The sequence below is a fragment of the Chenopodium quinoa genome, unplaced genomic scaffold (genome assembly GCF_001683475.1).
Source record: "Chenopodium quinoa cultivar QQ74 unplaced genomic scaffold, ASM168347v1, whole genome shotgun sequence".
Classification (NCBI taxonomy): domain Eukaryota; kingdom Viridiplantae; phylum Streptophyta; class Magnoliopsida; order Caryophyllales; family Amaranthaceae; genus Chenopodium; species Chenopodium quinoa.
The window spans coordinates 2,704,845-2,776,933 of NW_018743033.1; the positions used below are offsets into that span (position 1 = coordinate 2,704,845).

Genomic DNA, 72,089 nt, shown 5'->3' on the forward strand with positions numbered 1-72,089 from the left:
TATTAGTTACAATAATTAAAGTAAGCGCGGCTCCGATACTGTTGTTGGGTTTCGTAGCGTCCAACACTACGAGGAATGAAACCCGCCCAAGACCCGCACACTAATTAAGGTAACTAAACATGTAATCACATAATTAAACAACAAAGAGAGAGAAAGAGAAAAGACATTCTTACCCTCGACGCGTGCTTCACTCGCTTACGAGCTCTTACTTGAACGCTCTAGCCTCGCAAGTGCGTTGGCCTCCAACGGCTCGCACGCTCGACCCGACCCGAGCGGTCTCTACCCCGAAGGTTAGTCGGGGCTAGACCAAAGAAAAAACTAGAGTATTACGAACTTAAACGTTTTCTCACTTTCAAGGAGATGCCTTATTGAGTTCAACTCAAGTGCATTTTCCCAAACCCAAAACTTGGGTTTATAGGGAAGGGAGCCTTGAATTCCCATTTCCCATTAATGTGGGAGAATTGCATTTTTCCCAATTTATTTTAATCTAAAACAAATTAAAATGCAAAATGAATCAAAAAGCGCCAAGTGGCAAATGGTGAGCAAGGTTAGGTGAGGACCATTTAGAGGAAGAAGGAAGGGGATGACTATACACACGCACAGCCACAGCATACACACGCATGGCATGCACCTTGCGATGCTCGTGCTATGCGATGTGCGAGTGCTGGGCGATGCTTGGCACGCAAGCATGCATGCGGTTTGTGGTCTCGCCTAGCCTAGCACTCGCATGGCTAGACCAATGCGAGGCTACGGCCTGGCTCGTACTTGTCGCTTGCTTGATTCTACGTCTCGTCGAATTCTAAATTTAACTTGACTTGTGACGCTCGGTTTCGACGCTCTAAGCTCGATATCCGACATCTTTGTTCGTAATACTCTAATGAATCATCTAATCCTTCGGATTGATTCGTCGTCTCAGATTGGTTATTTGATTGGGGTGCGACCCGAAGGGTTCATTCAAGATTAAGCTGTAATATTAATTATATATTAATATTACTGATCGGAAGCGGCCTCCACCTAAGCATTCCGATCACTTGACCTCACTGAAGAATTAGCTTTCTAATAATTCTGAACCCTCTATCAAAATAATACACTTGTTGAAAGGACACCATTCCTTTCAATACACCCTAATATAGCTAGGGTGGGGCCTATGAATTCTGTCCTCGGCTACGGGCATTTGGCACCAATACCCATCTTCCTCCACTATTCCGTAAAACACTTCAATTTGCTCGGCGAAGTGATGGAGGGCATTCCCATTGACCCACTAGTCATAGGGAGCAGCGTTCATTAGCCCAAAGTTCTCGGCCGGGTAGTACCATTCAGTGGCCCTAGATGGCAGTCGCCGAGGCCCATGCGCTGAACCACTGCTGGAAGTGCTTGCCTCTTCCCAATCTCGGTAAGGCACCGAAGCCAGTGGTATCGCACCAATGGGGGGATCCTCAAAAGAAACCCTATCTTCTTTCCTAGGGAGGGAGGTTCGGTTGCTCAAGAGAGGCATCTGCCCAAGTGGCTGGCTGCGCCGAGCCCCTAACTGAGATCCTCCTCCTCAGCCACCATTGGCCTTTTTCCTCGGTCACAAGCCATTTTTGCGTAAAAATCGAGAAAACAAAAAAAGGGGAAAAGCTTCGAAAAACAAGGAAATCCGAACAAGTTTCGGAGAAGATTACCTTTACCAGTCGCGGAATTTGCCGATCTATTTGCTCGGAGCAACGAATTTCGGTCTAAAGCTCGGAATTGCAGTGAATAAGGGAGAAATGGAAATGCGGTTTGCAAGGGTGTTGGCGAATTCAGGGAAGCAGTGTTGCGAAAAAGTGATTAAAGAAAGTGGAGAGGGAAGTTTAAATAAGCTTGCTGGAATCAAGAATTCCAGGAGTCTAACCGCCAAAACCCCCCACTAAATTCCACTTAAACATAACCGTTAAACACTTTCCCACGTTAACCACCCATTAAGCCTTTTAACTTCCCTAATTATTATCCTTAATGACAGTTACAACTTCATTAACCGTCCAAGTTCCAAAATTCAAATTACAATCATTTGTCTCCCTCCATTTTGCAAGTCAAAACCCGATCCGTCATCCTTCCGAATCGGGTCTGGGGGGCAAGTTGTTTGGGTCCAATTCAGTCAACCTAATTGGGCCAGTCCAAATTATTTAATTACAAAAGCCCAAAGCAAGGACTAGATTTTTGTAGTTTCATTTCTTTAGGATTCTTAGAATTATTTCCGCATTCTAATTATTTCAGTTACAATAAAGTAATAAGTGGCATGTCCACAGTGAGCCAGTAAACTTATATAGTTGCATAAGTTACTTAAACTCATTCTATTTCAGTATTCCATTCATTTTCTTACTTATCAATAAAATTTCACTTATTTCTATGTCAATTAATTCATTTTATTGACAAATCATTCATTTCGTACTCAAACCATTTATTTAGTGCCCAAATCATTTATTTCGTATCACTACTCCAACAAGACATTTCTTACTCAAAAATATTCCAATGATTTATTTCAATACTCTGGGAATCCATGGGGATTATTTTTTATTTATTAATGTGATGCTTTATTAAATGTGTGGTTGGTTAGCAATCAATATTTGGTTGAAAAGCTACAAATTTTGGGAGTTTTAAATTCCAATTTGTTAGCTTAAAATTTAAAGTGTATGTTTCAAGGGTGTTGACTAGTTAGGTGAGTGTTTAACTTGAGAGCTAGCCAAGACCGTATTTAATAAAGACCCCTTTGTGTTAATTCAGGCGAGGAAGAATGGCAGGAGTGAGTGGTAACAACAATGATGGTGGAGAGTTGAGTGAAGTTGTAAGGCAATTGGCAGCTGTTGCTCAATAGTTGGCAAGGCACTCAACCAATAATGGAGATGCTCAAGGAGAACTGTTTAAGAAGGTGGCGCAGAGTAAACCACCAACCTATCAAGGAAAGCCTGATCCAACTATACTGGAAAACTGGTTGAGGGAGTTTGAGAAACTGTTCGGGGCAGTAGGGTTCCCAGAGAACTCAAAAGTAGGTTGTGCTACCTATTACCTTAGGGGTGAAGCTGACGTTTGGTGGCAGCAAAATGAAGCTACCATTAAGGCATTACCTGGATTTAATTGGACTATGTTTCAAGAGAAGATTAGGGACAAGTTTTACCCTAGCTTCTTACAGAAACAAAAAGCTGAGGAATTTTCAAATCTTGCTATGGAAAATATGTCAGTTACTGAATACTACACCAAGTTTATTGAGCTGTCACGTTTTGCTAAGGAGTTTGTTTCTACAGAAAAGTCTAAGGCTAGAAAGTTTGAGAGTGGTCTGACTACTGATTTACAGTTAAAGCTATGTGGTCAAGTATTTGAAACCTTGGATGAAGTGTATGGAGAGCTGCACACCTATATGCCTTAGAATTAAAGAAAAAGAAAGAGATAGCTGAGATAGAAGGGAGAGAAAAGAGATGGGACAGAATTCTGGAAACCCGCAAGGTAACCAGAACAACTTTATGAAGCAAAAGTACCACCATAATAACAACAACTTCCACAACAACAATAATTTCCAAGGCAACAATTGCCAAGGTGGACGGAACTTTAATGGTGGAGCTAGGAACTCTAGCGAGGGAAATAACAAGGGATCAAGGCATTTCTATTGTAAGAGGTGTAAGAATGACCACCCTGGAAGGGACTGTGATGGGAATTTGGTTACTTGTCGTGCTTGCAACAAGTTAGGACACAGGGAGTATGAATGTTTCTCCAAGGACCCCAATAGAAACAGGCAGGGAAGTAATCAAGGCGGGGCTCAAAGGAATTTTCAGGGAAGTAACAATTATTCTGGGAACAAGGGGACACAACAGAATGCGGCGAAAACTAACAATAGTAATGGGAACAGCAACAAAAAGGTGGAGCTGTAGGAAAGTTGAATGTTATGAGTAGGCATGAGGCTGATTCCACGAAGATGTCATCACTAGTACTTTTTCTATTAACTCTATTCCTGTTAAAGTCTTGTTTGATTCTGGTGCAACTTTTTCTTTCATTTCAAAGGTCATTGTTTCAAAATTACCAAACCGTTTGAAAATTGTAGATGAGGTAGATTTGCCTATAGTTATTCCTACGAGTGGGGTAATAAAGTGTAACAAGACCTTTAGAGATTTACCTTTAGAAATCGAAGGAAAAGGGTTTTTATCGGATCTCATTGAGTTTGGATTGAGTGACTTTGATGTCATTTTGGGAATGGATTTGTTGAGCAAGTACAGTGCAGAGATTAGTTGTAGATCACAAAAAGTGAAAATGACTAAAACTGATAATGAGTCGGTGACATATTGGATGCATAGTGAAACTAAGTGCCCAAGGATCATATCTGTGTTAAAGTTGGCAAATTATATTAAGAAGGGACATCCAGTGTATTTTTGTAGTGTGAGGAATATGGAGCATGAGGAGACAACTAAGCCTGAGGATATAAGTAGTGAACGAGTTTCTAGATGTGTTTCCATAAGAAATTCCTAGAATGCCACCTAAAAGGGCAATTGATTTCACAATAGAGTTACTTCCAGGAAAAGCACCAATTTCCAAGGCACCACATCGAATGGCACCTGCAGAGATGAGTAAGTTAAAGGAGCAATTGCAGGATTTATTAGAAAAGGGTTATATAAGACCAAGTGCATCACCTTGGGGAGCACTGGTGTTATTTATGAAGAAGAAGGATGGAAGTATGAGGTTGTGTATTGATTATAGGGAGTTAAATAAGGTCACCATAAAGAACAAGTACCCATTACCAAGGATTGATGACCAATTTGACCAGTTGAGAAGCGCAATTGTATTTTTTAAGATTGATTTAAGGTCTGGATACCATCAACTTAGGATCACAGTATATGCCATTTGGATTGACAAGATTGATTTAATGTCCATATCTTGTATAAATATTCCCGAGACTGCATTTAGAACAAGATATGGACATTATGAGTTCACAGTAATGCCATTTGGATTGACGAATGCTCTAGCAATCTTTATGGACTTGATGAATAGGGTGTTTCATCCATTTATGGACAAGTTTGTGGTAGTGTTCATAGATGATATACTGGTGTATTTGAAGAGTAAAAAAGAACGCGTAGAACATCTAAGGGCAGTTCTGCAAACACTAAGGGAAAACAAGCTTTACGCAAAGTTCTCTAAGTGTGAGTTTTGGTTGGAGAAAGTAGCATTTCTAGGCCATTTTGTGTCCAAAGATGGAGTAGAAGTAGATCCCGCAAAGATCAAGGCAGTGAAAGGTTGGCCTACGCCGAAAACAGTGTTTGAAGTTAGGAGTTTCTTAGGTTTAGCAGGGTATTATAGGCGTTTTGTGAAAGATTTCTCGAAGATTGCTAAACCTATGACCTCTCTAATGAAAAAGGACAAGAATTTTGAATGGGATGACAAGTGTGAGGAAGCATTCCAACTCTTGAAACAAAAGTTGATTACAGCGCCAGTGCTTACACTGCCTGACGACAGTGGAGTTTATGATGTATATAGTGACGCATCCAAGAATGGTCTAGGATGTGTACTTATGCAAAATGGGAAGGTGATCGCGTATGCATCAAAACAGTTAAAGACTCATGAAGTAAATTACCCTACTCATGACCTAGAATTAGCTACAATCATTTTTGCGCTAAAGATTTGGAGACACTACTTGTATGGAGTGAAATATAGGATTTATAGAGACCTAAGAGTTTGAAATACATTTTCACTCAAAGGGATTTAAACTCACGCCAAAGGAGATGGTTAGAGTATACGACGGATTATGACTTAAGACATACAATATCATGAGGGGAAGGCAAATGTAGTCGCGGATGCTCTAAGTCGTAAGACTAGTCATAGATTAAACACTTTGATAGTGGCTGATGAGTTATGTAGAGAGATGAGTAAAATGAATCTAGAAGTGGTAAAATGGGGAGTGCCAACAGGCATACTTGCGAATCTAAGTATTCAACCAACAAAATTTGATGAGATAAGAGAAAATCAAGCAGAAGATGTAAAGTTGGACAGGATTCGTGAGAAAATAAAGCAAGGAAAAGCTACGGATTTCAAGATCCATGAAGATGGGAGTTTAAGCTACAAAGGCCGTTGGTGTGTACCACAAAAATGTGAGGAGTTAAAAAGGAAGTTGATGGAAGAGGGTCACAATACACCATACTTATTACACCCAAGAGGAGACAAACTATATAAGGACTTGAAAAAGGTGTATTGGTGGCCCAGAATGAAGAATGAAGTTGCGGAATTTGTGGAAAAGTGTCTAACTTGTTAGAAAGTGAAGATAGAGCACAAAAGACCGTAAGGAACTGTGCAATCATTGGAAATTCCTGGATGGAAATGGGATTGTATTTCAATGGACTTTGTGACTTGCCTCCCAAATTCAAAGAGTGGAAACGACACCATTTGGGTAGTGGTGGATAGACTTACAAAATCTGCAGTGTTTATACCTATGAAGGAGACCTGGAAAATGGAACAACTTGCAAAAGCTTACATAAAAAATGTGGTGAGATTACATAGAGTTCCAAAAGATATTGTGTCTGATAGATCGTCGTCGAGCCTACCAAAATTATAAATCCTATCTTGGTCTCACTAACTAATAGCAAGGGTAAGAAAGGGTCGAACCCAAGAGAGGCATTGAATCAACCACCAAGATACTATAGTTTAAACAAGATAAATGAAGTCTAAATTGGTTGAGTTTCAAGTAACTTCTACTAGTTCGATACAACTAAAATCTAAGGGGAGATTAACAATATTAAGAGGAATCTAGGGCTCGGGTTATACCACTCAACTTCATCACAAATCACAATTAGCATGCAACAATCAAGGTAAATTAATGGGATAAATTAGGGGAAGTTATCTAAGGCACCCAACTACTCTCTCAAGCTAGAGGGATTACTTGAATCATGAATACAACCTACTCTCGTGGTTACATAGCATAAAACAAGTGTTAAAGCATAATCACGATGACATAAACATTCCCTTGACCGGAAATTCCTATTCTCACGGCATTTCAAGTCAATCAAGCATAAGGGAGATAACTCAAGTTCATCGCTCGATCCTTCGTTGAGAAAGCTTGGATAAATAGTTCTAGCAATGGCCATATACAAGAACTAAACAATTAAACCACTTAAGCTCAACTAATTAACATCCCACAATAACCAAATTAGCACATGCAACAAATTCTTTGTGACTACATTGAGGGTTCTACCCAAACCCTAGAAATTAGACTACTCACAATCCGTGGAGGTTAAAGAAAATAGAGATTTCAAACAATTCATGAACAAGTTCAAACTAAGGATTAAGCTAATTAAAAATCTAAGCATGCAAGAATTAAGCAAGTAATTAACAACAAAGTAGAGAGAAATGGAAAATAAGAGTAAGAAATAGTTACTATGAAGCTTCAAAGTGAGCAACAATGGTAAAACTTGTCTTCTACAATGATTAAGTTGAATATTTCCAAGCTAATAATTAAGAACTAAGTAATAATTTGAGAATTTAATGTTCTAGGATTGCAAAACTAAGAGGAACCTCTAAAAACATTCATATCTCGTACAAATGAGCTAAAGGGGGGTATTTATCAGACCCCCAAATAAAAAGGACAAAAAAAACGAGGAAAGAGTTCGACTGTAGGTCTGCACGGACGTGCCAGATTTGGCACGGACGTGTAAGGCTCTACACGGGCGTGCAAAGTTTGGCACAGACGTGCAGAAGGGCCAAAAAGAGGTTAGTAGCTACTGCCAAGGTCTGCACAGGGGTGCAGATTTTGGCACGGACGTGCAGCCTTACACGGGCGTGCCATCATCTTGCACGTCCATGCATAATGCCCTGCCTAGACAGCTTAACTTTGGGAGGTTGTAACTTCTTTTTTTCTTGTTGAAAATGAACTTGTGACCAGTCTTTGGAAAGCTCTTGAGACGAACTTTAATCTCCAATTTGAATCGCTTCAAAAGGTTGAGTAGATCAAAATTTATGGTCGGTTGAAGTTAGCGCTTACGCAAACGACCTTTCAAGGTTCTCCAAAAGCTTTTTATTTCCCTTTAAGGAATTCCTCCTTCTTCCTCCATGGCTCTATCAACCAATATTGCCCTTATTCTTGCTCACTCATGCTTGATCACATCCATAGTGCTGAAAATAGCTATATTACATCAAAAACACTAACAACCCGTGAAGCATGGATGGTACAAAATTTGCATAAAAATAGGATAAAAAATGAACTTTGATGTTGATTAATAACGAAAACAAGGTTCAAAAGTACCCTAAAATCATGCCAAATAACAAGTTATTAGTGTCTGACAGGGATTCTAGGTTTCTTTCAAGTTTTTGGAAGAGTGTACAGGAAAACTTTGGTACAACACTTAAGATGAGTACAACATTTCACCCTGTCACAGATGGGCAAACTGAGAGAACCATCAAACCTTGGAAGACATGTTGAGGACTTGTGTTATAGATTTTCAAGGAGGATGGGAGGATAGCTTGGACTTAATTGAATTTTCCTATAATAATAGCTACCATGCAAGCATAGGCATGGCTCCATTTGAGGCATTCTATGGAAGGAAGTGTCGCAGTCCGATTTGTTGGAACGACATAAGTGAAACAATGATTTTAGGGCCTCAAATGATCGAGGATACAGTTAAGAAGGTGAGGGAAATTCAAGCTAAGATTCAAGCGGCGCAAGATCGCCAAAAGAGTTACGCGGATTTGAAGCGTAGAGAGGAGGAATTTGAGGTCGGTGTCAAAGTATTGTTAAAGGTGTCACCAATGAAAAGTGTAATGAGATTTGGAAAGAAAGGAAAGCTTAACCTAAAGTATATTGGCCCATATAAGATAGTGCAAAGGATAGGCAAAGTGGCTTATAGGTTAGCCTTACCTATGGAGCTAAGTAAAGTGCATGATGTATTTCATGTATCTCAATTAAGAAGGTATGTCCCTGATAAGTCACATGTGCTACAACCTGAAACTATTGAGTTAGATCCAAGCTTAACTTATGAGAAAAGACCTGTCAAGATCCTTGACAGTAAAGTGCGTAGTACACGCAATAAGAAAGTTAAGATTGTTAAAGTGTTGTGGTCTAACCAAGAGTATGAAGAAGCAACTTGGGAAGCTGAGGATGAGATGAAAAAGAAATATCCTGAGTTGTTTAAGGTATGGTGAGTTACGGGGACGTAACTCGTGTTCTTTAAGGGGGGTAGAATGCGGTAGAATTTCGCGCTTTTTCCCGAATTTTCAGTTGTTTTTGTGCTTTTTGCACATTTTTAATGGTTATTTCGAGTAATTTTGATCTCAAAGAGATGTTAAAGGCAAAAGTATGGTAAAAGAGTACAGCAATATTATACAAAGTGAGGAAAAAGTTTGAATTTCGTTACCCAAGTTTCGGGACGAAACTTCTTTTAAGGGGGGTAGGCTGTAATACCCCGTATTTTTATACGTATTTTAATTTAAATAAGTATTTCTTAAAATATTTAAATAATTCGAAATGAATTATTTATGGTTTTTATTAATTTAAAAAGAATTATTTTAATTAAAAAGTTTATTTTTAATTATGTAATAATCTTGAAAATATTTTATTTTATGATTTAAAAATATTAGGGCATATTATTTTATAAAAAGGTAATTTTAAAGTCAATGGTATTTAAGGAAAGTCAAAATATTAGTTTGACTTAGAAAGGGATCATTAAGGGTAGTAAAGGAATTTTAAGTAGGAGGGATTGAGAGGGGGTATAAATACCCATCATATGCTTAAGGTGGAGTGCACCCAAAGGCAAACTCTCTCTCTCTCCTCTTATTTTCTTTTCCCCTTAATTTTTCCCCTTTCCCTTTAATTTAATTTATTTTATTTTAATAACCACCACACACACCAGCCGGACACCACCGGCCGATGGCCACCACCACCAGCCTTCGCCGGCAGCAGCAGCCACCAGGCGGCACAACAGTAGCCAGCCTAGGTGGTTGTGTGCGCCGATGGTCTTAAAAAAATTATTTTATTTTTATTTTTAATTTAAATCTACCTTAATCTAATTATTGTTTTTGGGTTTTGTGATGATTTTATGATGTTTAATAATAAGTATTTTGTATATTAATTTTCATATTTAATTTTGAATTAAAAAGCCCCAAATTGAAAACCCTAGGTTTCTAAATTAATGTATATTGATGGAATTTGATTGCGGATGATTTAAATTATTAAAATAGGTGTTTTAAAACATAATTACAGAAATTTTATAAGTTTTAATAATTCTAGAATTTTTATATATAAGCTATAATTAAGTTTCTTGAAAGGATTTTTAACTACCCATTAATTGGGAATAAAAGTAAGGGTTTTAAATAAAATTTCAGATTATTTTAGAGGGTTTATGAGTGATTTAAAGTGAGTATATATTGCTGGAAATTTGTGTGGAAGAGGTATTAATACTTCTTTATAATTTTGGTTTGTAGGAGACTTTCAAGTGAGTGACTTTATTTAGTCGTGGTGATTTTGAGATCATATTTAAGGTACGTTTGCGTACTTAGTGATTATTTGAATATGTAGAAGCATGCTAGGCTTTGTTTAATTAATTCCAAGTAGTATCATGATAGGTATTGGTTGGAATTTGTTGATTGGATTGATTTGGTGATTTATTTGTGAAGTATGAATTAATTGTGATGAATTGGTGATTGGAATTAATAATGTTGGCATGTTGGTTATAAACCACACTTTTATTATTGGCATGATAGAGAGTATGTTTAATTAAACTAAGTGTTTAATTTGGTTTAGAATATGAAAAGGAAATTTTATTATGGTTCATATAATATTTATTGATGCTTTAAGCATGGGAATTAAGCTATTAGGTGTCTTAGTACACAGGAATAAACTTCATTGCGGTGCTTATATGCACTTAAGGTGTTTCTAACACCGAGGGATAGGATTTGCGACGTATTATGCGTTTAAGGTGTCTTTGACACTGAGGTAGATTAAAAAGGGTTCAACTATTAAATTTATATGGTCACTAATTATTCAAGAATTAAATTGGTATGTTTGATTGCTTGAATGAAGTGTAATGTTTGATTGTGTAATGGTTTGAGAGTCATCACCAAGTATAATAATATGTAAAATAACGTAACGTGAAAGAGATTACACACCAAAACTCTTGGAACGTATATACCTTGAGTATGAACATATGGGGGGAGTTATGCGACTTTATATTTGACCATAACTTCTACTGGGAGTACAGGACACTGTATTTTCCTTTTTATTATTATTATGCATAAGACGTCTAGTCACTTTATGAGACATTTGCCTACCCAGTTAGCTTCTGGTGTAGTTTACCTCAGTTTATTAAAGGCAGGGATTTGGTAGGAAACTCGTTCGATGTGTAATCAAAATTAAATGAACATTGGCATTGGTCTAGTTAGGTGTTGAATGTTTTGTATGCTTGTAAACAAGTGCAGCACGGTAAGTTGTGTGATGTTAGGATGAAAGCATGTTAGTGTGTTTTATTACGCTTATGTACTCAGCATTGCTGATTGTGTGTTTGTATGTTTGTTTGGCCTTGTCTTTACCTTGACCCTACGACGACCCATTTCTAATGGCGAGTAGTGGGGACCAGTAGAGAGAAGTTTTTCAGGTGATGAAGCATATTCATGAAGGGCATAAGTGAAGAGCGAATCATGCTTAGTTCTCATAGGAATATGATGTGTTTTACTTGTTTTGAATATTATTTATTTTATTATGATCATGAGACTAACGCAAAGGTTTTAAATATTGTTTGGTTTTTAAGGGCCTACAATGGTTCCAAGTTGTAGGTTGACTTTGTTTGACTTAGTTTGACTTTTACTTTTGTTTGGTTTGACTTTTCAAGTTGACTTGTTTTTTTAACTGGTTTTAAAAGTAGTCTTCCGCTGTGTGTGAATCTTTGATATTTGTCTTAGCCATTTTCACGGTGGCGATAATGTCTTAGATTTTCCTTTTTCGTATTTTAAAAGGGCAAAATGGGTATTTTAAAGGAAAGGAATTTCTAGGGTGTTATAGCACCGTGCCGTGCCGGGCCACCGCTGACCGTGCCTAGTGGTGGCTCGTGCCGGGCCGGGCCGTGCCGTGCCGTGTCTACCACTTCGCGGGCCGTGCCATGCCTGCCACTTCGCGGGCCGTGCCGTGCCGGGCAGCAGGCCGCCCCGAATTTTATTTTACTTTATCTTTATTATTTTTTTTTTAAATTGATATATATTTTTTTACAACTTTTAAAATAAGTATATTTCAATAATTTTATTAATTTATGTTTATATTTTTGTATTATTATATTATTATTGTTCTCTTATTATTATAGTTCTTTTACTCTTTATTATTTATGTTATTTTTATTATTAATTTATTATAATTAATTTTTTTATTATTATATATATTTATTATTATTTAGCAAAAAGAAACAATGCATATAATTAAAAAAAATTACGAGCACGATAACACAAAAATTGATAAATAACTTATTTAATTTTATTATACGACGGTATGATAAATCGAAAATACAATAATTTATAATGATAAAAATCGTTCAATAATTGATGAATAACTTAACTTCATAGTTTATTTTATTATACGGGATTCAATAATACAAAAATTAGCTATAATTAATAGTATGTAATAATCTAATTATTCTTCTTGTTCTTCTTCGTCTTCTTCTTCTTCTTCTTCTTCTTCTTATCCAAGTTCATCGACCAATTGAATTGATTGAGAACTAGTAGAACCCGACGTTCCTTCATCGTCGTCGTTTTCTGCATAAGTACAATCTTGGCAGCGAGTTTCGGCATCCAACCAATCGTTGAAACAAACACACATTTCAAGTGTTTCGGGTTTTAGTCTTGTTCTTCTATCGTCTAAAACCCTCCCTGATGCACTAAAAGCTCGTTCGGAGGCGACGGAGGAGACTTGGATAGCATAAATATCTCGTGCCATTGCTGCCGAAATTGGATGCTTCGTGCTTTGTGATCTCCACCATTCAAGGATGTCGAGGTCGTACTTCTCTTCGTCATCCATGCCTTTCATGAAGTCGTAACTTAAGTACATTTGCAGCTCCAAAACATCGCTTTGTGTTCTCCTAGATGATGATTCACTACCTGAAAACTTACCATCATACTTTTGCCTTGGATCTAATATAGAAGCAATAATATAAATCATAGGAAGAGTAGTGTAATATTTACGCCATTTTTCCTCCATAGATGGAAGATATCCATCATAATCGTGTTGTGATCGGTGTTCAGCGAAAAGTTGTGCAGGTAAACATGCATTGCTAAGAAAAGAATGAGCACAAGGATTATAAACAAAAGAAAAACAATGTGTCATACTATATAATAATTGTAAAAACTGCATATATTTTCACAATTAGACCAATCATCATCTAGTAAAGCAAATTGTGGAAATTTTTTATTATAAAAAATTGTTAATGGACCCTTGTACTCGATTGCCTTACTCAATATTTCATAGGTGGAGTTCCACCTGGTTGCACAATCCGTTGATATTTTTAATGGCCTTTATCCTTTATTGCCTACAAAAAGCTTTCCATTCCTGAAATCTCATGTTAGAGCTGTTAATAGACATAATAGCATTTCTAATTTTGTGATAAAATGGACCAATTGCTTGTGTTCCATCCTTCACACACAAGTTAAAAACATGACAAATGCATCTAATATCACTAGTAGAATTTTTGAAATAGGCACCTGCCCTTTGAAAACCGGTGCCAACATATATGGGCGGGAATTGAAATTTCCTAGTTGGCACCGGTTCACAGCTAAACCGGTGCCAACTTCTTTAATTGGCACCGGTTCAAACCAGTGTCAACTCCAAAAAAAAATAAAAAAAAAATTAAAAATCATAGGAGTTGGCACCGGTTCCACATAAACCGGTGGCAACCTTAGAATTTAGCACCGGTTTGAACCAGTGCCAAATTAAAAAAAAAATCCGGTTTGCAACGTTATTATTTTCTTCTTCATTTTCATTCAATTCAATTCTTTCAATTGTTTCTGCTTTCATCTCCAAACGCGCGCATTCCATCTTCCCAAACCCTCCCTCCATTGAAGCTTCCATTGAAGGTTCCATTGAAGGGCTGCGAGCTTTCTCATCCTCCATTGAAATAGTACTCCATATGCATCCCTCCATTGAAACAGCTTCAAGCTAATTAAGGTAAGTTTTTTTTTTAGGTTTTACTTACTCCATTGTTAAATTCCTTCGTACTCTTGAGTTTTTGGTGGATTTGCTTTACAATTTAGTAATTACAAGTTTCTTGTAATCTAGGGTTTGTCAATAGACGCGCATTGCCCCCTCCCCTCCACAACTACAATCTTGCTCTCACAGTTGGTTAAGGCGCGAGTTTCAGGTACTGTGCATGCATCTTTCTGGATTTGCCCTTGGTTGTTTGTGTATTGGTTTGTTGTGCCTGGGTTGTATAGGTGTTGGGCTTCTGTTTATTTTTGGCTGTTTGTGTTTTGGTTTGCATTGTTCTAGTAAGATGTTGGGCGTTAGTGTAAGTTCTTATTTCAATTCGATTTTTGAGCCATGTTACTTGGCTTGTATATATACTTGGCTTTTATATACTTGGCCTGTATTTATTTTATATATATGCATGCTGGTTGGGGGGTTTTAGGGCTGCTGCTTGTTGGTTGTTGGGGGCTTCCAGGGCTGCTGCTGGTGTTGTTGTATGTGTGGCTGCTGCTGTGAGTTGTTGTAGTGGCTGTTGTGAGTTGCTGCAAAGGGTGGAGATGGTCTGGTTTTGAAGGGATGTTGATGTGAGTTGCTGTAGTGGTTGTAGTGGCTGTTGTGAGTTGCTGCAAAGGGTGGAGATGGTCTGGTTTTGAGGGGATATTGCTGTGAGTTGCTGCTGTAGCAGACCTATCACAGAGTAGAACATATGATTCCAAGTTTGATTCATAAATTATATTGTATTTGCATTGGAATATTGATAAGATTATAAAACCAAATATTAATATGGAGTATGATGTTAATAGTTTTTTTTTTTTTTACTGAGTTCAGTCTATAAGGTAGAAACTCTTTGAGGCCAAGCTGTCAACATTAGCAAGCTATCGCAATTCGTAAACATAACTCATTAATCAGGATCAGAAACCAATCTCCTGTAAAAATTTGACATTTCAATATATATGTGAAGAAGATATGTTTGGTTTAATGCCCCATTTTCTCTCTCATTCCTTAATCATATACCCCAATCTTTTCTTATTACCCATTTCTCATACTTACTAACTTTTGTTTATTCTTTTGTTTTTTCTTTTTGCGTTTTTATAGATTCATATGTGATTTGAAGTTCAAGTTTAGCTTGAAAACTACATATTTAGCTCAAGTGCGTGGGAAGTTAGAAAGATTACATCCATTGTATTGGTATGAATTATAAACTTCTCTAATAAGCTATGTATATATCCTTCTCTTTATTATTTGAATAAAACTTTTTTCATGACAAAATAAATACAACAATAAATATATGAAATGGTTGCATCATCATATGCCTAGATACCCATTCAAGGCTTTCTCATTACGAGAAAGTCTTGAATAGTCCCCGGTTGGGACTGTTCTTGAACGTTTACTCTCACTTAGGTGGTGAATGTATGTCCTTTTTTCGATTTTAAGGAACATCTTGGCTTACCATTTCCTCGATCACCATGTTCTCTGGGTACATATGTGGGTAAGTAATTACCTACGTCGTATACTTGGAGAACTGGGGGGAAATGCTGCAGGATTTTCCTTAAAATTGGAAAGTCGACATACATTCACTAGTGAGAGTAAACGTTCAAGGATGGGTTAGGTTGGAGTGATAAGGGCCCTTTGGAAGCATATATGCATTTTTGTATCTATATGAATGTTATATGCATGTTGTGTGTTTGAATTTGATTTACATATATAATTGATGGTAGCAATTATACATGATTCGTAATATGTTGCCATGTTTAGAGACAATTTACTTAATGGAGAAGGATCGTGGCTGGATGTATGGTAGACCTGATAGATTGGAATTCTTTAATGGGGTTCAAGATTTTTGTGCGAGGGCTTCATCTTATCAGCGCAGAATGGGTTTCGATTGCCTCTATTGTCCTTGTGTTGATTGTTATAATGTGAAGGTGGTCAATAGTGTTGATATCATTAGAGATCATGTAGTTTGTCGTGGGTTTAGGCTTAAATACCATGTGTGGATTTGGCACGGTGAAGAAGGAAAGTACAGTGGGGATGTTATTGGGAATGATGTGCATGATGATAGAAGTAATGACATTCGTGTGGACGAGGAATACAAGAATGATGAACATATTGTTGATACTGGTGCTGAGGATGGATTTGAGGATGATCATGTGGATGAGGTCAAGGATGAAGGGGTGGATGAGATGATGCGTGGTTTTGAAGGTGACGTGTTTGAGTCATTATTGTAGGCTTATAAAAAGCCTTTGTATCCTGGGTGCAAAAAATACTCTAAACTTTCAGCCGTGCTAACACTTTTTAACATTAAGTCGAAGCATGGGTGGACGGACAGTAGTTTTACTTCTTTGTTGAGCGCGTTAAGTGAGATGTTGCCCGACGGGAATGAAATTCCTAAGTCTTACTATTACGCAAAGAAGCTCATGTGTCCATTTGGTTTGGAGTATAAGAAGATACATGCATGTCCTAATGATTGTATTCTTTATCGAAAAGAATATGAAAAATTGGAGGAGTGTCCACGATGTAAGAAGTCGCGCTACAAGCGCATGAGTTGCAATGCTGGTACGAAGGGACCGCCTGCTAAGGTGTTGTGGTATCTTCCCATTATTCCAAGGTTTAAGCGTCTGTTCTCTTTACCACAAGACACTAAAAACTTGAGGTGGCATGCAGAGGGAAGAAAGAAAAACAGAATGCTGAAGCACCTAGCCGACTCCCCGCAATGGAAGAACATTGATATGAAGTTAGGGGAATTTGGTGATGAAGTCAGAAATTTAAGGCTTGGTTTGTGCACGGACGGGATGAATCCATTTGGCACTCTTAGTACCCAGCACAACACATGGCTGGTACTTTTAGTGATCTACAATTTGCCTCCTTGGTTGTGCATGAAACGGAAATACGTAATGCTTTCACTTTTGATATCGGGGCCAAGGCAACCAGGAAACGACATAGATGTTTATCTTGCACCACTTGTAGATTATTTGAGAAAGATGTGGGACGAAGGGGTTTCCGTGTTTGATGCTCATAAGAATGAGATGTTCACATTGCGTGCAGCTCTTATGTGGACCGTTAATGATTTTCCTGCGTATGGCAACTTGTCTGGGTATAAGAACAAAGGGAAAAAAGCATGCCCCATTTGTATTGATGATACGCCAAGCAGACGCCTTGATCATTCTCACAAGGAGGTGTATTTGCGAACCAGAAGGTTGCTCAGGCGCGATCACCTGTACCGTAGGCAGAAAAAGGGTTTTGATGGGACAGCGGAAGAGGAGAGTGCCCCTAGGCCGATGCCAAATAAGAGGAGTGAACATGGCTCGGTGAGTGGAAAAGCGTCGAACAAGAGCTCTTCACAAGGTTCAGCTATGCAAGCTACTCCACTAGTTGAAGACACGGTGCTTCAATCGCTCTCTAAGGAGTTAACTTATCTGCACAACCATGTTTGCGTGTTGCCTAGTGACAGCCCCATTCAAGTTCCATTACCTAAGGAAATGTTCCACTACGATGATGATGCAATGGCATGGCTATTCAAAGAAGATGTGAAGGAATTTCTAAGTGGTGCAATGCTTAACATTTCCCTCATTCAAATATGCATTAGGTAATTCAACTAGTACTCAATTTATGTTATTCAGTTTCGTGGTGATTGTAGGTTGGTTTTCGATTAACATTCTATTATCATGCATGCAGAGCACTCCGGGAGCACTTATGGGAGCTTGGTTCTCCATGTCAAATTGGGTGGTTATGCCCTGAGCAGATCTCCACTGCTAGAATCTTAGGCAACCACGCTGACGTGTAGTACTATGTTGAACGGGGTATCAAGGAATCAGTGCGTTCTGGAGACATGTTTATATTTGCCCCATTATAAGGAGTACGTCAGATTATGCTTGTCAAATTCATTTGTTTTCCCAGTTTATATGTTGTACTTGCCTAATAATTGATTTGTTTGTCTCATGTGAATGTATGTACGTAGTTATCATTGGACCCTACTGCTGATTTGTGTTTCCAGTAACACAATCTTCTTCTTTGATTCTGCTCGGTTACCTCAACCAAGAAAGCACCTCGTGAAGTCCATACTGCAAAAGTAAATATACATCGCTTCAATTCTTGTTATTGATTATCATAACCTAACTCATATATATTAATTATACTAATCAAATTTGAAATTATTTTTCTATGTAGTGTTATGAAGAAGATAAATTCTCGAGCTCCTCGAGGTCCTACATGGAAATCACCGATGGTAATGGCACATGATATTGTGATTTTCGTAATATACAATGCGTAAGATGTTGCTAATTTGCTATGTATGTTTGATTCATGTACTTTGTTCCTCATGCTAGTGCGCACAACAAGATAACGGAGTTGATTGTGGCCTATACGTGATGAGATTCATGTTTGACATAGTAAGTCATTGTACAAACACACAACAGCTTGAAGAGGTATACCATTTTGGTTGAAAAAGCATTCTAAAACCCCTTAATTGTTATTTTCTTGTAATTTCAAGCCTTGCCCACCTATAACTAAGTGATTAAGACATGTTATGACTATTTATGAGTTCACTTGACAAGAAATGTAGGAAATAGGCATCCTAGTAGTGAAAATGGCCTTACTCGGGCCATTTTGGTTGAAAAAGCGTTCTAAAACCCCTTAATTGCTATTTTCTTGTAATTTCAAGCCTTGGCCACCTATAACTAAGTGATTAAGACATTTTATGACTATTTATGAGTTCAATTGACAAGAAATGTAGGAAATAGGCATCCTAGTAGTGAAAATGGCCTTACTCGGGCCATTTTGGTTGAAATTGCGTTCTAAAACCCCTTAATTGCTATTTTCTTGTAATTTCAAGCCTTGGCCACCTATAAATAAGTGATTAAGACATGTTATGACTATTTATGAGTTCACTCCTACTAACTTACGTTTTGTATATGTATTACAAGTTTTGCAAGGGACAAACGGGAAATCCGTTCACGAGCGAGGAACTCAATGTAATTCGAGACATTTTGGCGGCGTACATCACATTTAATTTGTAAATATCATTTATTTATGTTCCAACTAGCTTAGTGTACTACATTATTACTAATTAATTTTTTTTGTTTGTAGTTATGCCACATTTTTATAATTAATATCATATTTTGGGATGGTTATCAATATTTATGTCCTTGTTATTATTTTCAATTATTATTATTATTATTAATATATAATAATACTAATTATTATTAATATTATAATAATAATAATTATTATTAAAATTAATAATAATAATAATTATTATTATTATTGCTAATTATCGGTATTATGTGCATGATCTCATTATTATTATATTTATTAGTATTAATATTTATATATATTATTTGCGGAAAAAAAAAACAATTCAAAGGCACCGGTTCATGCTTAAAACCGGTGCCAACTACATTGAATTTATTTATAAAAAAAAACCGGCGCCATTAAAGTTGGCACCGGTTAACCGGTGCTAAATGGCTTTATTTGGCACTGGTTAACCGGTGCCAACTTAATGGCGCCAATTTTTTTTATTAAATTCAAGGTAGTTGGCACCGATTAACCGGTGCCAAATGGCTTTACTTGGCTCCGGTTTTGAACCGGTGCCAAATTTTTGAGGATTTGGCATCCCTCAAATCCCCAACGGTTCAAAACCGGTGCCTTAGGGGGGGTTTGAATCGGTGCCAAATTAGGTTTTTCGTGCAGTGTATGAAGTGTATCTCCATCTAATATTACATCGATCAATTGTGCTTTAACTAAATTTGCACAAAATGTCATAGAAGCTGCATTATCAAAAGTCATAGACATGATTTTGGGCCTAAGATTATATGCATCAATAGCTTGCATTAAATGATCAGCAATACTAAGACCGGTGTGGGGGTATTCAAGCATTTTAAAATGGATAATGCGTTTTTGTAATAACCAAACAATATCCAACTAATGACAAGTCACACACAAATAGTGATATCCGTAACTACTATCCCATGCATCAGCAGTCAAAGAAACTCTACAAGTAAGATTACTTAATTCATCATATAACTTCAATTTGTACTCTAGAAAAGATTTCATGGCAGCCGAACGGACAGTTTTTCTAGAGATTTTTTTGTGTTCGGGTTGTAGTGCTCGGTTAATGTAATTGTTAAAGGGATCATTTTCGGCAAAAAGAAAAGGTTGTTCGGCATGTACTAACATTCTCCCAAGTTCATCTCTATCTCTCTCATAATTTTAAGTGAAGCCTTTTGGATGGAATTGAGAAATTTTGGATTGATTTGGATCACTAGATGGACCACCAAATTTTTTTTACATGTCTACTAAGGTGTCCCGTCCCTCCCTTGGGATCAGCCGAGTAAATTTTGTTACATGTCTTACACTTGGCTTTGGTTCCATCTCTACTTAATTGAAAATATCCCCAAACACTACTCTTTCGATTACTATTGACAAGTTCCTCTTCAATATACCATTCTAATGTGTTTGGCATTTGGGTGTTTGGAATTTCGGGGGATTGTTCACTTGACCCAGTTGCATTTGTGTGGCTACCTTGGGTAGTTTGATAAGAAAATTCATGTTGTGAGCCGTATAAATGAGGTGAGAATTGGTTTAGTTGAAATCCCGAATTAGACATATTCCAAGGAGACATATTATTAAATTGTTCGAATCCTCCCATGGTTTGGGGATGGAAGAAGGGGGTGGAAGTGTTCGGATTGGGCATGTTAGGGGGGGCATTGAAGTGTTTAGTTTTGGTGATTCCCTACTAGTACTAGTATGTTTTGACTTGGCTTTCCTAGAAAAGGAAGAAGGGTTCGGGTTTGATGCCATGATTAATAATAATAACAATAATAATATCAACAATAATAATAACAATAATAAATAATAATAATAATAATAATACAAATAATAATAACAATAACAATAATAATAACAACAATAATAATAACAAGAACAATAATAATAGTGACAAGAACAATAATTATAACAATAAAAATAAATTAATATATAAAAATAACAATAATAATAATAATAACAAATTAAAATAACGTTGAGTTAGATCTTACAACGACGCTTCGATTGCTTTTCGCTAATTAATTTTCGGAACTTATAATTTTATTTGTTTTTATAATTTTTATAATTGAGAAAATTAGAGAATTAAAGATTATATGAGTTTTTTTTTTTTTTTTTTGAGAAGTAGAGATTATAAGAGAGTAGGAATTGGAGAATAAGAGAATTAGAGGATTAGATAAAAGAGATTTGAGAATAGATGAGTTGATGAATTGTGGGAAAAATGGAGGAAGAAGTGAAGTATTTATACGAATTAGGAAGCTGAAAGTAGCCGTTAATATAGCCGTTTATGGCTGTTTTTGGCTGTTAGAGAACGTAGTCGTTATTATGCATGGGTCGTGCCATGCCAGGTCAGGCCTGGCGGGCCGCGTGCTGTGCTAGGCCGTGCCTGGCGGGCCGCGTACCATGTTGGGCCGTGCCTGGCCGTGTTCGCGGGCCAAACGCCGTGCCGCCCACCCGTGTGGTGCTGGCTCGTGCCGATTTCCGAAAATTTTGTTCACGGCACGGCCCACGGCTGGGCCACCATGTCGTGCCTATGGCGGGCACCATCGTGTCGTGCTCATGCCGCCCGCGGGCCAGCACGGCCCATGCCAACCTCTATATACCGCATTATGTATATGAGGTTTTCTTGTATATTGTATAGTGTAAAATTTGAATATATCAAATAGAGTTGTTAACTTAGACAGGCGTTCTATAACTTTCAACATACAAAACGCTTATCTTACATAGACGCTCTGTATAATTCTCGAGATCGCCTATATAACTTGACAATTGTATATTATGTGTTGCTTATTCCACCTTTTGTGGTAGTGACTATATCCAAAAAACTAAAGTATGGTCTATTGTCCGTCAATTCAGTGTAGTTTTAGCGTACAACATGTGATCACTTGACGTAGTATGGTCTATAGTTCGTCAATTTAACAACCCGAAAGATTACAAAATGCTTATAAGCTCATCATCAACCACTTTTCCTTCGTCTAACACAACAGGGTCATTGAGCGGCTTGATGAGCTCATTGGCAATACGAATGTCATGGTGTTTAGTCTCGTTGGGGGTGATCATAGTCTCAATCTCCCTAATTACTAAGGTACGATTTCTCTTGTAGAAGAAGCAAAAAAGAAAATATTTGGTGATCAAAGGAGGACAATTGTAAAGACGAAATATATTGTTGATGTGCCAAGAGGTAGTTGTGAGGAGGAGACTCGTTTTTTTGTTGATACATTGGTGAAATTCAACCTCAAGTCTTTAGCTTACGCTGCTGAGCGCAATAAAGCTTAAGTCATTTACTTTCTCACCTTTTCTTTTTAATTTCTTTTGGAGGAGCTGCATGCTACCTTATCTTAGCTAATAGCTAGATCATGCAAATCAGCAAATGTAAAATTCTGTTGATATTTAATGATTGTTTGAGTATACAAGTTAACTAAATAATCTTGTATTACTACTGTATTATTGAAGCAAGTGGGGGGATTTAATGTTTATCTTATACAAGCATATTTAAATAATATAATTAAATAAGGTTTGCATGATTGTATATTTGTATCATCTTCAAAACTACAAAAAATTAGTCGGTAGAACGGTTTGATTTTTTATTTTTTTTAATAAAAATAATAGAGAGGAAAAACTAGAAGACCTTATGTCCAAGGAATTGAAACTTTGCAAGTGGCAAGCTTTCCCTTGTCCAAAGGAAATTATGTTGGCTTGTGCAAATTTTTTTATTTAGTTATTTTTATTTTATTTGCTTTGGTTTGCAGTCTAACTACTACTCCACTAAACCATTAATTTTAAAATTTTATCCATAAATTTAATACCTTTCGTTATGTAGCTTTGATGCATCGATCTCATGCATTAATTTCGATATAGTCTAGTAGTCTCTGGTCCTTACCAAAAAAAATAATAATAAATAAATAAAAAATAAAAAAAAAGGCCATACTCACTAAAACAAAAAAAAAAAAAACAAAAAAAAAAAAAAAAAAAAAAACCATAAAGAGGGCGTAAATAATTTACGCATAAAAGAATCCAAGAATCAATTAAATTTTACTCCGTATATTTGGTACTTGTTTTGTTGGTATGAGAACTAAATATTCATAGGAGGTAGTACTGTAGCTTATAATGAGAAGTTATTTCTCTAATGAAAATCCTTAAAAATTTCTTGATTTGTTTGGTTGGTAATATGAAATCCTGATTTTTGATTGACTAAGGAGAGACTTAATAATTTTCTTCCCATTTTTTGTAAGAAAATGTAAGTTGAAATTCTCATGAATTTTTACTTTTTGTATCTTTGCTTTTGTGTGCCAACCAAACAACTATCCAACTAACTTTTCGTTGCCCATAAATTTTCACTTCCCGTTTTATGTTTCACATTCATATATTTCAAGCTATGTTCCTCATCATGGCAGTTCATACTACTACCTTCGTTTCATATTTTTTTGCAACTTTGAAGTATTATTTGTGAGATATAAAATATTCCAAAGTTGCAAAAAAATGAAACGGAGGTAGTATATCATATACCCTATATATTTTGTTTACCAAAAAAAAAAAAAAATACTCTATATGTTGTTATTTATTTAGTTTAATGTAGCCACTTGCTTTTTCACATTTTTTATGGCTTCTTTTATCATCAAAATTTTGAATTTCACATTGTAAAAAACCATTGGATGCTAATTTTTGAAAATTACCTATTGAACGATTTTAATAAGGTCTCATATGACTATGTTTTTTTTCTTGCATATAGGTGAAAAAATTGGTCAAATTTTACCCTCTTTAACTAAGACTACAAGTAAATGAGTACATATGTATGTGGAAATATAGGGGCTAATAAACTTGTTGGGTCATGGGAAATCAGAAAATTAAAAGTGAAATGATTAAGCATCTTCAATGACAAGCTAATAGTCAAATTAGCTTATCTTGCCACATAATTTAATTTTGTAAGATAAATTACTTTAATTTCTAGATAATTTATGCCCTAATTGTTAGCAATTATTAGCTTACTATTTAATTGTGTTAACATGTCAACAGATAAATGGCTAGCAGTCTCCGTCCCTTTGTCAAGCAAATTAGTTTGCCCACGTTAATGATTTGTGTGGCCAAGCTAATAATTTGCAGTTTTAACTCTAATGGTTAAGCTTGGGACTTTAATTTCAAAATTAAATTGCAAATAAATCCCCATCTACAATAATTATTGTTTTATACATAATAAAGATGATATATGTTTTCTGAGAGATGATAATGACAAATAGACAAATAAAGGCAAAATTGGCTAAATTAAAACAACACCAACTATCGATCAAGTGCGCCCAACATACAACACAACCTGTAAGTGGAGCAATGCACAACACCACTTATGGGGGGTGGGTGAAAATTTTAGCATAAATGAAATTCGGCAATCAATAGTTCTATCAAAATTACAAAATCATTATTTATTTATTAAATTTCTTTAACATTTACATTAAGGGTAATGAACTAATGATCTATGCGTCCCTTAGAAACTCATCTAAGTATTTAATACAAAGCGAGTATCTTTCATAAGTTGATATTAATTTATTAAAAATGAATGACACAATCATGCATCAATCGTTGTAAATGCATTGATCGTTGTATATAATGTTGATGTTCGCTAAGTGTTTTCAAATTTGTCTACCTAATACAAATCTAAGGATATAAAAGATTTATAAAATAAAAAATTTATATATAAATGATGATTTCGTAACTTTGATGAAATTTTCAACCATCGGATATATATAGTTATATACTTCCTGTGGTAAAATAAAGTCACTATCCCTCGTGATCGCATGCAAACTATAATTGGGCATGTTTGATACCAACTTTTAGTCAATAAATAAAAATAATTTGAAAATTAGTAATTAGCAAAGTGATGGGGATCAGATTGTACCATTTAGCCTTTTAATTATTAAAGTAAGGGATGCTCCTTAATTTTGCTTTGGTTAGCGTATCATTTCAGTATCTATCTATTTTTCTTTAAATGAAGGCTATATCAAACAACTAATCTTGTAACAGTCAAACACCTAATGGGATCGGAGTGAAGTATATTGTCATGAAATGCACATCAAAGACTAATAATATTATTGTCCTTAGATATCAACACGAGTTCTTTTAGTATATTATTGTCCTTAGATATCAACACGAGTTCTTTTAGTATGTAAATTCATATGCTAAGATATTCTACATTTAGGACATGTTTGACAGTAGCATTTAGGCATTTGACTAAGTCAAACCGTTACTTGATTTTTTTTTTTTAAAAAAAAAATTGAGTATTTGGCAATGTAATGACTAAGAATAAAGCTGGGCACGAGCCGGGTTGGCCCGCGGGCGGCCTGGCACGGCACGGCACGATCTCCGACGCGACACGGCATGGCCCACCAGCTGGCCCGGCCTGGCACGGTGGTCGATGGGCGTGTCGTGGGCCATGCCACGGACAGGGAGTTGGTTTTTCCGGCACGAGCCCGCCGTGCTGGCCCGCAGGCACGGCCCGCGTGCCAACGGCCATAAACGGCTACAATGTCGTTGCCAACGGCCATAAAACGGCCATATTTTCCACCATTCTTTCCCAAATTCCCTATAAATACCAAATTTCATTCACTTCCCAAATCACAAATTCACAATCTCTTCTCTTAATCTCTTATATTCTCTAATAATCCTTAATCTCTTATATTCTCTAATAATTCTCTTAAATTCTCTAAATATTATTTCTTAATATCGAAAAAAATTAAAACTTCGTAATCGTAATTAGTGGAAAGCGTTGAAGCACGGTTGTAAGATCTAAACTAATCTTTACTTTATTATTGTTGTTATTGTTATTATTACAATTATTGTTATTAATTATTATTGTTTTTATTGTTATAACTATTGCTATTAATCATTATTATTGTTATTATTATTGTTAAAATTGTTGTTATTAATTATTATTATTGTTAATTAGTTATTATTAAAATTATTATTGTTAATTATGGCATCGAACAACCCATCATCTACGGGGAAAGCCCGACTTGTCCGTGGTAGTAGTTCTAGGGAATCACCTAATCCAACGAGCCCCCAAATTCCAAGTCCGTCCATTCCAACCAATGACCCCAATAACGTCCCCCTAGGCTTTGACCAATTTAGGCACGATGGTACTTCTGGTTTTCAACCCTATAACATGAATAATATGCCCGGATTTCCAACACCAAACCAATTTCCACAATTCAGTCAATTCCCACCTAATTTCTTTGACCCACGAAATTTTTATTCTAGCCAAGGTAGCCAACAAGATACCCTAAATGCCTCCGGTTCTACTACTAACCAACAAATCCCCGATTCTACAAACACCCAATTCCCAAACACACATGAGGAATGGTTAGCCGAAAGTGAGATGGTACATATCAAAAGCCGCAAAAGTGATGTATGGTGTTATTTCCTCCTAAATAAAGACCAAACAAGAGTAAAATGTAAAACATGTGGTCATACATACTCGGCACAATCCAAATCCGGGACGGGACACTTAAGTAGACACATGAGAAATTGTGCAAAACCAGCTAGTGATCCAACCCAGCCAAAAGTTTCTCAATTCCATCCACACGGCTTTACCTACAACTATGAGAGGTATAGGGATGAACTAGGGAAAATGATAGTACACGCCTAACAACCTTTTATTTTCTCCGAAAGTGACCCATTTAACACTTACATTAACAAAGCATTACAACCCCAACATAAAAGAATCTCTAGGAAAACCGTTCGTTCCGCCGCCATGAAAAACTTCCTAGAGTACAAAATGCGGTTACAAGACAAATTGAGTAAACTTAACTGTAGAATGTCTTTCACTGCCGATTCTCAGGATATTGGTTATAAATATCACTATTTATGTGTGACTTAATTGCCATTGGGTAGATGATCAATGGTTGTTACAAAAACGAATAATCCATTTCAAAATGCTGGAATACCCCCACACCGGTATTAACATTGCTCACCATTTAATGGAAGCAATAAATGAATACAACCTTCAAGAAAAAAATCATGTCTATGACATTTGACAATGCAACCTCAATGACATATACTGCTAATTATGTCAAACAAAACTTGACCGATGTAATATTAGATGGTGACGCACTTCATACTAGATGTGTTTTCCATGTTCTTAACTTGTGTGTACAAGATGGAATTAGAGCAATTGGTCCGTACTACACCAAAATTAGAGATGCTATTATGTCTATTAATAGCTCAAACATGAGATACCAAGAATGGAAGAGTTTTCTAAGACAACAAAAGATAAGGGCAATAAAAATCAAAACCGATTGCCCAACTAGGTGGAATTCCACCTATGACATGTTAACCAAGGCAATTGAGTACAAGAATCCGTTGACAATTTTTTACAACCAAAAATTTCCAAACAATGCTATATTTGAGGATGATTGGGATAAATGTGAACGATATATGCAATTTTACAGTTATTATATAACATGACGTATTGTTTTTCTTCTGTTTATAATCCTTGTGCTCAAAACTTTCTTTCAAATGCATGTTTACTCGCCCAACTTTTCGTTGATCATCGCAACCAAAGTGATTATGATCAGTATCTTCCAGCAATGGAAACAAAGTGGCGTAAATATTATACTGAAATTCCTTTGATTTATATTTTTGCTTCCATATTAGATCCTAGGCAAAAGTATGAAAATACATTTATGTTAGTTGACATTTACTTTCAATGCATGCTTCTTGACGATGATGTAGATACCTATAAGACTAATGTGAAGGATCAGCTTTTTGCTTTATATAGAGTCTATGAAACCAAATATGGCACCGTTCCTCGCTCAGGCCCTTCCCAACCATCCAAAAACGTAAGTAAGAAGGCCAAACATTTATTTTCACAAGCTACTAACTTGATTTCAAAGTTTTCAGGAGATTCATCAATAAGGAGAACGCAAAGCGATGTCTCGGAGTTGCAAATGTACCTGAGTTACGACTTCACCAAGGGCATGGACGACGATGAGATAAACAGCCTCGACCTCCTTGCATGGTGGAAACAACAAAGCACGAAGCATCCAACTTTGGCGGCAATGGCACGAGACATTCTTGGTATCCAAGTCTCCTCCGTTGCCTTCGAACGAGCTTTCAGCGCATCCGGGAGGGTTTTAGATTATAGAAGAACAATTCTAAAACCCGAAACACTTGAAATGTGCGTGTGTTTCAAAGATTGGTTGGATGCGGAAAATCGCTCACAAGATCGTTCTTACGACGACAACGACAACGATGAAGGAACCTCCGCTTCCGACCGTTCAGGTTCGACTAGTTATCAATCTATGCAACTAGCCGATGACCTTGAAGCCGAAGCCGAAGACGAAGATGAAGACAAAGAAGAAGAAGAAGAAGAAGAAGAAGAAGAAGAAGAAGAAGAAAGAAGAAGAAGAAGAAGAAGAAGAAGAAGAAGAAGAAGAAGAAGAAGAAGAAGAAGAAGAAGAAGAAGAAGAAGAAGAAGAAGAAGAAGAAGAAGAAGAAGAAGAAGAAGAAGAAGAAGAAGAAGAATAGACAATTTTTGTATATTGTACGATTTTTATCATTATCAATATTATCATTTTACGATTTTTATCATTATCCAATTTTTGTTTAATATCCTTGTACGATTTTTATCATTATTATCATTGTACAATTTTTACAAGTAATAATAATATGAAGTATGCATTATTCACATCCAAAGTCCAATTTGCCTTTTTTCCTGTTAAGTTATAATTTGTAAATTAATATAACAAAAAAAAAATTATAATAATTAATAATACAAAAATAAATATAATAAATTATAAACATTAAACTATAAAGTAATAGTATAAACTAAATATATAAATATAAATATTAAATATAAAAAATAATAAAACATAAATATTAAACTTGATTTATTTTAGTTATAATATAAGATTATAAGTTATAAACTATTAATAAATAATAAAAAGTAAAATAAAACAAAAATTAAAATAAAAAATTAAAATTAAAATTAAAAAAAAAAGAGGAAAGGAAAGGCAGCAGCCCAGCAGCGGCCCACCAGGCCAGCAGCAGGCTAGCCCAGCAGGTCAGCCCGGCACGAGCCCGCCTGGCAAGTGGGCCGTGCCGTGAGCTGGCCTGCGAATTTGGGTGGCACGGCATGGCACGCCTCCTCCAGCACGGTGGCACGGCACGACCCACCGGAGACCGTGGCCCGCCAGGCACAGCCCATGGCGGCACGGCCCGGCACGATGCACACCTTTAGTTGAGATAGTGTTTAGTGGTGGAAGTAGCTTTTGTCATTTAAAAATTCTAGCATAGTCGTCGATTACGGACGACTATGGTCAACTACGGTAATAATTTAAATCTAAACCGTTGATATATTATTTGTCTAATCCTAGTCGTCTAATTCAACACCTATGTCACACAGTCATCAAGGGATTGTTTGGTTATTATTTATTGGTTTTACACACATAAATTTTTCTTTTAGTTAAAATTGAATTTTTTTTTTATTTCAAATTTTAAATATTTCATCTTCAACCTATATAATCTTTAACCTTATTTAATCCTTTGTATGAATTGAATTGAACTTCATCTTCAACCTATGTCATCTTTAATCAAAAACATTCATCCTTCTTCGATCTAAAGATGTTAGATATAAATCGTTGATATGTTAAAAAGTTGTTTGGTTGATTTATTAGAATGTAAAAGTAAGATTGATTAAATTATACACTATTTTCCTCAAAAAAAAAAAATTATACACTATTAATTAAACATGATTATCTTCACCCCTCTCCTTTCTCCTCTTATCTCCATTACTCTTTCTTTTCTCTCTCCTCTTATTTCCATTTTGTTTCTCTTTAATTCCACCATTGTTGCAAGCTTGCAACCTTCTTCATCTCTACACCGGGCAACTCCAACAACAACACGACAGCAACACCAACAACAACACGCACCGTCGACAGCAACTCCGACGAGCAACACGAACACCAACGGCAACACCACCTCGCTCCAACACCAAGTAACCAACGAATGTCAAAGTTTTTCAGATCTAATTTTAACTTAGGTTAGAATTTAGATCTAGTTTTATTTTTTTTTCAAATTTCAGATTTTATTACTCGTAATTTTTTTTTATATAATTGTCATTTTAGATTATAATAAGTTTAGTACATGATAATTTATCATATTTGTAATTTTGGATTATAAATTTTGTTCATTTTTTTTTTCAATTTCTGTTGTTGGATCTTAAATTTTGTGATGTAATTATTGATTTTTTTTTTATGTTTAAATATTTAATTGTGTGGTTTTGAATAGGGTGGGTTTGGGCGGTCGTGGGTGGCGTGGGCTGTCGGGGGTGGCAGTGGCCAGTGGATGCTCCGTATTACTTATAAAAAAGAATATGGACATTTTTAGAGGAAAAAACGAAATAAAAAAGGAAAAAAAAAAAAACATTTTTATTTATTTTTTAAGACATAAAGGGCAGCAATTTAGGCATTAAACCACTGCCCATTCTCAAGAAAATTGATAGCGGTTTGAACCGCCTCCCATTTAAAGGGGGCAATGGGTGACCCCTTAGCCCCAGAGGGTTCAAAACCGCTCCCTATTAGGGATTTTGAACCGCTTGTCATTTGCGATTTTGTACTAGTGAATTATCACAACTATACATGCCTACATTTTTAAATCATAGAAAAATCAAATTAGTTAATTCATTTAAATCAAATCTCAAGGAACAAATAATCTGAATGTAACTCAAAAAAAAAAAAGCAAAATAAAACTCATGTATCATGTTCATGTACAATAATCATTAGTCTAAAATGGTACTTGATGTTTTTGTAAACATAATCACCATTGATGAAGAACTTTAAAGTTCTAAAAAAAAAAAAAAAACCAACGGAAATGAGGTAAAAAAGAAAAAAAAAATATGTAGTTAGGTAGGCGAAATTGAGGATTTGAGGGAAGTAATTTTTTTTTTTTTTTTTTTTTTGGAGGGAAGTAAGGCGTAATTGAGGATTTGTTTTTTATTTTTGATAAATTTTATCTTCATTTATCTATACTTAAAATATTTTCACAAAAAAAAAAAAAAAAAGAAAAAAAAATCTATACCTTCAAAATTTTGTTAAAATCTTATAATTATGTTAATTGGATATTTTCTTACCAAATTGGTGTATTTAGCGCATAAATTGAAAGATGCATGTACAGGTATACATAATTATATGTCATACTTTTTAAGCATGTATAAATGTATTTTTTTTAGGCTTTTTGGGAAGGTCCCAAAAACAAATCCGTGCGGGATAGGCTCAAAGTGGAAAATATTATAACTAAAATATCTATCAATTTATTTATATTATTTTTTTTTCTGTTTTTTATTTCACTAATTTTTTTTTTTTAAAAATACGTTTTTTTTTCAACTAGGTTAGGTCCCGTGTCATGCACGATTATTTTAATTGTCCCATATATTCTTTTTGAAAAATTTATTTATTTATAGCATAAAATATAAAAATTGTTAAAATATCTTGAACTAATTAAAGTAACATGGAATATTTGATAAAATCATATTCTTAAAAAAATAATCCACCAAAATTACATGCATCTTCTTGAAAAAGATTATATATTTCCCTATTATTCTGTAATTAATTGCATATCAACATAAGAATAGTAAATATTATTGTTCATTTATATAGTTGACAAAAACAAACATTTTTTTTTAAATAACTTTCTTAAATAAAATTTAGTAAATCTAATTATTAAAAAATATATATATACTAAAGCACACCAGAAATTGACACGTGTCATTGGTGATGTGTCTTTTAGTATATAGTTATTAATTAATTATTGATTCTACATTTATGTTAAATCCCTCATTTTAATTGGGTAGTTTTTCACTTAAAAAAAATAGTTGGATAGTTATTTTTAAAATATTTTCTTATTTATAATTTTTACTAGCTCAAAAATATTATTTGCATATTCACTTGAAAACATTTGTATATTTGGTAAATAAAAAATGTACAATGTATCTTAATCCGTCTCAATCTTCTCATTGAATCCCAACTGTAAATATACATAGAGTATCTAATGGTCATTATATTTAAAGGTTATGGTTATTAAGTTTTCATGAAATTCAATAAAAATATGACTGATCTTGTTATAGTGGTTGCATAATTATTGCAGAGTATAATTATTGTAATTTTGAACTTATAAAGTTATAAATTGGCTTTCAGTTTCAATTTTAATATATTGATGAAATTTTTTTAAAAATAAATGAAATATTTCAAAAGGCAATATAATTGAAATCACTTTAATAGTAAACAAATATTTTTAGTGTTGCAAAATTACATAAATGTCATCAATGACAAAGGAATACATGTATAGTATCCGATTATGATGATATTTAGCCAAGGTCAATCAAATAATCTAATAAATTCAATAAACAATACAACATCTTAGCTAAAGTTTAACAATGTTTAAAAAATACAAAAAATAAATAATATATTTAATTAACTGTAATATTGGTACATTGCAGTACGTTGCTTTAGTGGTACATAGCAGTATGCGACATTTACTATAGAACTAGTTTTCAGGCTCGGGCGATGCCCCGAGTTACTGCATTATTTCCATGATAAAAATCCGTTTTAATATTTAACTTTTTTTAAATGACATGCAATATAGTAATACCTTAGTGGTTAACACATTAGACTCTAAACTAAAGGTTGTGGGTTCAAAACTTGTAAGAACCATATTTTTAAACATGGAGCGAAAATCGAATTAAATGAGAGGGCGCCACGTGGCTTGAACATATGAGTACAAAACTCGATTAATCGAGGAGTGCGCCACGTGGCACCTAAACTTGTTTAGAAATGCTTTTTAATATATAGTATAGATTTTTGAATTCCCATATATATAATTATAAATACATAAATTGTTAATTTTGACGGTTCAATTATAAATTTTCTAATATATTTAACATTTTTTTTATACCACTTTCGTATATGATATAGTGAAAAAGTTGGTGTCTAACTTTTGAACTATCCAAATTATCCCTTAAAGTTAACTGATGATAATTTTTTTTTTCTTTTTAATATTCCAATTTAAAATCTCAATCTATACAAGGATCGTTGTGTGTAGGGAATATTTCAAACATCATCAACTTTGAGCTCCACTGTAATCATGTATTTAATCATGGTGGCGTCCAAAGGGAAAGTAACTAGAGATAAAAGAGTCGCCAACAAGTTTTAGGAACTTGTAAACCGTTCACGGGTATGATAGTTACACCCCATTCACGATCACGGAGATCGCTAACTCCATAATGGTCCGGAACCATGACTGGATATTCGGGCATGATGGTACGAATCCAACCTAAAAGAGATTGAACCCGCCCTAAATCGGCCTTTACTTAATTCTTATGATATTCATGTGTGCTTTCCGATCAACATACATCCAACAAGTTAGCCCTAAACCTGTTTAATTTATGTTGGTTGATTATTAATGCACAAATAAATTTGTCGATCACTTGAATTAAAATCATATTAGCCTAAAATAAAATTATTAATTATCTTATTAGGCGTGATTTCAAGTACAAATTCTCTTTAAACCTACAAGAAGGGGCGTGATCAAGCAATAATAATAAATCATGAATAATCAAGCAACATATGATTAACACAACAAACATCATCATAATCATCATAATATCATTAACATGATTAATAGCAAGATCCTAGGCATGATACTAAACAGATTAACAACAAACCCTAACATCACTAATAAAAATCAAACTTTATCCTAAACATGATACTAGAAACATGATATTAGAAATATTAGTTAACACCCTAAACATGATACTAGGAATTAAAATAATATTCTAAGCATGATTTCTATATCAAAAGCGAGGAATAAGGATAGTAGATCTACTCACTTTGATGCCTCGTATCTCTTTCTATCAAAATAATACACACGTTAGTAACTTCAAGAAAGATTAAATCAAAACAAATAAATCTAATTATAATTGAAATATAGATTAGGGACTAAACCCTCAGAACTATCAACCTTTCACGTCGAGGTCGAAGACAACTACGAGATTGGCTTGGAGTATTCGAAGCTCGTGAAGGAAGTATGGTGTATGATATTAAGAAAGTGTTGGGATATGGTTAGGCTAGGCTAAGAAATTAAGAGAGAGAGAAAGAATAAACTTTAGTTTAGAGAGGAGTTTAGATGAAGATTGTTGGGACCATGAAACCGGAGGAAAACGACCTCTATTGATAGAGAAAAACAAGGAAAAAGATCAAAAAAGAGTCAGAATTCGACTCGGAGTAAAACATATCGTATCGCGAAACTACAGCTATATCGCGGCGCGATATTAGCATCGTACAGCGATACTTTTGGAAGATAGAATTCGTACGGAATCCGTCTTCCAATCAAATTTGTTTAGACGAATTTTCGTACATATTCTAATTTTATCATAATTAAATCTCTTAAAAAACAAGTATTTTATCCGATATAAAATTTTTGGTCTTTATCTTCTCAAAAAATGAGATTAATTAGAACCTTCTAGAAGATCCTAGAAACTAATAATAAATCCTAGTTGGTTTAGGAATAAGGTTAAGGTTAATAGACCCTCCATATGGTCATTAGGCCGCAGGTAAGATTAGTTTGGGCTTGGTTTAGTATTTTGGTCATAAGTTCTTCGTTCTAAGTCGGATTTGGGCCTATAATATATCGTTGGAAAGCTCTTTTCAAACCCATCCTACTACACAATTATTGGACCCAGATTATGGACTAAAATAGACTGGTTTGGACGTTTTTTATAAATTGGACACGAAATTAATGATTTTAAAGACATGAAATGAATGATTTTGGGTTTAAAGACACGAAATGAATGATTTTGGCTTAAAACATTTAAGGAAAGGTTAGAAATGGTCAAGGCTAAAGGGAAATTTACGAGACGTTTCAACTCGTCACCTAACTCGATAATCAAAGACGTGAAAGGTACTCATCACTGGGTTTGGTTTTTGGGGAGACACAATCAGGTGTCTACATTATGTAAGGTAATATTTTGGGCGAGCAACTATTTCAAGTATTTAAATTTTGGATTTCTACTTTAATAATAAGAACCATGATTATGCTAATAAGATCTTGGTTAGATAGAGTGATACTAAACCTAGTCAAGAGTACTAAAAATGGATGTAGTTATACGAAATAACCATAAATTTCTATGATTTGTAAAATAAAAAAATAAAAAAAAAAAAAAACAGCAAAATTGAACCACTTTGTTTTAGGTATGTCCAAATATAACTTAGGTATACCCAAAATGGAAAACATTTTATATACCGTAATCTATGTGTTATTCAATTCTTATCTTTGTCAATTGTCCTGATTGACTAATTATAAAATTTGAATTTTGGGTACGCCTAAAATTCAATTGGGGATATCTAAAAGAGAATTATTTATGTTGTAGGGGTCGTGAGTTTTCTTTTTTTATGCAAGAGTAATCCGTTGCGAACAATTGGACTAATAATCGAAATTGTTAGGATTCGTGCGTGTATGAATTTTGATAACTATCATTCGTTTAAAAGCAAACTGATCTTTAGTGATTTATTTTGGGAATAACAAGTAATCGTTTGGGATCGTCTAGTTTTGTTCTTTGTTACATACTACGTACATTCAAGTATATATTTTTTGCATATCCCTAAATTAATTTAGGATAAGTGGTTCTCAACCTAAACACGGATCGTTATGTAATGTTTTAGCCAAGCAACTATTTTTAGCATTTAAAATCGATCTTTTTATTTTAATAAGAACCGTGATTAAGCTAATGAGACCTTGATTAGATAGAGTTGTAATAAATCTAGTCAAGAGTGCTAAAAACGAATGTGATTATTCGAAATAACTCTATATATACTTCTGTATTTTGTTAAAAAAAAGGTATTGAACCACTGTGATTTAGGTATGCCCAAATATAACTTAGGTATACCCAAATTGTGAAACATTTTATACACCTTAATCTATGTTTTAATCTACTCTTATCTTAGTCAATTATTCTGATTAACAAATAAAAATCAACTTTTGAGTACGCCCAAAATTATTGTGTTACGTACTACGTATATTCAAGTATATGTTTTAACCATGTCTTATTGTTACGTACTGCATACATTCAATTATATGTTTTAACCATGTCTTATCTTTATCATTCAATCATCCTTATTGACTGATAAGATTCGAATTTTGGGTACACCAAAAATTAAATTGGGGATACCTAAAAGCGAAATTTATGTATTCTCTAAGGGTTGTAAGTTTTGTTCTATGTAAGGTTAATCCGTTGCAAACAATAGGATTAATAGACGAAATTGCTAGGATTCTTGTGTGTATGAATTTCGATAATTGTCCTACGATTAAACCAAACATATATGTAGCATTGCATTTTGAGACTAACTAGTAGTCATGTGGGACTGCCTAGTTGTGCTCTTTGTTACGTACTACGTACATTCAAGTATATGTTTTCTTGATCCCTAAATAAATTTAAGATAAGGGGGTTTCTTAATCTAAACAAGGGTTGTTATGTAATAGGTAATGTTTTGGATGAGCAACTATTTTCAGCATCTAAAATTGGTCTTTCAATTTTAATAAGAGTCGTGATAAGCTAATAAGACCTTGGTTAGATAGAGTGACAATAAATCTAGTCAAGAGTACTAAAAACGGATGTGATTATCTGAAATAACCTTAAAATTTTATTATTTTTTTTTAAAAAAAAAAAAAGAATTGAACCATTTCGTTTTAGAAACGCCAAAATATAACTTAGGAATACCCAAAATAAGAAACATTTTATACATCGTGATCTATTTTTTAATCAAGTCTTATCTTTGTCAATCGTTCTAATTGATTAATAATATTCAAATGTTGGGTACACTAAAAATTAGATTGAGAATACCTAAAAGTGAAATTTATGTATGCTTTAGGGGTTGTAAGTTTATTTCAACGCAAGGTTATTAATCTGTTGCACACACAAGGACTAATAGACGAAATTGCTATAAGATTCTAATTACGTGTATGAATGGATAATTGTCTTTCGATTAAAGACAAAAGTTTCTTTATTAGCTTTTTATTTTGGGACTAACTAGTAGTCGTTTGAGACCGCCTACTTGTTTAGGGTAAATTAAAATACCCTAGACACGTGCATCAATAGTAATGTGATACGTGTCCCCTAGCCCAGCGCTCAAAGAGTCAATCAGGATATAACACGTGTCACTTGTTCAGATCATAGGGTAAAAAGGGTCTCAGGCCCTATTCCCGAGAAAGTTGTAAAAAGGATGCAACCAATCTACTTAGGTTTAAATAAAAGGGCACACACTCACAGTACATACACTATAAATACTGTTCAATATTAAAGTATAACTTATTATATCAATAAAAATCTTCTTTATTTTATCCATTACCTGTAATCTTTAAGCTTCCAAATATAGCTTATTATATCAATAAAAATCTTTGTTATTTTATTTATTTGGGGAAAAAAAATCTTCTTTATTTATTTGTTGCCAATAATACAAAGCAATATATATTTCAATTAAAATGCTCCAAAAAAATTCCAACTAAAATCTTCTAATTCCTGGTTCGTCATTCACATTAACTACGTAGTCAATCCACCATTTATTCACCATCATTTGACTCATCAATAATCTTACCTTTAAACCATAAACTCCATTCATGCCTGGTCTCCTCATACCATATTACTACTGTTTCATCTACTTGTATTAGATTTGTAATTGAAAATTTATTATTTATTTTGACATAGTGACTTCTTTTTTTTTATTAATAAAACAACTATATTGACTCTGATATTAGTGGTGTATAATAAATTAATGTAATTCAAGTCTATTTAAGAGTTTTTGCAAGTATTATTAACTAAAAAAATAAAATGGCAATGTCGACAAACAATACATTGTCTTTCTAAAACCTAAAATTTATATTACCAAGGTTAGGGTCTGTTTTACTAAAATGAAATTAAGTTTAATGATTCTATATTATATTTCCAATAACCCACAACACATGTATTATATACGTATTTGAATATATATGCAAAATTTGTTAAAAAAATAAAATAAAATTATGTGTATGAATATTTCAAAATCTAAATATGTATAAATACATGTTTTTAAATTTAAATGCAAATTTGGCAAACGTATAATATATTTATAAGGATAGGAGGATATATTATTTTAGGATATATTTTAGAGAATATCTTATTTTAGGATATATTTCAAATTGGGGTGGTGGCGCAGTTGGCTAGTGCGTAGGTCTCATAGCTTAGGATATATTTTGATGTTTTTGGGTTATTGGCTTAGTCTTAAAATCTTTGTTTCGGTAGCTTTATATATATATATATATATATATATATATATATATATATATATATATATATATATATATATATATATATATATATATGTGCTACAGTTTGTAAAATAAGAATCAACACTTGAATGCAAATTCTAGCAACATTGAAATAAATAAATATTCTTTGGCAAAGATAATAAGGATAGATTTAGTAAAAAAAAATCACCTTCATTTAAGGAAAACTAACCTTTTTTTTTAAAGATCAAGGAAAACTAATCATGCTATGTTCTCTCTTTTCCCCCCCCCCCCTCTTATTTGAGATAATTAAGGATATATTTTGTTAAAATATCCCCAAAATAATGGCCACTATATATTTTTTTTTTAAATTAAAGTAAATTTACCTAAAATTACATCCAATATAACGCCCTCTTTCAGTTTTTAATTTAATTTTTTTTTTCATCTTCAATCTACGCACATAGCTTCAATATTCAATAATGGTGGATGATTACTCACGAATTCGTATGACTAATTAAAATTAAAATACAAGATAAATCATACCACTTCTAACAATTAATCCTAAAATATAAAATAAAATCTTTAATCAAACGATCTTTTTCATATACATTATTATTAACAAAGGTTGAAGATGAAGTGCGACATTTAAGATGGTTGAAGCTATCAAGAATTCAAGATGGGGACGAATGCTAATACAATTTATATATATTATAATTTGGAATAAAAAAATTTACCCCCTAAAAGGAAGAAAAGAAACAAGACTTTGATGGCTGGTTGCTAACTGGTCATGACTTAAATGATGTGTAAATAGATATTTTTGATTTTTAAAAATGTAATATTCAAAGGCTAAGATTAAGCAACAAACATAATAAACGGCTCAGATTTAATCTCTTAGCGTAGTCGACCGTAGTCATCCGTAGTCGACCGTAGTCGACGACTATACTAGAAGCTTCGTTTGTCATTAGAAGTAGCAAACTGTTAGTTTTTTTCCTATATTTTTTAAGGTAACAGCTACTCAATTACAATTTCACCAAATACTTATATTTAGTTATTTATTTTCACTTAGATAGTAGCTTGTTGACAGCTAATTAACAATTACTCACACAGCTAATTACTATTACCATTACATGCGATAACAATTATCTCTACAACTACATTTTTCTAAAAAGTCCTTACACATGTTTGGCTATGAGCATTCGTAGTATGAGTGACCTTTTGACAATAATCATAATTTTCCATAAGCATTTGAGTAAAGATTGCAAACCCTACTTACATCATATTTTAACAAATATAAATCAAATACATAAAGCTATGTGTCATTCAAAATATTATAGTTATAAAATCGAAGGGAGTACTTAATAATGTGAACTAAACATAGCCTTATTAAACCTACACTATCAAAGGCCACAAGTCAAAAGATCATAATAATATCTAATTAACTTCACCAAACATAATATATGCCCGTTATTAATTAAGATCTAGAAAAAAAATACTGAGTATAAAAGAAAGAGAAGGTATTGGGTGCGTGCGACATGCTGACTGATATATTTTACTTGTTGGCTGATATGGTTTTTGAGTTGGCTAATGTATTCCTTTTGTTGGCTGATTTTTTTTTTTCTTTTTTTTTTATGTTTCTTTCGTTGGCTGCTCTCAGACATTAGTTGGCTGATATATTTCTTTGGTTGGCTGATATCTTTATTTAGTTGGCTGATATGTATACTTTAATTGTTGGCTTATATGTTTCATTGTGTTGGCTGATGTATTTATTTTATTGGCTTACTTGTTGCTTTTGTTTGCTGATTTCATCATTTTGTTGGCTGATATGCTTTATTTGTTGGCTGATATGTCCCTTCTATTGGCTGATATGCATCATTTGTTGGCTGATATGTTCCATTTGTAGGCTGATATGTTTCATTTGTTGGCCGATTTGTTCCTTGTGTTGACTGATACGTTTTTATTAACGTTTGATATGTCTCTAACAATGACTTATATCATACATCAATTGGCTGATATGTTACTTTTATTGGCTGATAGCGTAATTTGTTGTCTAATAAGATTAACAACAAAGAAAGTATATACTTGTACAAAGTATTTTTATTTCCTTCTCTCTCCTCTTTCCCCCTTTTCTTCTCTTTCCTCTCTCTTTGAGATGAGAATGGGAACAATCACGCCACCACCACAAATCGCAGCCCACCACCACAAATCGTAGTGCCACCACCACAAATTGCACCTCCCCTGCGACCTGCACCAGCGAATCGCGGCCGAAGTACACTTCTCCGGGGAAACACTACTCTCTGTTGATTGAAGAAGTGAAGATTGAAGAACCCTAACAATTCGATAAGTTCTGGATTCTTCATGGCCTTTGTTCAATCGATTAAGATGAGGTATGGTCTGATAATCTTGAATCTAAATTTTTGTTGATTCGATCTTTAATCGACAATTACTCCTTCGTTGTAATGGATACGGAGTTTCCCGACGTACTTTTCCGACAATTGCCACCTGCGACCTGCAATTGCGAACTCCACCTCTGCCGCTACCGCTCCCAATATCTCTTCGCCGCACGAACTATTAGGTGCGTCCTAGTTTGTGTAAAAGAAAACCATCAAACCTCTATACATATTTTCATCAATTAAATAACAAAGAATATACCAGTACGACTATATATTATATTTATAATATTATGACCAGATAAAAGTGGCGACCATTTGCCGCAAAATCCAATTGTTATATTTGTTCGTTGCCTTCTTCATAGCCAAGCACTTTCCACTATTATTTCAGTTGCATGCTTACTGCTGAGGTTTCTCATTTGTATCTGTTCATATATGCATCTGTTCATATAATGAACCAATACATATCCACTTTCTTTAATTATGTTATTATTATAATTGTATCATAATTTTTATATTATTATCTTTATAATAATATAATACGTCTTGCATTACCCTTTGACTACTTTGTATGGGTCATTATCTCCTTATCTCGAATCTAAAAATTACTATTTTATACAAGTAAACAATAAAGTTTCAAACAAAAAAAAAAAAAAGTTATAAATACAAGATACAAATCCTACATATTTTTCAAACCAACAAATATACAACAAATTTTCTTACATCATAATATTTGAATATGACTGTAATTATTCCCGATATTAGGCGACCATTACCAACAAATATGTTGTTATCTTTAACACAATGCAATTTTAGCGTGCAACAAGCTATAAACGCACCAATTGATGTTGTATGGTCTATAGTTCGTCAATTTCACAACCCAAAAGCTTACAAAATGTTCATAAGAACATCTTCATGTACCTCGTCGTCTAATGTCGTAGGATCGTTCCGTCACATAACCTTTGTAGCGGAGTTTCCAACGACATTGAGCATCGAGAGGCTCGATGAAATCAACGACGAGAAACATGTCATGGTGTTTAGTGTCGTTGGTGGTGATCATAGTTGTCGTCTCCCTAACTATCGAGGAACGATTTCTCTAGTAGAGTGTAATGAGAAAGGTGGTGGCCAAAAGAGAACTATTGTAACGGAAAAATATACGGTCAATGTGCCGGAAGATAGTAATGAGGAGGAGACTCGTTATTTGGTTGATACGTTGGTGGGATTCAATCTCTGGTCTTTAGCTAGCGTTGCTGAACGCATCTCGGCTTAACTTAAGTACAACTACTACTTCATTTTCTTTCTTTATTATTTTCAAAGGAGCTATTACTTCATTTTCTTTCCATTTTTTTATGGAGTTGCTTCCTTTTTTTCAAATTTTTTGAAGGATGGAGCTTCTTCCTTTTCTTCCTCATTTTTTGAAGGAATTGCTCCCTCTCTTAATTTGTGGGTGAACATAAATTGTAATGATTTGGTGATATTCATCATTGTTCTTTGATTTCATGAGGTAATAATTACTAATAACTATTCTTGCATTATTATTGATTTTTTCTATCTCCATGTTATAAAGATATTTTGAGTATGTCTCAATAAATAAATAGTTACTTGAATAAATAAAAGTTAGATTAGCATCTTAATTAATTAAACTTCAATCATTCGGACCATTTATTTTGGTTGGAGATTAAGAAATTAAAACATAACGAAAGAAAAAAAAAAATAGAAATTTAGAAAACCTAGTGTTAAAAGGCATTGCAAGTGGCAGGCTTTTCTTTATCTAAAAGAAAATCTTATTAACAGAACATACCTTTATTTAAGGGAACAAGAATGAAGAATTTATCAAGTTGCCACGAGTTAAATGCGACAATTATCTACTAGCCCGTGGGTAATATACGACGATAAATTGTTTTTTATTTTATTTTTATTTTTTTATTTTTGAAATAAAATTGTTTTTATTATTATTATTATTATTATTATTATTATTATTATTATTATTATTATTATTATTATTATATGATAAGGAAAAAGGGTTTATCAGGTCGGAACCTCTCACAGGTACAACCCGGCCTAGGTTGATGATAAATTGATGATGGTAAGGTAATATTTGTGTTAATACGAGTAAATTATACTCTGTATGAAGAATGCATTGATTTGACTCATTATAATCCCTCATGCATTGAATAACAGTACAATAAAGCACAATGATTTAAATTTCTATTGTATATGATACTGAATTACTGATAGTGAACTTCCACATTTTTTTTTATCTTCAATTTTACAGTTGAATTTGACACATTTATCAAGGCAAAATGTTTGAAATTTTGCATTAATCATAAGCACTTTTTTTACCGTCTTTTTATGATGATTCATACCATACATTAAGATAAATAGTACAGGTAACCCTCTACCTTTGCATGATTAATTAATATGCTTTTATTGATGCTTTATGGCTCTTGCATGGGGTAATTCCAATCAACAAAGCTAATACAAAGTAGAAAGAGAGAGGTCGCAGAAAAATTACGAGAGAGAGTACAGCGCAAAGGAAGAATGCGACAGCAGGGCTGGCTATCTTTTAGTTAAAATTATTACTACATTTTCCCACCAGTCCACCCACAACCCAATACTACCCATAGCCCTTGTCCACCACTCAACCCGACCACCCATAGCCACTTGACGAGCACAATACCTTTACTCAACAGCAACCACATGCCACGCTGCCACTCATTGAAACCACCAACTAACCATTGAAATCCGCCAACCAGCTTCCGAAACAATCTCCCACTCATCCATCACCTTAAATCTGAAAAGCTCTACTAGTCGTGGGACGGTAGGATCATGAAATAGAGCTAGAGTAGTAGGGTTAAAGAGAAAAAAGAGAGAAGAGAAATTGGGTTTAAAGGGAGGTCAAATGTGTATATCAATATGTATAGTAGGAATGAAGTTGGAAAAAAAAAGACAAAATAATAAGTTGATACATCAAAATTCAAGAAAACAATGGAAATTATTATTATTAATGGGCAAAAGCTAATAACGAACGTCCTTGGAGTGTTAGATAAAATGACTATCTAAAAGGAAAATTAAATATTAAATGAAATTAAACAATATATACCCGATCGAGTAATCGGTGCATGATATTAACATGCATTCCAAGCTTAATACTATTTTAAGAAACATATCTGTAGACACCTACATTTGGCGTTCTGTCGTCCCAACAGAACCTGCGATGTTGATAATAAAATCATTTCTCCAGAGGAGATCAATTTTAAAGTACTTATGCACTTCTTAATGTGTTATAACCCAAAATCAAGCAATCATTTCGCCCATACTTTGCTATACCCAATCAGATCAAACCAAGTTGACTGACTAATATAGCCCAATACGAACCTAAACAATGTATTAGGTCTAGATTAATGATGGAATTTAGGCACGCAGATTAAATGTTAACACATTGCTGAAGATTTTGTGTACAACTCTAAAAGTTGCACGCAGAAGTCGCGCGAAACTCTTGAAGTAGAAGTTGTGCGCGCGAACCGATGCAGCACATTAAAGAATGGTGCGCTCCTCCAAATATTCTTAATTTTTCAAAGATTTAGAATAAAATCGTCCCATAATACGTCACACAACTTTTGATATTACATACCTCTATCGTCATATTCGTGCAGCTTTTAGAGTTACGTGCGCTCCTTGCTGCTGCGGCGGTTAGTTAACTCTAACCCTAATCATTAGGCTATAAATAGGGGTCGATTAACCCCCTAATGAGTACAGTGAATCAGAATTATTGCAAGGAAAAATATCCTAATTACTTCGAATTGTTATAATTACTTTTGCCCTCTTTTCCTAAACACTCTAGCCCCGATCAATCATTCGAGGTCATTAGGGTCCTGGAATAAAAGGAATCAATAAACAATTTATGCGGAAGTCTAGCTAGGAGAAGTGATTAGTTTCCTAAGCAATTAGATCAATGACCATTTATATGTTTAAATAATTATAATTGATTAATTAGTGTTGATTTTCCACTTTAAATAATGATATATAATTAATTTATATATCAACCTAGTATTGTTTTGTTAATTATTGACTAGAATTTGAATTAATTATTGTTTTATCACCAAAGAGGTCTAGCGAATCTTGTTATTTATTTTATTGTTCTTTTTTCACAAATCTTGAATAATAAAAGAATGACGATATTTGTTCAAATGTACTGTAGACTATCTGTATGATAACGTAAATAAAATTAACTAACTTAGTCTTTAAGTATCATGGTGAATACATTTGCTTGATTTGTAATGAAATTGTGAATAAGAAGAGCTAGTAGAGGTTTTTATAAAGGCTAGAATAATTGCTTCGAAAGAATGATCGACTTTCTAGTACCCTCGCTCCTAAATTCATCTCGATCTGGTTTAGTAGACCTTTGTTTAGGCAATCTACCTAAAGAATTAGAGGAATGAAAAACTCGTTCTTTATTTGTGCTATATATCCCTTGTACACTAATCCCTACATTTTAAAAAATATGAGAAAACACTTATTAATAGCGTGAGGACAATTGTATCCGTAAAAATGTTTGTTTACCTCTATGTCCGAATAGGGGCATAGAAATAAATATACGTTATTAAGGATATAACACTACTTATAAATAGTGTGCGGATATTTATACCCCTAAAACTATTTGTTTACATATATTTCCCTCATTGTGTTGCCAACAACTGAAAGAGCTTCTAGAAAAACATAGCTACTGCTCACACATCACGCGCGTTAGCCACCCTACTTGGAAGAAAGGTATGAGCTGAACAAGGTTTATGAGCTTATTCTTTAAAACTCATTACGACTCTCTACATAGTATATTTTTTCTTAAAAAAAAGGGGGCGAGGGATTGCTTGTATTCTCTCCTATCCATATCTCACAAACAATCAGGAACCATTGCAAGTAGTTTTATACTTTTATGCATACTAAAAAGTGCAATGTAGATGTAGAAGTCCCGGGCTTATAAAGGGCTCGGGCAGCGAGGAAACAGAATCTCCCACGATTGGACAACCTCCTCACGATATCTCTATTATATAATTGAAGGGGAAAGGGGGAGTGAAAAGTTATTGTTCACAATTAAAAATGCTTAGTTATATATAGGATTTTAAAAAATGCTTAAAATTGTACATGCGAAAAAAGTACCGTAGTAATCAATGATGAACTTTGACATAATTCAGCAAATTAAGCTTTTGATAATTAATTAACTTTGGGGAAAATTAGGCAATTTAAAGTACTATAATATTGATAAACCTTAACTCGATACTAGAACATTTAATAAAAATAAGAAAAAGGTAATTATTATTGATCTCTTGCAATAAAAATTAATAGTGTTAATATCCCTCTAAGGCTCTGTTCATTTCATTCGCCTTAAAAATTGATTTGGGTTCAGTAAATAAATAAATAAATAAATAAATTTCAATAAAAATCAATAAATTTAAAAAAGAAATATAATAGAAAATCAATATAAATAATTTAAGTTCAACAAAATAATTTCAGTTTAATAAAATTAATATCACTTCGGCCTAAATAATTAAAGTTCATCAAAAATAATTTTAGTTCAGTAAAAATAAGGTGAAACGAACAGAGCCTAAATTATCTTTTTTTTCATCTAAAATTTAATTGTTAACATTGTTTTCTCTTAATGTATATGACTGACAAAATTAAATAAATAAAATACTTAATTAATTTTTAAATTACCGCATATATCTTGTGTATATAAGGTTAGTAAAATCATACGCCCGGAATGCTCATAAGTAGGGTTGTACATAGTTTGGTCTGGACCGTAATCAAACCAGACCAAACTGCATTTTAGTGGTTTGGTTTGGTTTACGGTTTGTAAAAATACGGTTTGATTTCGATTTTTTTGTAAATACGGTTTACGGTTTAGTTTGGTTTTTCAAAAATTATAAACCAAACCAAACCATAAACTAGTAAACCGTATTTTAATATTTATATAATTTTTTAAATAAATTAAAATAAATAATAATAAATCAATAAAAATACTCCATATCAAAAATCAAAATACAATAGGGTATACGAATATACGACTATACGGTCAGTAAGTAAATAAAAATATGTTACTGTTATTGTATTATGTGTTAGCACTTGGATTGTTATTTTTATTGTAAATTTATAGTAATCCGTTTGGGCTAATTATTTAAATATTATTATACGTTAATGATGTATTATTTGGCAATTTTTAGGGAAAAATGGCGTCTCATCATAAATTGCAAACCAAACCGCACAAACCCGTATTATTACGGTTTTGTTTGGTCCGGTTTCAATACTAATATGGTTTGGTTTGGTTTGAAAATTTTACGGTTTGGTCTGAATAGGACTCAAACCGCACCAAACCAGACCGTATTCACCCCTACTCATAAGCAAGTTCTTAATTAATTTTTTAATTAAAAATTATGTGTTTCCACTTTGAGAAATTGAAGCATACATGTTTAGATATGAAACGTTTCGATTTCGCCGTTTTATATTTCTGTTGTCTATTTCTATACCTTGAATTCCGTGATCTCAAATCTGTGATTATAATACCTTTTCTTGTCAAGGTCATAATTGAAGAGATAAGGCAATAATCCACTAAGCAATTAGTTCGAGCATGTGCACCTATCAACATATTTTTTTCATTTTATAATAAATAACACAATTTGAACTTTTTTTTTACGGCTTGTTTATTAATTTTGACTATAATTTTTTAGTAATATATTAAAAAATAATAATGTAAAAGATTGCTAAATATATATATATCTATATGGTTTCAAAAATAAAAAGATATATATATATATATATATATATTATATATATATATATATTTATATTGTTTTATAAGTTCAACTTTTATATTTTTTTTTACTAATTTTTAATTGGGTTGTTAAATACCGCCCTCTAAATTTATCAAAATCGCCATCATTTTAAGCAAAGTATCAATCCTGCCTTTACTAAACCCTAATTTATTTTCCTCCTTATTTTTTTCTCTCTCCTCAAACACCCCAACCACCCATCTTTTTCCACACAACCACCACAACATAATTGGGGTTTACCAGAAAGCTGTTGGCGGCACGAACTTAAGCAGCGGCGGCGAAATGGGTGGAAAGGAGGTATGTTTTGGGATTTTGCCTTTTTTTCGTTTTTTTAATGTATTCAGCGGCTGGTAACCGAAGGTGAAAACCGGTTGCCAGCTGATAATTAAAGTTATTGTTGAGTGATAATTATTATTAATATTATGATTATTATTGTTAATATCATTTCCTTATAAAAAAAATTATTGTTAATTTTATTATTATTGTTTTTGTTGTTATTATTGTTATTGATTGTAAATATTTAGTTGATTTGATTATTTAAGAAATAATTATTGTTGTTGTTATTATTAATTATTAATTATTATTATTATTATTATTATTATTACTATTATTATTATTGGTTGTAAATTTTTAGTTGATTTGGTTATGACAGTTGGGTAGGCTCAAAATGACATTTGATCGTATTGATGGGTCGGGTGAGCGACATATTAGTTCTCGTGTAGTGACTACTTCGACTAGAAGACAGAGGACATCAAGTCCTATAGCCGAGGAAGCATGTGTTGAAGATGAGTTTAAGGAGGGACGTGAGGGGGAGGACATGGAGGAGGAGGAGGAGGAGGAGTGGCAAGAGGATCAAATTACCGCTTTGATGGGTGATGATGGGAGTTCGAGATTTGTTCGACGTTGGCGAGGTAGAGGTGAGCAAGGTGAAGCGTCATCTAGGGTTACTTTGAGGAGAGGTGCTGGTGGTAGATTTCTGAGTACCGGAGCTGCTGCTTTCCAGACTTGTAGACCTCGTGGTGCCCGATCGTTGAATGATACTACGTGGCGTTGCGTGTTCAGGGTCAAATGTCGAGTGGTCCCAAGGATGGTAGTGTCATTCCAAGTTACGCAGGTCACATCTCCACGCAGATATGGATGGGGAGTGGTGCCAAAGATTGTCATATATTGAGGTGTCAATCTAGGAGTCATTGGTGCCTAAATTTGCAGAGACGTACAAAGATATGGCGGACGATGTGCGTAGCCAAGTTGATAGTACTAGCTTGAGTAGGCTAGTTCACATCAAGCATCATCACATTGACTGGGCCCTGATTTCGGTGTTTGTAGAGCTCTGGCAGCCAGATACTAACACTTTTCATTTCCCTTTCCGCAAGATGATTATTATGCTCCATGTGTCCAATACATACTTGGGTTACCTGTAGAGGGTGCTGATGCTGTGGAGACCGACGATGTTGTGTATTTAAAGGTTGACTTTCAGAACTTTTTGGGGTTAGGGGCAACAACTCTTGTTGCCAAGCGGCACCCATTTGGGATAAGGGGAAGGGAGGTGTCATGTCAGGACATAGCTGATAGGTGCATAGCAGAGAGGGGAGACGCTGATATCCAGCTGTATGGTTTCTTGATGTTAGTTCTTGGCAACACTCTCTTTGTCGATAAGAGTGGTAGCCGTATTCCTTCTACTTGCATCTTAGAGGTGAAGAAGGAGGATGTTCAGCTTTCTCATTATTCATGGGGTTCAGCTACCCTTGCTTATTTGTATCGGCAGTTAGGCATTGCCTCACGGATAGGTGTTTGACGCTGCTATAATCTTGGATTTACGAGTATTTTCCCGCATTTGGACCTACTCAAGGCTTTTTATCCATAGCACCGACTGATGCTCGGGCCGCCATGTGGGACACATAGGCATAGGAGAGGGACTACCATTGTGTAGTTTCTTTTCATAGACACCTTGATCAGATGACAGATCGTGAGGTATATTTGACACAAAATTATTTATTGAAATTTTTTATATTTGCACTTACTAGTTATTAACGCTTCGGCATTGTTTTGTTGTAATTGATTGTAGGTTAATTGGAGGCCCTACACTCGGACTCCAGCTCATTCGGTCTTGAGGACTACGTACCTAGGCTGGATATAGTATCGAGATATTGTTGAGCCCTACCATCCTGACAGAGTTGTAAGACAGCTTGGGTTTGTTCAGCAGATTCCTCCTCGATCTCATTTTTATACTTGATTATGTGGAGTGATCGGCGTATGAGATTCGGAGTAACGTGGTTAGCTCCGCAAGTGCACCACAGTTCTGGGACAGATTTCACTTTGGGACTTATTGTATACCCCTCTCCGACTATTTGTCGTTATTGGACGAGGAGCCTACTTGTTTTGATGAGTACTTGGACTGGTTCTACACGTACTCACATCCATGTCTTATGAGTCCTGATGATGTAACTTTTCCCACCACCTCGACCCGATAAGACAAACATAGATTATGTAAGTTGATTTAAGTACTTAATTTCATTTATTTAATTTCAATTATTTAATTTTTCTTATTTTATTTCATTACCTTCATTAATTTAATTATTTAAATTTAATTTGACTTATTCAATATAATTTCATTTGTGCAGTGGGTGTAAATAACATTATCTCTGTTGAGCAAGTTCATAGCTGAGCAGGGAGGCAACATCACCCCCACGTTGATCGAGGCGCAGGAAGGAATCACGGAGTGGAATACCATGTTAGAAGATTGATATGTTTTTTACATTATTAGACTTGGTTTTATTAGATTATTAGATTTAGTTTTAATGTTGTAAGAGTTATTAATGTTGTAAGAGTTATTATATTTGGTTGTATTGGCTATTAGATTTGGGTTTAATGTTTTAAGAGTTATTGAATATTACATGTCTTAGATTCGGTTTAATTACTACCATCAATAATAGTTCATAAAACAAAATTATTTCGAACTAAGTAGTAGCAATATAGTACAATGTCCTATCAACATCATTGATTCACTACCAAATAAATTTTGCCATGTAGCATGCCTATGTTGATATCGATCCTCCCAACCTATAACGGTATCATCACGTATACGGAACTAAGTCTCCGCAATAGGAGGAACTGGGAAATTCTCTTCGAACTCCAATCGCACAAAATGCCAGCCTAATGAAAGTATGAAAAACTCCCTATACGGACCAGTAGCAGTTAATGGAGCAGCCCCAGGTAGCACATTGATGCATGGATAGACACTACGACCATCCCTACCTACACCTAAACACATAACAGCAGCATTATAAAAGTTGGCAATCGGAAACAAGTCATTAATAGCAACCATCCAATGATTCATGCCGCATCTCCCTCCTGTCCATGTGATACGCTTTATTGATCCATCTAACTATTCAGCAGTGTACACACTAGAATAAATGTCGCGATGAGCAGCAACCTTATTTGCAATCGAACATCTAGCTAACATTCATTCATGCTGGTCACCTATGAAGAAATCTGCAACACATCGAAATCCGCAGTTACCATCACCAAACGGATCACTCCACCCTTGTAAGAACGGAAGCATGAAGGGTGGAACTTTGTCCAAATATGCAAATTACTCCAAGTTCAAATCATTCCCTACAAGTTAACACAAATCTCATTAAATGGTATATAATAATAATAGCAACAATAACAATAACAACAACAACAACAACAACAACAACAACAACAACAACAACAACAACAATAATAATAAGAACAACAATAATAACAACATTAACAACAACAACAACAACAAATAATTAATAATAATAATATTGCTAGTGCTCCTCTAACACCACTTGTCAAGCATGGTGGTGGTATTTGTCCTATAGCTGTAGGTATTGTTTGGCGGCGTCTGGTTTCGAAGGTCGGTGTTGTTATGATTGGCCAGTCTTTAGGAAGTTACTTTGATGGTCTCCTATTTGGTGTTGGGGTTTCTTCAGGAGGTGAGGCGATTCTTCATGCTGTGAATCGGTTGATTGAGGATCGTGGTTCCGACGTTGGTCTTTCTATGTTATTGATGGATTTTCAAAATGCCTTCAATCTAGTTAATCGTGAGGTCATGTTACGTGAAGTTTGTCGTCGTTGTCCGGGCCTTTCGCGATGGGTTGAATTATGCTATTCTAATCCAGCTCGATTGTATTACGGGGACCACACCTTATGGTCGTCACAGGGGGTGCAGCAGGGTGATCCCCTTGGTCCTCTGCTTTTTCCTTTGGTTTTACAACCCCTAGTATGTAAAATCAGAGACACTTTTGATGTATGTCTTCAGGCTTGGTATTTGGATGACGACACTGTTATTGGTGACACGTTAGTGGTGGGGAAGGTTCTGCAGTTGATTATGGGGGAAGGGCCTCGTTTTGGGTTACATCTTAACGTGGAAAAAATAGAAGCCTTCTGGCCTTCAAAAGACCCTCGAAGCAGGCTTGTGGGTGTCTTTCCACCTAATATTGCTCGACCCTCGCGTGGTATTAAGTTGCTTGGTGGTCCCGCTAGTTCCGATTCCGGTTTTGGAGGTGAGCTTGTGATGCAGAGGGTGACCAAGACCATTGCGCTTATGGATAGGGTTGCTAAGCTTGATGATCCTCAATGCGAGCTGTTGTTGCTCAGGGCTTGTACCGGAGTTTCTAAACTCTACTTTGTGTTGCGTACTTGTCCTCCTAGTACTTTTGAGACGGCTCAGCGCACATTTGACGAGGCTCTTCGATCTTCCTTGGAGCATATTGTTACTGCTTCGGGGCCTAGGTTTGGCGATTGGCAGTGGCGGCTTGCCACCTTTCCTTTTGCGTATGGCGGGCTTGGTGTTTATTCCGCAGGTGATGTTCGTCATTATGCTTTTCTTGCTTCACGGTTACAGTCTGCTGGGTTGCAGAAAAGGCTTCTACGGCATGTTGGCGTTGTTGGCCTTGGTCGAGCCTTTGAGGATGCGTTGAGCTTGTTCAATAGAACGGTGGAGTCTAACATTATGAGTAATCCTGGTGAGGTCGTTGCCCCAAAACTCATGAAGAAATTGGCAGATATATATTTCATAAAGGTTACCGCTTTTGCAGAATCCGCCTTTTCTTTGTCTCCTCGACAAACAACATTGTGGAAATCGCAGCAGGGAGATCACACCTCTTCTTGGCTTCGGGCGGTCCCTATTTCTAGGTTGGGTCAGACGATGAACGCAAAGACCTACTGTTGTGTGTTGTGCTACCGGATGGGTGTTCCATTGTTCTCTATATCGACGCCGTGCTCTGCCTGTTCTCGGGTTTTTATTGGGGATATTTTCGGTGATCACGCGGTGTCGTGTGCTGGTATTGTGGGTATTAAACATCGGCATAATGTTGTCCTGGATACCCTGTTGATATTTGCTACAGATCTAGGATTTCAGCAAGAAAGGAGGTTGACATAGGGTTGTCTGGAGGAAATGACGGGGCCCTCAGACCTGCTGATGTGTTACTTTATTCCTGGGATCGTGATCGCGATGTATGTGTGGACTTAACAGGGTCTTCTCCTTTGACACAGACAAGGCTATCTAACTTTGTTCCTGGACGGGTTGTGGCTGATGTGGCTCATCGGAAGCAGGTGAAGTATGAAGCTAGTTGTCGACTGATTAGATATGGTTTCATTCCCTTCTCCTTTTCTTCGCTTTGGGAATTAGAGAAGGAGGTTGCGTTACTGAAGCGGGTTTAGAGGTTCTCGGCGACACAAGACATTGGGGCTCATGATGCAACTCATATCTTCACTAGGGTAGGCTTTGCTATAGCTAGAGGAGTAGGGGCCCAGATTATATCTCGGCTTCCCACTAATTTATTGTAGGTTGTATGACTTTATTTTTGAGATAATAATAATAATAATAATAATAATAATAATAATAATAATAGTAATAATAATAATAATAATAATAATAATAATAATAATAATAATAATAATAATAATAATAATAATAACGACAATAACAATAACAATAACAATATGAATAATAACAACAACAACAACAACAACAACAATTATAATAATAATAATAACGAACCTGAAGGTGTAAAATTGGGTGGCCTACGACCACCCCTATGACCACCTCAACGGCCACGAGAACCCAAAATATGCTCAAATTTGCTATCCCTAGTAGATGCAGACCACTGACCGGTCGATGGCCGACCCCTTGTCGTCTTATTGATCTCTAGATCAATAATAAAATCTATATGATCTCAGTGTAGCTCCTCAAATAGGACCCGGTTGACACCTCGCACGAAGCTCGGATCACGATCTAAGACCTCGTCCACCAAAGATCTAAACAAGGATGCATCCTGCTCGGACTCCTCAGCAAAAACAAGAATGTCAAACGCCCTCACCGATCACTAAGGTCTGCCAAAATGGATGGACCTGATACAAATACAACCCCGTCCCAGCACAAATTGTTGTCCACATTGTGCACGCACATGGGAGACCGTGTATCGTTAACAACGCACACCCACACTTATCAAACACATCATCAGATAACTCTCTCATCCTCCTCAAATCATGATGTAAAATATCAAGACCTCGAAATGACATAAAACCGTTAAGATGAAGCAAAGGCATGATGTTGTGCTAGAACCCCATTCGCCTTCTCGAGTCCTCTAATTGGTGACAAATTTCAATCAGCATACCCTCAATGTTGCTATGCACACAGCGGAAGATAATGTTTAACGCTCCTGTAGAACTGTCTAACCATTGTTTAAGCACAGAATGTTGGCTTTCTACTCTACATGTGTTGACGTTGCCTAAATGCATCACCAAATTCGTCCAAAATCGTACGAATTTTTCTTTGTGGACCAACCATTGCTCCTTAATGTATTTCACAAGTTACGGGTTCGATGCTCCTCACGTATGTCTCATAATTTGCAGCTCTAATTCATATTTGGCAACAGTGGTCAAACACATTACTTTTATCCATCTACCATTCCAAAATCTCTCAGTCGTCGACATATCATTCCCACAAAATAGGTACGCCCTTGCCAACACATCCTTGTTAATGAGCCACTCGCATAGTAAATGTGCGCAATCTGGAAAGACCTCTTTCAACGCCTTTATCAACCCTTACTCACAATCAGTTACAAAAACATTCGGAGCCACCTCATATCCGATGTACAACTGTAATCTCTCCAAAACCCACTTGTAGCTTTCATAAGATTCACTCTTCAATATAGCTTATCTGACCAAAAAGTTTTGGTTTGTAGGCGTGAAACCAACAAGCTCGAAGAATGGCATGTTATATCTGTTGGTCTTTATGTAGAATCCATCCCAATGACATGTCGATACGTACGTAGCATATTGGCCATCTCTGGGTGGGCCAAAAAAGCATGGGTGATGGAACGGGTATCTGGGTCGACATTTATCCAAGTGACATATTTGTACTCATTTGCCAAGTGAACAAACTGGTGGGCAACATCTCGACCTTCACAAGCATCTAGCCTAGCATGATTCTGACATTGTAGATATGTCTCTTGTTAGGGTTCTCGTACAGAAACTTCTCTTTCACGGTTGCCATAATGTGACGGGCTTGGCTGCAACAGAAGTCATGTCAATAACAAGCGCCTTCGCAGCTGGACTAAGACCACTAACTTGTCGTTGACCCTCTTGGTATACCATGAGCGGATGATTATGCATGCCTTTCAAACCCTTTTTGGATTTAATTATCCATCCTTCCATGTCTCTCAAACATCGAGCCGAGATTTGAAACGTACATTTACAACCCTTGCTCTTCGTGTTCTTGCGTATGGCATTCTCTCGATCCCAATTTTCCCCTCTGTTCCTCTCCCCCCGATCACATTTCATGTAAGTAATTGGAAGACCGTTTCTCTGTTTCTTATACGATGAATTTTTCAAAAAGAACCCTAATGGAGTGGCAATCTCTCTCTCTCCTAATCAATAACTGCTTCGTAGGTCAGGAATACTTATCTAGTCTGAAAATGCGGGCTATAATCAAACCATCACCGCTATAGTCCGCTAATGACACCTGATACATATTAATTTTTTTTTTTATTATAGGGTTGTCTGGAGGGAAAGACGGGACCCTCAGACCTAATGATGTGTTACTTTATTCTTGGGATCGTGGTCGCGATGTTTGTGTGGACTTAACAGGGTCTTCTCCTTTGACACAGATAAGGTTATCTGACTTTGTTCCTGGACGGGTTGTGGCTGATGCGGCTCATCGGAAGCGGGTGAAGTATGAAGCTGGTTGTCGGCTTCTTGGATATGGTTTCATTCCCTTCTCCTTTTCTTCGCTTTGGGGAATTAGATAAGGAGGTTGTTACGTTGCTAAAGCGGGTTCAGAGGTTCTCAACGACGCAAGATATTGGGGCTCGTGGTGCAGCTCATATCTTCACTAGGGTAGGCTTTGCTATAGCTAAAGGAGTGGGGGCCCAGATTGTATCTTGGCTTCCCACTAATTTATTGTAGGCTGTATGACTTTGTCTGTTTTTGAGATATTTAAAAAAAATGAAAAAAACTAAAACGGGTCAATTGGAGCTCCACGGTAATCGGTTTTTAACTCCGGTTACGCACGGTAACCATAAGCCAAAACCGGTTACCGTCCACGGTAATCGGAGCCCAAAATTCGGTTATTGTAACGGTGAACCGGTTTTTGGCTCCGGCTGACCTTCATCAGCCGTCATTTCCCTAACAAAATTTTTCGAATTTAAACCACTGAAAAAGTGGCGTACCTGATGAAAAGCCGACAATGGCGTTCCTAGTTCGTTTTTCGACTAACCACCACGTTCACCATCCATTTCTCGTTGACTTTCGCCGTTGTAGTGGCTGTCTGGTGTAGAAGGTGGAGGTTGACACGGTGGTTGTGGGTTGTGGTGGTCTACGTGGTGGCGTGGGTTATACCGGTGTCGTGATCGGTGGTGGTTGAGTTGGTTGTTGTTGATGGATTAATGTTAAAGAAAGAAAATGGGAAAAAAAAATAGTAAGGGCAATAAAGCCTCTTTGCTTGAAATGATGGCGGTTTGATCAATTTTGATGGCGGTATTTAGCATTTCATTTTTTAATATGTGCACCTTAATTAGCTCCGCTATTGTGTACATATTTAGACTCAAAATAATTTATTGATATGTAAGTAAAAAAATTTAACACAAACTATTAGGTGCGGCAGTCCGCACCCAATAGTTCGTGCGGCGAGTAAGTATTTGGAGCGGCTGCGGTAGAGGTGGACTTCGCAATTGTAGGTCGCAAGTCATAATTTTCCGGAAAAGTACGCTAGGAAACTCCGTATTCATTGCAACGAAGGAGTAATCGTCGATCAAAGATCGAATCAACAAAAACTCAGATTCAAGATTATCAGGCCATACCTCACGAATTTTAATTGATTGAACAAAGGCGCATTGTTAGGGTTCTTCAATCTTCACATCTTTCAATCTTCACATCTTCAATCAACAGAAAGTAGTGATTCCCACAGAAGGGTACTACGGCCGCGATTCGCTGGTGCAGGTCGCAGGGTTCTTCAATCTTCACTTCTTCAATTGTGGTTGTTGTGGACGGTGGTTGTGACTGATTGGTGGCGGTTCTCTACTGGTGGAGTTCGTTAGTTGATGGTGACGTGAGGTTAGGGTCGTGGGTTAGGGTGGTGGCGTGAGGTTAGGGTCGTGGGTTCTTGGGTCTTGGGTGGTGGCGTGAGAAACAAAGAGAGGAAGAGGGAGAAAGAGGAGAGAAAAAGAAATAAAAATACTAGTATCATATTAGCCAATAAATAACTCATATCAGCCAATTGATGTCTGATATCAGTCAACATTAGAGGCATATTAGACATTAATAAAAACGTATCAGACAACAAATGGAACATATCAAACAACAAAAGATGCATATCTGCCAACAGAAGGAACATATTAGCCAACAAAGGAAGCATATCAGCCAACAAAAGGATAAAATCAGCAAACAAAAGCAACAGGTTAGCCAACAAAATAAACACATCAGCCAACACAATGAAACATATAGGCCAACAATTAAAATATACATATCAGCCAACAAAATAAAGATATTAGCAAACCAAAGAAATATAACAGCCAACTGATGTCTGATAGCAGCCAACAAAAGGATGAAATCAACAAACAAAAGTAACAAGTAAGCCAACAAAATAAACACATCAGCCAACACAATGAAACATATAAGCAAACAATTAAAATATACATATCAACCAATAAAATAAAGATATTAGTCAACCAAAGAAATATATCAGCTAACTCATGTCTGATAGCAACCAACAAAAGGAACATATCAAAAATTAATATATATATATATATATATATATATATATATATATATATATATATATATATATATATATATCAGCCAACAAAGGAAATATATTAGTCAACACAAAAACCATATCACCCAACAAATAAAACATATCAGCCAATACATGAAACATATCAGGCAACAAGTAAAATATATCAGCCTGCTGCACGCATAATTTACATACGGCAGTTCGCACCCAATATCTTCTCAAATTTTAATTGTATAAATACTTTGTTTGTTTGATTAATTTCTCTTTTAACCAAAATAACTATCAAAAAAAAAAAAAATTTACAGAATAGTCGGATAGGTATAATTAAGTAAATTTCAACCAATTATTATTTTTAAGTTTACTTTCTAACTCTTCATATGAAACCTTTTAGATGCATACATCATTTATTTGGTATCCTTAAGTGTTAAGATTTATATGCAACTTAACAACAACAAATAACAATAATAGTAGTATTACAAAGTATATTGTAATAATAAATTTCAAAAGAAAAAATTTAACGCAATATCCAATTTGACCGGTAGTGCCGACCAAGCCTTGCGAATTCCAATTGTTTTATCAGCGGCGAGCAATAGTGCTTTGTGTCTTCCTCATAGCCAAGCGTTTTCCGCTACTTGTTTTCTTAAATGTAGAGGTAATAAAAAATACTTGTTAGGCCGAGCCTTAACATCAAATTTTATGTCTAAATTCATTAGTAAGTGGCGGGCTTTTTGGTCTTTTTTTGGGGTCAAGTTTGGGTTTTCAACTATAAAATTGTTTTTAGGCTTGGTTAAACCAGTCTATTTTTCAGTTTGAATCGGACCGGATTAGCAAGTCGGGCCATAATTGATCACCAAATGCAGACCTTTCTTTATAATCCAAAATTCATCTCATCCCTAACTTTTAAAAATTCAAGCAAATTCTTATAAATAATATACAGACATTTATAACTCTAAATGTTTATTTATTTATTTGACCTTAATAGTTTTAATTTTTTTTTTTTTTTTTTTTTTTAACTTTTACATCAAATATTACATACGAAGTACTTCGTACTTGTTATTTAAATGCTAACTGCTCCATAGACAATATAAGTATATACTACGTATATCTTCTATAAAACCCATACATGTAATAATGTTTTTAAATAATAAATTATTATTTTAACAACCATTTTCAAATAAGATATTAGAACGATATCCTTTAACCGCTTTGTATTGATCATCTCAAATCTACGGGTTGCTATAAATACATGACATTACATGAATATTCTTATATCAAATCAACCCCCCAAAAAAATTCACGTATAATTAAATGACTGTAATCATTCCCTAAATTGGGCAATATTTACAAACAAATGTTATGATACCTTCACTACAATGCAATTATAGCGTGGAACAAGCTATTTATGCACCAATTGACGTAGTATGGTCCTTAGTCCGTCAATTTGACAACCCAAAAGCCTACAAAATGTTCATCAACTCATCTACTTCGCACTCTTCGACTAACACCATTGGATCCATACGTAATATAACCCATATAACGGGGTTCCCATCCACGACAAGCATTGAGCGACTTGATGAGCTCAACGACGACAAGCATGTGATGGTGGTTAGTCTTGTTGCCGGTGATCACAGTCGACGTTTTTCTAATTATCAAGGAACAATTTCTCTAGTAGAGGAGGCTAAAGAGAAAGGTGGTGACCAAAAGAGGACAATTGTAACGGAAGAGTATACGGTTGACGTCCCAAGAGGTAGTAATGAGGAGGAGACTCGTTTTTTGGTCGATACTTTGGTGGGATTCAACCTTAGATCTTTAGCTCACATTGCTGAACATGTTATGATTTGTTAAATATTTTTATTTTTATTTAGCGGAAGAGCCGCATTTTTTGTTTTTTTTTTTTTTTTTTTGTTTTTTTAATAAGATGGACGAAGTGCTTCCTTTTCTAGATATGTACTAGTCGAACATATCTAATGTTTTTCGATGATCACCATCATCGTTTGGCCCGTGAGCTATCTAAATATATTGTCTACTATTTGTCTTAGCATTGCTATCTCAGTTATTTGTTACGTATTTTAATTAGCTTCTTTATTTATGTCATTATGTGATGTATATCTTGAATAAGTTCAAAATATTAAATCGGATTATAAAATAATTTGAAGTTCTTGAATTAGCTCCATAAAGTACTATCCCACCCTTTCAATTATCTTTCAATTCATCGTCTTTTGTTTCTTTCCATTCCTCATTCGACACATTAGATTCTTTTTCTCCCACATCGATCAATTCTACTAAATCTTCATCCTTTTTCCCTAATTTTCCCAACATCAAGAAAGACTACAATCACCCTTCTATTTATGTATATGGTATCTATACCCTATAACAACAACATATTATTCTCTGTTTTATTAACATACTTATTTTTTCACAAAGTATTTACAAAATGTTATATATTAATATAAAAGGCGTTGATAACCTTTTAATATGATAAGCAAGTCGCAAACCTAATAAGCTAACAAAATAATTAACCTAATCATTTCTCGTCACTATGTAGATGGACAAGTAAGACTCGGATTTTACTTCCGATTAGGGGATGTTTGGTATGTGGAAATTGGGGCAAGGAAATGGGAATTGAGAAGGTGAGAGTTTATATTGCCTTGTTTGTTTTGTAAGAATGGAATTGTAAGTGAGATTGAGATTGGGAATAAAAGGTTTTTCCATTTTTTTTTATTACCTAAGGGCGCCAAGTAATAGAGAAGTAAATTAAGAATAGAGAGAAAAGACCATTTTACCATTAATAAAAGGAAAAAAGACATAATACTAGTAAGGGTATTATTTTAATTTTTATATTTATTCTCAATCAATTCTCATCACAACCCAATCAAACAAAGTATTGGTAAATATTTTATTGAATTGAATTCTCAATTCAATTGCCACCCTCTAATATTCAAACTTTTCATTCCGGTGTACCAAACGCCCCATTATGTCTTGGGTGGGTTTTTTCGGGTTTCCTTTGCCAAGTTTATGCAATCTTGGCATTAAAAGGATTTCTTCTCGGCTAGCTTTGTCCGCTCATTGTTGATTGTTCTCCAAGCAATAGTGATACCAAGTAAATCAAAGGATGGGTTTGCAATTTGCAATTGTAATTACACTTAACTCATGTTTGGTAAAGGTATATTGATTTTTTGGCTGAAACAGTCAGGCCGAATGTTATTAAGTGTTTAGTTAAAGAACGCGAGAAAAAAAAAAACATTACATACATTTACAAAAAACGCGAGCATAATATGTTAGAATTTGATCATTATGATCTTTGGGCATGAACTATATGTTCTTTAATATTTGTAGATTAAAAATGCTCATTACATACATAAAATGCTCTTTGCGTTTCAATAATACAAAGTGATTAGGGGATTTTTCCCCACCAATCACCATCTGACAAGTGGACCAATCAGGTTCCGCCATGTATCTGTCACATGGGCCAATAGGAGCCTGCCACGTGTCAAGCAATGATCCGTCCACTATGGACCAATTACGACACGACACGTGTCCTTCCCATGACACCTGGGATAACCGGTCACCTAGGCCCAACTTCCGAGGGAAGCCCAATCAGCCCAAGGTTAACCTAAACCTAGACTGACACGTTTCCCGAGGTTATAAATACCTCCCTTAATCCTCATTAAGGGAGATTACACGCTAAAAAGCAGATTACACACATTAAACACTCTCACCTAGAGAGACCCAATCACTTTAATTTCCGCATTAATTACTCCTTAATCAAGTACTAACTTGACCGTCGGAGGCGAATCTCCAATCATCCGGAGCATCCGTTTGTTTTGCAGGTACAGACGTCCGGTTCCAGTCTCGGAATTGTAACTCTCCCGCAGGACATCAGAAAACCCCGAAACATTTGGCGCCGTCTGTGGGGAGAGTACTTCTGAGATGGCATCCACGTCTGTACCGACTCCTGAAGAGAGGCGTCCCCTAGACGACCCTCTAGTTCAGTCGGACCACGATACTGAGAATGAATTTGAAGTTGAAGCTCACACAGCTTCAGACGGGACCCTAAGGGCCCGACGTACCCGTCATACCGAAAGGAGGGAACGGGAACATCTTCAAACTAGAAGTGAGCCAGCAGGCGCACCGCCTGTTCGGCAGCAGTCGACTGATGGGTATGCTCCCATCACAAGGAACGAACTCATGACCTTCATCAGGGACTTCAAGGGAGAAATTCAAGAGTTGATCAACAAGAAGCCGCCTGCTCTGGACAAGGAGCAGTCGGCTAAGAAACCCTCCTATTCACTGAAGAGGAAACCAGTTCAACGGCAAGAGGCGACCCCTCATCCTAAATCTAGGAAGTGGGAGCCACCTGCCCTTGATTTCACAAAATACCGTTTTCCTACTCCAGGAAATAGGAAACCTGTTCGTCATATTCAGGCGGACGGGTCGAGGAAAACATACACAGACGCTCGGCTACTGCTAGAGCAGAAGAAGAGTAGTCGATTGTCAGAGTCGGCCTCTACTTCAAACTTCCAAGACAGTCTGCGAAATACCTCGATGAGGCATACTCAGTCGTATCGTGAGAGTCAGTCAGGCGGCACCTCCCGTCAGTCCGGCTTTCATAGCGACCAGGCGGTACCAAACTTACCGTTTGTACCGCAACAACAGTATTTTTTACAGCCACCTCCGTTTGGTGGACATACAACAAAAAATGTCCAACCTATGGACTGGCAGCTACGGTTGCTTAGACTTGGTGAACAGCCGTCGGCCTTCTCCAAGGAAATTACTAAAGCCGCTCAGCCGGCCAAAGTGAAAAATGTATTAGTAGGCGCCTATGACGGCACTACTAACCCAGAAGACCATCTGATTGCATTCAGACGCTTGCTTACTTATTCACCTCCAACTTCGCCATGAACATCCCTGCGAAGAAGACGACCCTTGATTTAGGAACAATTCAGCAGGGCGAGAAGGAGGGGCTTCGTTCTTACATCAGGCGGTTTAACCTGCTGAGAATACAGATTCAAGGGTTACCGGATGAAGTAGCCTATACTGACTTTTTCAGAGGTCTCAAAGACGGGTCGACCTTCAAATTTGATTTGGTCCGAAAGAGGGTGGCGACTCTTCAAGAGGCCTTGATTGAAGCGGAAGCCTATATACAGGCGACTGATCTTTGTAGTACGGTAAAACAGTCAGACGGGAAAAGGGCCGACAAAAGAGAAGGACGACAGAAACAGTCGTCAAACAAAGACGAGAAGAGAAAAGAGGTCTGGGCGGCTGATTCCTCTAAACAGCCGGCCCAGAAAAAGAAAAAAGAATTCAAACCATACTCCCCAAAGTATGCGTTTAACAAGGATAGCCAGTTTATCCTAAAGAAAATCAAGGGACGGATCTCAATTGAGAAGCCGGTCCCCATGAAGGGTTCTGCAAACAACCGGAACCAGGAAAAATTCTGTGCTTATCATGAAGATGTTGGTCATCACACCAATGAATGCATCAGTCTCATGCGGTATCTGGACCGCCTGGCTGAGCAAGGTGATCTTGAAACTTATGTCAAGAAATCTACGGGAAACACTTCCTCAAAAAAGCAGTCGACCAAAAAGAATCAACAGGCCGACAGCTCCGATACAGATGATGCAGTCGTCTACACCATTGCAGGCGGCTTCTCAGGAGGCGGCCCCACTATTAGGGGCAACATAGACAATATCAGACGGTTAGATGTTAATTCCGTTCACCAAGAACGGCCCTCCAAATATTCATTTCCTGAGATTGTCATCACTGAAGAAGATCTAGGAGGGGTAAGAGGGCCGCATGACGACCCTATCGTTATTGAATGTAAAGTGGCCAACCAGAGAGTTGGCCGAATCCTCATAGATACCGGAAGCTCCTCAGATCTCATCAGTAGCAAATGTCTGTCGAAACTAAAATATCAGACTGATTGCATACATCCGGCATCCCACCCTTTAGTAGGGTTTGGAAGAGGAGTCGTCCACCTAGTGGGACGAGTGGATTTACCCATCCGCCTGGGCAAAAAAGGGGAAGGACGACACATGGTAGTCCGGTTCCTGGTAGTAAAAGAACTCTCGGCCTACAACATGATTCTGGGACGACCAACCCTGAATAATTCCAAGGCTGTTATAAGCCCATCTCTTATGTTGCTCAAGTTTGAGAGGGATAATGGAACAGTCGGGTCCCTAAGGGGAGATCAGAGGATGGCCCGAGAGTGCTATCTCTCGGATGTCAAGCCCACTGTTATGGCCACTGGGTCGAGTGGTGGAAAAATAGACCTTGACAATGTCAAGGAGAGTGCGCCTGTTCAAGAAGCAGGCGGCAAGAAGAGAAAGGCATCCCAGACAGGGGCCGCAAGAAAAGACAGAAAATAGCAATCATTGGCAGAGGAGCGGTCGGATGAATTCCGCCCTCAGCCGGCTGGTGAGCATACGGACTTGATCTTAGACGATTCACGTCCTGAGCGAACAGTCAAAGTTGGGACGACTGCTCTGAGAGTCCTGGGTGACGACTTTCACAAACTATTGAAAGAATACAAGGACATCTTTGCATTCGAAGTCCATGAAATGCCAGGCGTTAGTCCTGATCTGGCGGTACATAAACTGGCCGTGGATCCGAAAAAGAAGCCGGTACGGCAGAAGAAGCGGAACCATGGCGAAGAAAGAAGTCAGGCGGCAGCCGCCGAAGTTAAAAAATTACTTGATGCTGGGTTCATTCGGCAATGTTACTTCCCAGACTGGGTTGCAAATGTGGTGCTTGTTAAAAAGCCGAATGGCACCTGGCGAATGTGTGTAGACTACACAGACTTAAACAAGGCGTGCCCCAAAGACAGTTACCCTCTGCCTAAAATTGATAACCTGGTCGACTCAACAGCCGGCCATGCTTTGATGAGCTTTATGGACGCCTACTCTGGTTTCCATCAAATTCCTTTATGGAAGAAAGATCAGGAGAAGACGACCTTCGTCACTGATCAGGGGTTATACTGTTACACGGTCATGCCGTTTGGTCTTAAGAATGCCCCGACCACTTTCCAGCGAATGATAAACACTGTGTTCTTTGATCAAATTGGGAGAAATGTCGAGGCATATATTGATGATATGATTGTCAAGTCTAAACTTCAGAAAGATCATCTGTCGGACCTCCGAGAAACTTTCGCCACACTCAGGCGGCACCATGTCATGCTCAATCCCAAGAAATGTGTCTTTGGAGTTGAGTCTGGGAAATTTCTCGGATTCCTTATCAATCAGAGAGGAATAGAGGCGAACCCTGAGAAGGTGCAGGCGGTCATTGACATGCAGTCGCCTCGTACCATCCGAGAGGTTGAGAAGTTAACAGGTTGTCTGGCGGCCTTGGGAAGATTTCTAAGCCGATCAGGCGACAAATGCCTATACTTTTTCCAGGCAATTAAGAAAAAGGCAAGGTTTGAATGGGGGCCGGATGCTGAGGCGGCCTTCCAGAAATTGAAAGTTCACTTGCATTCCTTGCCGAGGCTGGTCAGCCCTTTGCCCAAAGAAGTACTCTACATGTACCTGGCCGTCTCTGATCATGTGTTAAGCGCTGTTCTCCTTGCTGAAAGAGACGGTTGTCAGCTCCCGGTCTACTTTGTCAGTCATGTACTGAAAAATGCCGAGTTGAGGTATCCCTTAGTGGAGAAATTTGGTCTTGCACTCTTCATGGCTGTTAAAAAATTGAAGCCCTACTTTTTGGCACATGCAATCGTCGTGTATACAGACCAACCTATCAAGCGGCCACTGACCATCATGGAGTCGTCAGGCCGAATGATCAAATGGGCCATAGAAATTCAGAGCCTCGAAGTTACTTTCGAGCCTAGAAAAGCAGTGAAGGGGCAAGCCTTTGCTGACTTTATTGTTGAGATGACTCGTCCTCCGGACTCTCATGTTACAGACCAAGTCTGGAAGGTATATGTGGACGGAAGCTCTACTTCAAATGGTTGTGGAGCAGGCGTCATATGTCAGTCGCCAGAGGGCAACAGGTACGAGTATGCTCTACGCTTCAGTTTTTAGGCCTCAAACAATGAGGCAGAATATGAAGCTTTACTAGCCGGAATCCGCATGTGCAAGGCGGCAGGGGCAAGAAAAATAGACGCCTGTTCCGATTCACAATTGATAGTGAGTCAGTATAATGGCGAATACGAAGCAACCCATCCGGCCATGATCAAGTATTTACAGGCGGTACGACAGGCAGTCGGATCCCTTGAAGATTTTCATCTGACTCAAGTGCCGAGATCAGAAAACAACCAGGCGGATGCACTTTCAAAATTAGCATCATCCGCCTCTTGTGATACTCCTCGAACTGTTTTTTGGGAAGTGATGGAGAAGAGAAGCATCGAGGAAGACCCTATTGGAATCCTAGACAGAAGCTCAACCTGGATGGATCCAATCAGGGCATATCTGACAAACGGTACCCTGCCGGATGATCATCAACAGGCGGCAGCACTGAAAAAACGAGCAACCAGTTTTGAAATAATAAAGGGAGAACTTCACAAAAGGGGGTACCTTCAACCCTTCTTAAAGTGTGTTAGTCCAGAAAAGGGACGAGAGATACTAGACGATCTTCACTCTGGTTACTGTGCTTCCCATATAGGCGGTAGGACGCTTGCTCAATGGGCAAGGCGGCAGGGCTACTTTTGGCCTACTTTAGAAGCAGATGCGATGGTGATGGTGAAAAAATGTGACAAGTGCCAAAGGTTTGGCAAACTAATTCACCGTCCGGCTACTGACCTCACTACCATTCATAGCCCACTACCGTTTGCTAAGTGGGGCATGGATATTCTGGGTCCATATACGCCTGCTACAGGCGGAAGGAGGTACATACTTGTTGCCGTCGACTACTTCACTAAATGGGTAGAGGCGGAGGCTGTAAAGGGAATCAAGACGAAGGATGTAATTTCATTCATTTGGAAAAATGTCATCACTCGGTTCGGGGTTCCCATGTCTATGGTTTTTGATAATGGTCCCCAATTTGAGACGTCTGTTCTCAAAAGCTGGTTGGGTGATAAGGAATTTCACACTACTTTGCATCTGTCGGCCGTCCACAAGCAAACGGCCAGGTAGAAGCCTTTAATAAAATCATCTCAGACGGTCTCAAGAAAAAGATTGAACGAGCAGGCGGCCTATGGGCGGATGAATTACCACATGTTCTCTGGGCCATTAGGACGACCGAAAAAGGGGCGACTGGAGAAACTCCATTCCTCCTAACTTATGGTGCGGAAGCTGTTCTTCCAATAGAACACTACGAGCCGACTCTTCGAGTAATGCTATATGACGAAGAGGCAAACTGGGAAGCCATGCGCCTGGCATTAGACTCACTTCCTGAAAGGAGGGGCAATGCTGTCTTGCGCCATGAAATTTACCGCCTGAGAATGACTAGATCATACAACAAAAAAGTACACAGGCGTCCACTCAAAGTGGGGGACTTTGTACTTAGAAAAATGGAAGCAGTTGGTAGGGCTAATGAGTCTGGCAAACTAACTCCCAACTGGGAAGGACCCTACCGAATCTGTGAAGAGGTTAGGGACGGTACCTACCGTCTGGGAACACCAGACGGACAACCGTTGCCTCGAACTTGGAATGTAGATAATCTTAAGAAATATTTCTTTTGAATGATGTAAATAGTCAAGGGCTACTTAATAAAAGTTTGCATACTTAATATTCAATTTTGTACTAAGAGGGGCATGCCTGCTGACAAACAGTCGGCTACTCTCCATGTTTAATTTTTATTCTTACTTAAGAGGGGCAGGACGCCTATACATTTACAGTCGGCTACTCTCCATTGACTATTTTACTCTTTTCAGAGGGGCATGCCGTCTGTACCTTTACAGTCGGCTACTCTCCATTGAGTATTTTACTCTATCTTCAGAGGGGCATGCCGTCTGTACCTTTACAGTCGGCTACTCTCCATTGAGTATTTTACTCTATCTTCAGAGGGGCATGCCGCCTGTACCTTTACAGTCGGCTACTCTCCATTGAGTATTTTACTCTATCTTCATAGGGGCATGCCGTCTGTACCTTTACAGTCGGCTACTCTCCATTGAGTATTTTACTCTATCTTCAGAGGGGCATGCCGCCTGTACCTTTACAGTCGGCTACTCTCCATTGAATATTTTACTCTATCACCATAGGCGCATGCCGTCTGGACATATAGTCGGCTACTCTCCATAAAAGAGGGCCGACTGGTTCCCAAACACACAGCCACCCCCCTTATACTTAACTAAAAATGATCAGGGCCTGGCCGACCCTGTGCCTAAACAGGCGGCTACCCTCCTTATACTTAGCACCTACGTTCACCAAGAACTAACCAAGGCCACAGGCCGAATGATCAGACCAGGCGCCAAGCCAACTGATCAAATCTTCAAAACTAATACGACCTGTCCCAACATCATAGCAGGCGTCCGGCGGCATCCCTACGGATGAAATTTGTCGCAGAGAGCAGCTCCCTTTTGGGTGGAACATTGCTCTATAAACTAATTACACGGCACCTATACGACTGTCCCCAAGGGCAACCACGTAGCCGTTTTTGAGACAAGGATAACTCTATCACTAACCAAACCAGTGGTAGCAGTTGACATTTGAGTCAGATGACCGCCTGTATTACTTGGGATAAATGCAGGGGGTACCTCTTGAGTTAATAGCCAACAAACATTGGAGAATCAAAAGGTTCAGCCGGCCTCCGCCGCCTGGTACCTTTACTACTCAAGCAGGAGTGACGACGACTGAGTAACTCCAAAGTTAACTCATAGTCACTCTCTCAAACTTAGTATGGAGCCTAAAAGGTATGAGTCGTCCGCCTGTTTTTAGCAAACAGGGGCTCTCAACCACTACTCCTGCTAGGTTAACAACCTATGAGTTAAAAGCCAACAAACATTGGCGAATAAAGGGGAACAACCGGTACCAACCTCTTGATACCTCTACTACTCAGTTACTTGGCGACTAGGTAACAATCATGTTTACTTGGTCAAACCACTTTCCTACTTGGTTAATTTTACAAATGACAGGACCGCCTGCCTAAAGGGGATCCAGTCTTTAAAATGGTTCGAATACCGATTGGATAAATGGCCGACTGATCGTCTAGCCTGGAAACAGACAACCAGTCGTCCAGGGGCATAGGCGGCGTGACTAACTATCCGTACCTGTCTGCAACTATCGGCCATGTAAAACAGTCGGTATAGTGTACAATTGGATATCAGAATATTCAATACTTAAACAAATTTGAAGCAAAACAAAAAAATTCATTAAAAAGAAGCCGGTCATTAAAGACCGGCAAAATATTCAGAGCCCCGGCCCCCTGGCCGGGTAAATACAAACAAACGGCACGCAGGCCGTGACAAGAAGACATAAAGCTTAAGAAGGGGGCAGATCTTCAATATTAGCAGCTGCCGCCTGGTCAGCACTCTTCTTGCTGGACTCGGCTTCAGCTGCATCCTTCTTTGATGCATTACCCCCAAGCGGCACAAGCGCCACTACCGGCTACTCCTCCTCCTCCAACGCCTCTTCCTCAGCAGCCGCCAACGCCTCTTCCTCAGCACCCGCCAGGATCTCCTGATTATATCTATCAGAACACTGGCGGTACGTTTTTTCCCATGAGGCAAAGTCGGCATTGGGGAAGAGGCGGCCCCAAGTCAACCGCTGGATTTGAGCAGAGTCTTCCATCATCTCCCGGACCAGCTCTTTCTTTTCTTGCTCGGCCTTTTCCGAGAGCTCTTGAGTAAGACTCTTCTCCTGGGTCACCAGGCGTACCTTTACGCTCGCCAAGGATTTCTCTAAGGTTTCGTATGAGGACATCTTTTGGCGAAGAGGTCTCAGCTCGGCCTTGAGGTTGTTGATGGTCGCCTCCAGCTCGCTATTCCTCTTCTGGGCCGCCTCTAACAGAGCCCGGATAGCGGCGGTAGCCTGCGCCTGATAATAAAGAATATCAATGGTCAGAATTTCATTTTGGGGAATTTGAAACATTGCCTTATCACAGTCAGAGGCGGCCATAGCTTTTGCAGCCTTTACCTCTTTGTTCTTCCGGTCAAGCGGCTTGCGAAGGCCGTTCACTCGGAGCAGGGCCTAAGTAAAAAGGGGAACAGGCGTCAGTTTCCAAACAAAAAGAGAAAACAGGCGTCCTGGAATTCAAATACTCAAAAATATGCTAAGTATACCTCAGCAAGGACCCCTGCAATCCCGTCTAGGTCAAGGGTGCCGACACCCCTGACCGCCTCCCTTTCAGTTGGAGGAACGACCTTGATCATAGACTTGGCCACCTCGACCAAGTCAGGCTCCTGAGGGCCGGCTGCATCAAGCATAAACAAACGGATTAGACCTAGTAAAGAAGGGAGCAAGTCTAAAATTTACAAGGACAAATTCATACTTCTAGGTGGCCCAGCTGGAGTTTTAGAAGAAGTGGCCGGCTGTTTCTCAGCCGCCGCATGTTTCCTGGCAGAACCAGGAGAGCTCGCAACAGTCGTCCTCCTGGCCTTGGGGTCTGGCTGTTGGGAAGAAGAAGCTCTTGGAGCGCCCGTCTAAAAAAGAAGAAAAAATTCAGTATATACATAAACACAACTCCAAAAAGAGGGTGAAAGGTTCGAAGCCCACCAAGGGTGCCCCCTTGTTGGGGGAGTCGGTTGAAGACTGTTGCATGATGGAGGCCCGCAACATGGCCGCCGCAGTCTTGGAGGCGGTAATTTTTCTCATGGCGTCCGCTGCAAAAACAAATAGCAAAGTTAATAAAAGTCATAACAAGAAATGCACGGAACAGCAGAGTATTCGGCAGGCCGGCTACCTCTTGAGCACCGACTGCTGAGGCCACAGGCGGCCAAAAAGTACTCGTCGTAGAGCCATTTGAAGCTCGGGACGCAGTACAGGGGTACTTGCTCTCGTACCCCTGAAGTAGAGTTCACCTTCGACTCTACTTTGAAGAGTCCTTTATCTAGGATCTCTTTCTTAGCCTTGGGGGGAACAGGCGGCATGCTGCGGCCGCCTGCAAGAAGGGGCGGATTCCTGTTCCACCTGTTGAAGCGCTTGTTAAGCTCTGTGTCTGAACTCTCAATGATGAGGAAGGTGCTCCGCCAGTCCTTCCATTTGTTTTCTTTACCTCTCGTCATGAGGTAGCCCCTGTGGCTAGTCAATTGATACCAGCCGGTACCGCCTGCCTTAGGGGTCCGGCTGAGGTAGTTCATGTGGGCGAAAGCCTCGAAGCTCGGCTCCACCCCGTGCAGTTCGCACCCGGCCACATAGCCCAGTACGTTGACCCAGGAGTTCGGGGCTAACTGCCATAACCCCAACTCATACCCATCCAAGATCCGCTAAACAGCCGGATGTAGTGGGAAGCGCAGCCCAGCCTTGATGGCCGCCTCGTAGCAGCCAAAGCAGGCGCCATCATAACTGGTACCAGCCGGCCAGACGACTGTGTCTTCTGGATCCGGCACGAACACTAAAAAGTCGGGGCCCATTGTGTGGTTTGCAATAAAGCTCTCCACTTTCTCTTGCATGGCTGTGATTCGGCTCCGAGGTACCGTGCAGTAGTAGGGGGTATTTTGCTCTCGGTGAGAGGCGGATGGCTCCGCCCAATCGTCCCCCTTCTCAACTGCGTGAGAAAGCCTCGCCTCTTGTAGGCGACTGTTTTTCTCTTCTGTGTCCAGGGAAGCATGGCCAGAAGAGCTAGACTCGGAATCGTCCTCTGACGAGTCCGAAGAGGACGACTCCTCCCCTCTCCCGGAGGGGCCCGCCTCCTCTCCTTTAAAAGGAGCAGGAGAGAATGTAGAATTGTCAACTGTAAAATGGGAAGGGATCACTTTGACTCCTCCCTCAGAACTGCCGGCTTTCAAGCCGCTTTGTTTCACTTCCACATCTGGCGCCTGGTCAGATGTTTCACTAATCGGCACCCTGTGGGAGGAGCCGTCTGAGTTTGAGATCCTGGCAGTCTTTTTTGTTCTGGCCATCATACTCTGCATAGACACAGATACAGTCGGACTTTGTATAAAGGGCAAAGATGGGTCCAGAAAAGGGCAGGCGACACTCCTAGTCCTAGATTCAGCCGTCCCCAGTGACCGGCTGATCACTAACCTAGGTCGTGTCGTGTGTTTCCGTGGTGCCATTTCAAAAAAGAATAAAGTAAAGAGAAAATTAAGAGTAAGAGAACCGA

The 72,089-nt window shown here is 37.0% G+C and overlaps 4 protein-coding genes across 4 annotated transcripts; all 4 read left to right on the forward strand.

Annotated features, from left to right (window-relative positions):
* The first annotated feature begins 1,751 nt into the window (after window positions 1-1,751).
* On the forward strand, window positions 1,752-3,385 carry LOC110730446. Its single transcript, XM_021910249.1, has 2 exons — window positions 1,752-1,808; window positions 2,837-3,385. Exons 1-2 carry the CDS (start codon window positions 1,752-1,754, stop codon window positions 3,383-3,385), a joined length of 606 nt encoding a protein of 201 aa, XP_021765941.1.
* Window positions 3,386-5,872: 2,487 nt separating this feature from the next.
* LOC110730448 lies at window positions 5,873-6,550 on the forward strand. Its single transcript, XM_021910250.1, has 2 exons — window positions 5,873-6,184; window positions 6,365-6,550. Exons 1-2 carry the CDS (start codon window positions 5,873-5,875, stop codon window positions 6,548-6,550), a joined length of 498 nt encoding a protein of 165 aa, XP_021765942.1.
* Window positions 6,551-8,502: 1,952 nt separating this feature from the next.
* On the forward strand, window positions 8,503-9,129 carry LOC110730449. Its single transcript, XM_021910251.1, has one exon. It carries the CDS (start codon window positions 8,503-8,505, stop codon window positions 9,127-9,129), a length of 627 nt encoding a protein of 208 aa, XP_021765943.1.
* Window positions 9,130-41,601: 32,472 nt separating this feature from the next.
* On the forward strand, window positions 41,602-42,132 carry LOC110730450 (abscisic acid receptor PYL11-like). Its single transcript, XM_021910253.1, has one exon. The coding sequence runs from the start codon at window positions 41,602-41,604 to the stop codon at window positions 42,130-42,132; it is 531 nt and encodes a 176-aa protein (XP_021765945.1).
* The last annotated feature ends 29,957 nt before the right edge of the window (window positions 42,133-72,089 follow it).

Bases quoted from the DNA above. Each gene is read 5' to 3' on its own strand.
- LOC110730448 (XM_021910250.1), top strand. From the start codon at position 5,873: ATGAATCTAGAAGTGGTAAAATGGGGAGTGCCAACAGGCATACTTGCG. The intron at 6,185-6,364 runs GTGTATTGGTGG...CCAAATTCAAAG, and splicing joins TATATAAGGACTTGAAAAAG to AGTGGAAACGACACCATTTG.
- LOC110730446 (XM_021910249.1), top strand. From the start codon at position 1,752: ATGGAAATGCGGTTTGCAAGGGTGTTGGCGAATTCAGGGAAGCAGTGT. The intron at 1,809-2,836 runs GTGATTAAAGAA...GTTGCTCAATAG, and splicing joins GGAAGCAGTGTTGCGAAAAA to TTGGCAAGGCACTCAACCAA.
- LOC110730449 (XM_021910251.1), top strand. From the start codon at position 8,503: ATGGCTCCATTTGAGGCATTCTATGGAAGGAAGTGTCGCAGTCCGATT.
- LOC110730450 (XM_021910253.1), top strand. From the start codon at position 41,602: ATGACTGTAATTATTCCCGATATTAGGCGACCATTACCAACAAATATG.